At 42.1% G+C, this 72089-nt stretch overlaps 1 protein-coding gene across 1 annotated transcript; it reads left to right on the top strand.

Annotated features, from left to right (window-relative positions):
- The first annotated feature begins 28737 nt into the window (after positions 1–28737).
- On the top strand, positions 28738–56568 carry LOC115109347 (potassium voltage-gated channel subfamily G member 4-like). The gene is made up of 3 exons (XM_029634152.2): positions 28738–29225; positions 34978–35882; positions 55112–56568. The coding sequence occupies exons 2-3, from the start codon at positions 35133–35135 to the stop codon at positions 55979–55981; spliced, it is 1620 nt and encodes a 539-aa protein (XP_029490012.1). The 5' UTR covers positions 28738–29225; positions 34978–35132; the 3' UTR covers positions 55982–56568.
- The last annotated feature ends 15521 nt before the right edge of the window (positions 56569–72089 follow it).

The raw sequence follows: 72089 nt of genomic DNA, 5'->3' as shown, positions 1-72089 counted from the left end.
AAAATGCAGCGTGGTTAGTTCGATACATCTTTAATGAAGAAAAAACACGAACAATACAAAAACAACAAATGGAATGTGAAAACCTATACAGCCTATCTGGTGACAACTAACACAGAGACAGGAACAATCACCCACGAAATACTCAAAGAATATGGCAGCCTAAATATGGTTCCCAATCAGAGACATCGATAATCACCTGACTCTGATTGAGAACCGCCTCAGGCAGCCATAGACTATGCTAGACACCTCACAAAACACCAAGACAAAAACGCACCACAAAAACCCATGTCACACCCTGGCCAGACCAAATAAATGAAGACAAACATACTATACTTCGACCAGGGTGTGACAAGTTAGGAATGGAAATTTCAAGGTTTTTGGTTTCCTAAGCCAGGATTCAGACACAGTTAAGACATCTGGGTTGGCAGTGTGTGCTAAAGCAGTGAGTAAAACAAACTTAGGGAGTAGGCTTCTAATGTTAACATGCATGAAACCAAGGGTTTTACGTTTACAGAAGTCAACAAATGAGAGCACCTGTGGGGTGGGTGTGGAACTAGGCACTGCAGGACCTGGATTAACCTCCACATCACCAGAGGAACAGAGGAGAAGTAGGATAAGGGTACGGCTAAAGACTATACGAACTGGCCGTCTAGCACGTTCAGAACAGAGAGTTAAAGGAGCAGGTTTCTGGGCACGATAGCAAAGATTCAAGGCATAGTGTACAGACAAAGGTAAGGTAGGATGTGAGTACATTGGAGGTAAACCTAGGCATTGAGTAATGAAGAGAGAGATATAGTCTCTAGAGATGTTTAAACCAGGTGATGTCATTGCATATGTAGGAGGTGGAACAACATGGTTGGTTAAAGCACCAATTTGTAAGTCGCTCTGGATAAGAGCGTCTGCTAAATGACTTAAATGTAAATGTAAATGTTAAGGCATATTGAGCAGGGCTAGAGGCTCTACAGTGAAATAAGACATTAATCACTAACCATGACAGTAATGGACAAGGCACATTGATATTAGGGAGAGGCATGCGTAGCCAAGTGAACATATGGGTCCAGTGAGTGGTTGGGCTGGCTGGGGACACAGTGATTCAGACAGTTAGCAGGCCTATGCTAACAAGCTAACAATTAGTAGGCCGGGGCTAAGCAAGCTAGCAGCTAGTAGACCGGGGCAAGCTAGCAGTTAGCAGGCAGGGTTAGCAAGCAAGTAGTTAGCAAGGGCTAGCAGTCACGGCCGGGCAGGTAAGCTAGCAGTTAGCAGGCCGGGGCCGGCAGCTAGCAGTTAGTAGACCGGGGCAAGCTAGCAGTTAGCAGGCCGGGTTAGCAAGCAAGCAGTTAGCAAGGGCTAGCATTTAGCAGACCGGGTTAGCAAGCAAGCAGATAGCAGGGGCAAGAAAGTTAGCCTTTGGGGGAAGTCACTATGGGGATAAGTCTGTTTTTGCCTCTTCATGCGGTGACGTCGATAGACCAGTCGTGGAAATAGTAGGGTTCCAAGTAGATCTAGGTAGCTAGCAATCCTAGCTGGTTAGCATAATCGGCCTTCAGCGGGCATCGCGCCTGGGGGGGCTGTTGGGAGTCCTCAGGCAGATTATGTCTGTATTCCAGACGTAGGGGATCTGCGGGGTTCCATGCCCCGTACCGGCTGTAGAAGGGGTCCGGATATTGTAGCCCAGGAGTATACTTCGGTGGTAGCACAGGAGCCCTGGCCGGGCTAGCTTCAAGCTAATTGGTGCTTGCTCTGGGATGGAAACACTAGCCAGGAGTAGTCATCCGTGATTGCGGTTAGCTAGTTGTGAAGAACCAGATGAAAATGTTCAGTTTGCGGTAGGAATCTGGGGATAAAAATAACAGGTCCGTTATGCTCTGGTTAGAGTCACGTTGTTCGAATTTACGAGAGCTTTCCGAGCTGAAGGTTAGCTGATGACCGCTGGCAATGGTTTGCTGACTGATAGCTGGTAGTTAGCTGGCTGGCTTCAGTTGAGGGATTCCAGATCCGAAGTAAATATAAATACTTTAGGAAAAAAAAGCAGATCCACGCCACATTGAGTGAGGCAGGTTGCAAGAGAGTATTTAGATGTTGAGGTTTAGCAAAATACTTTAAAGGCTATGCGACGAAAAAGTAAAACGATATATACAAGGGGCACGACAGGACAGTTGTGCTTTTCTTTAAAAATAAAATACATTTCTAAGTGACTCCAAGTGCATCCTGTTCAAGATCAAGTGTTACCTATCTCTACTGTATATTTAGTTTAGTGTCTGCTTTATAAATATTTGTTTAAATACAAGTTTTAATTTGACCCATTGTTGATGATACGGATGTTTTTGGTGCTAATAGTTCTGTGTGTTGCTGTGGGTATGATAGGAGATCAGAGCTGCGCATGGTGACTCACTAGCTACAGTAGCATAGCGTACCAGACCCACTGTGGGGCCAGGGAAACATGGAAACCCGCTGTAAGGGGAGAGTCTGCTGTGTTTCATGTGTTCCTCCACTTTTCTTCTCTTTTCTTCTCCCCTTGACTCAGATCCCTTATTATTCCATGTGCAGCTCCCCGCTCATTATCCACTTATATCCATCATATTTTTGATCGAGTCTTCCTGAGTACTAAGTAAATACTAAAATGGTAAAATGCAGGGAGCTGGTTGCAATTCTGAGGTAATCCTAAAACTTGGATATAGTCCTAAAAAAGTAGGCTAAAACTCTACAGCACCAATGGCCTGTGGTGAGTTTTCATGAGCAGAAGCATTTTATATTCCGCTGGTCTATCGGAGCAAGGTGGAGATGGATAACTTATTTGATTCTCTGGGATCAGCTTAAGTCCTGGGCAAAGGACCAAGCAAAAGTATTGTACCCTGTGCGCCATCATCCCCTCTCTGAATAACCTCAGTTAAAAACCTGCACTCCTTCTACCCACAGGTATTCTATCAGAAATCTCAAGGCAAAGGAATTCTTGAACTTGGAGAATCTCAGGTAACAAAACCAGGGTCAGCACAGAAAGCAATTGTCAATTCTCAAGCAATTGTCAACTATTGTTTAGGCAGTTTACCTTCAGTAGTAAAAGCCTATGTTTAGTTTTGTCACTGTCTGAGGCTCATTCTGTAGCTCTTGAGGTCATGACTCTGCTGCAAGGCCCTGGCTCACTGACTGACTCCTTTCCCCAGGTAGCTCCAGTCAGGGGCCTAATGTCGCTATGTTTGTGTGGTCTTCTGTTGTGTGGTGGTCTACAGATGCCTATTGGTTTCCTCTCTCAGCTCCCTCATTGTGAACAGCAGTATGATGGTTGGGTAGAGAAAGAAATTAAACATGTTTCGATCAATTTAGCAGAGAGAAAATATATTCTGAATAGAATATTAGATTAGATTCCAATGTAATAATTATGGAACAAGCCAATCTAATTCCCTGCACATGTTCACCTGTCAAGAGGAATTTGTTGCACCCCAAATTAAAATCGATAATGGGGGTAGGAATTCAATTGGTGAGCAGTGTCTGATTTAATTTGGCCTCTGGCTAAGGAAAGGTAGCAATCATTATGGGTCCTAATAATCACCCCAAACAACACAAAAGTACACACAGTAAACAAAACAATCACAAACAGGTACCCAAAACAACAACAAAAACACCCAAATGATCAGTTCAAGTTCACGTTTTGGACATGTCAATAATAGCTTGGCAGACTGTGTATTTTGGTGAAGCTGATTAGTATTCATATGGTGTTGCCATGATACAGCCAGGCCAAGCAAAATGCTACTCATTCTCTGCTGCCCTTCCTCATTTAACACTCAATGCAGCACGAGACAAACTTGGTTCATGTTCAGGGCAGCTGTCTAGGCCCCTTACTTTTTTCAATCTTTACAAATGACAGGCCACTGGATTTGAGTAAATCCAGTCTGTCTATGTAAATTATTCATCATACCTTAAACCTAAACTAAATTTTGTAATAAATGATGTGTAAATTAAGCTAATTGAGGTGACTAAACTGCTTGGAGTAACCCTGGATTGTAAACAATCATAGTCAAAACTTATTGACACAACAGTAGCTAAGATGGGGAGAAGTCTGTCAATAATAAACCACTGCTCTGCCTTCTTAACAACACTATTACCAAGGTCGGTACTACAGGCCCTAAATCTGATCACGATTCCATTTTTCTCCTCCTGTCCTATAGGCAGAAACTCAAACAGGAAGTACCAGTGCTAAGGTCTATTCAACGCTGGTCTGACCAATTGGAATACATGCAACAAGATTGTTTTGATCACTCGGACTGGGATATGTTCCGGGTAGCTCTGAGAATAACATCCACGAATACACAGATATGGTGACAGAGTTCATCAGGAATTGTATAGGCAATGTTGTACCCAATGTGTCTATTAAAACCTACCCAAACCAGAAACCGTGAATAGATGACAGCATTCACACAGAACTGAAAGCGCGAACCACCGCATTTAACCATGGCAAGGTGACTGGGAATACGGCAGAATACAAACAGTGTAGTTATTCCATCCGTAAGGCAATCAAACAGGCAAAATGTCAGTACAGAGTCACAATTCAACGGATATGGCAGGGTCTACAGACAATCACAGACTTTCTGAGGCCCTGGGTCTGAACCCCGCCATGTGCAACTGGGTCCTGGACTTCCTGATGGGCCACCCCCAGGTGGTGGAAATAGGAAACAACACCCCCACTTCACTGATCCTCAACCCAGGGGCCCCACAAGGGTGCAAACTCATCCCCTCCTGTACTCCCTTTTCACCCATGACTGCGTGGCCATGCACGCCTCCAATTCAATCATCAAGTTGCAGATGACACAACAGTAGTAGGCCCGATTACCCAAGGTGAGGGCCTTGGGAGAGTGGTGCCAGGAAAATAACCTCAACAAAACAAATGAGCTGATCATGGACTTCAGGAAACAGCAAAGGGAGCATGCGCCTATCTACATCGACAGGACCGCAGTGGAGAAGGTCGAAAGCTTCAAACTCCTTGGCATACATATCACCGACGATCTGAAATGGTCCACCCACACAGATAGTGTGGTGAAGAAGGCGCAACAGTGCCTCTTCAACCTCAGTAGGCTGAATAAATTTGGCTTTGCCCCTAAAGCCCGCTCAAACTTTTACAATTGAGAGCATCCTGTCGGGCTATATCACCACCTGGTACGTCAACTGCACCGGCCGCAACCGCAGGAATCTCCAGAGGGCCCAACGCATCACTGGGGGCAAACTACCTGCCCTCCAGGACACATACAGTACCTGATGCCACAGGAAGGCCAAAAAGATCATCAAGGACATCAACCACCTGCGCCGCGGCCTGTTCTCCCCACTATCATTCAGAAGACGAGGTCAGTACAGATGCATCAAAGCTGGAACCGAGAGACTGAAAAACAGCTTTTATCTCAAGGCAATTAGACTGATAAATAGCCATCACTAGTCGACTTCCAGCCAGTTACGCAACCCTGCACCATAGAGGCTGCTGCCCTATATACATAGACTTGGAATCACTGGCCACTTTAATAATGGAACACTTGTCACTTTAACAGTGTTTACATACTGCTTTCCTCATCTCATGTTGTATGTTGTATTCTATTCTACTGTATTTTAGTCAATGCCACACCGACATTGCTCAGTCTAAAATATATATGTTTCTTAATTACATTATTTTACTTTTAGATGTGTGTGTATTGTTGTGAATTGTTAGATACTACTGCACTGTTGGAGCTAGGAAAACAAGCATTTTGCTACACCCACAATAATATCTGCTAAATAAACTCAGCAAAAAAAGAAACGTCCTCTCACTGTCAACTGCGTTTATTTTCAGCAAACTTAACATGTGTAAAGATTTGTATGAACATAAGATTCAACAACTGTGACATAAACTGAACAAGACATGTGACTAACAGAAATTGAATAATGTGTCCCTAAACAAAGGGGGGTCAAAATCAAAAGTTACAGTCAGTATCTGATGGGGCCACCAGCCTCAGCCTTAAGTACTACTCATGCCCGTTCTTGCTGTGAGAAGTTACCCCACTCTTCCACCAAGGCACCTGCAAGTTCCCGGACATTTCTGGGGGGAATGGCTCTAGCCCTCCGATCCCAAACGTGCTCAATGGGATTGAGATCCGGGTTCTTCACTGGCCATGGCACACAGATTGAGCAATATGGCTGGTGGCATTGTCATGCTGGAGGGTCATGTAAGGATGAGCCTGCAGGAAGGGTACCGCATGAGGGAGGAGGATGTCTTCCCTGTAATGCACAGCGTTGCCTGCAATGACAACAAGCTCAGTCCGATGATGCTGTGACACACCGCCCTAGACCATGACGGACACTCCACCTCCAAATCGATCCCGCTCCAGAGTACAGGGTATGGTGTAATGCTAATTAACTCGATGATAAACGTGTATCCGACATGAATGAAATAAAATGGTAATGATGAATGAATTATGCTAAATCATGCAAATACAACTTGTCTGTGTATAAGACAACTGCTGTGACTGCCCCAACAGAGCTTCTGACAGACGTTCACTATGGTGCATTAAAGTTGTTGGAACCTCTCCAGCGCGCTGACAATAAGCAATGATTCATATAAGATTGACTTTGAGTGTCCCTGCATAAGGGACAAGACACAAGACACACACAGATACAAACACAAGCATTCGCACACAAACGCTGGCATACACACACACACGTACATTGTAATTTTGTTGTAAGGTGTTATTATAGATTTTGTATTGTAGTTATGAAGTGGTGTAATAATGTTTTACGATGTACTGTTTTATGTGTAACGTAAGTGCCAAGGCAGCTGCTAATGGGGATCCCTAATAAATACAAGTGTACAATACACACCAAAACACTCAAGCATGTGAATACATACACACACACACACACACACACACACACACACACACACACAAGAGATGTTAAGCTACATGTCTTGGCAGAGCCACCTCTCAATTAGATTACCTGTGAACAGTCAACCAAATGTATTTATAGAGCTCTTCTTACATCAGCTGATGTCACAAAGTGCTGTACAGAAACGCAGCCTCAAACCCCAAACAGCTTTTTCAAGAGAGGCTTTATTACTGCCACATTTAGTGAGTTTGTTACACATCCCGTGGATAGAGAGACGTTTATTACAGTTGAAGTCGGAATTTTACCTACACCTTAGCCAAATGGTATTATGCCAGCTCATTGTTTAGCTAGCTAGCTACCTAGCTACATACATTCTTAAACAAAATACTCCACTTCGGACGGATAATTACATGACCCATCAAATTAGCCAGGTGTGTCTTGGGTGATTACGGCCATCTATTGTATTTCATAAACATGTGTACATGTCTTGACAATAGTGGCCCATCCACTGGTTATAGCATTTCCTTCACTTGACCCATCAATTTAGACAAGTGTGTGTCGAGTAAGCGTCAGCTAATAATGATAAAATATTTATAAAATATTTTTATCGGGACAGTGTTTTTGATATTGCTACTATGCAAGTTACCACTTCACTGTACCGTTTACACCTTCTGTATACTTTGCATGTGACAAATAAAAGTAGATTTTATTTGATATAGCGTGTGTTTACCACATGACCTCACATGTGAATCCTTAAAGAGATGGATGGGGCTAAGGCTTAAGAGGGTGTGAACGATGCTGAATGGGTGTAAACCAAGAAGAGCTGTCCAGTGTACCAAAACATTCAAGGGCCATTTTCTCAAAAGTGAGGTTACAAGTTTATCAGGCTATGCAGGCGGAAACAAGAAGTGACGGGAAGTTAGTGATGTCATTTTGATGAGTGCTGGTAGTTATGGTAATGCTGATCCAATGGGGAGTAATATAGTGTTACAGTTACAGTTTGAGTAAGGGATAATGAATGATGAACCATGCTGCTATATGGGAATATCTCCCTCTCTCTTTCTCTCTCTCAGAGTAGAGCTGAGGCCATGGTATGCTACTGTGGGGCTGATTGCCTCAGCTCCAGTCCTTTTCCTCAGGCTAGTGGGGGTAAGAAAACGATCACTCTGCTTGTGGTATAACATAGTAACATGATTGAAAGGGACGCTCTGATTAAAAACAGGTACACCTGGGCTGACTCAGAGTCTGAGCATACAGTAAAAACATGCAAAGATGTGAACATACACACACTCAAACACATAAGCATCCACACCCGCACACATTACACATACATGCAGATGGATACCCCGTGCCCTTGACTCCTATTTAGAGATGAATGATGTCTGCCACCACCTTAAAGTATTATACCATACGTTTTTTCCCCCCCAAGATGTCGTAGCAGTCTGTTTTGACTTGTCCAGTTCCGTCCCATGTATATATCGTTTTCTTCGTATATATTTTTTATCTCAATTTCCATCTACGGACTGAACATACTCTTCTGCAACCCGCCTCAACCAATGTGGTATGGATCTGCTATTTTTTATACTTTAGAACCGGAACCCCCATCAGCAGCTAGCCAGCTAACTAGCTACTAGCTAGTAGTAAGTTAGCCACTGCTTTTTCTCTACCACATCTCCGGATTCCGACCGCAAGCTCTGAACCTTTACACCGGATCATCACAGCTAGCTAGCTGCTATCTGAGTGGCTACTCCTGGCTAACGCCTCTGTCCCGAAGCAAGCACTAATTAGCCTGGTGCTAGCCTCAAGCTAGGCCCATCTCCCGGCTAGCCTCAAGCTAAATCCATCTCCTGGCTACAATACCTCTTTTGCCAATTTGCCTGGACCCTTTTACAGCTGACAAGCAGCCCCGCCAATCCATCACGACTGGTCTGCCAACGTAACCGTCCGAGGGGGTTTCAACAGGTTCTTGCGTTGCGACGTCCCCCAGAGGCCCATCTGCTAACCTGCTATCCCCTGCCCTCTAGCTTTCTGAATCACTGTATCTCCAACTCACCCAGCTACTCACTGGACCCTAAGATTACTCGGCTACACATGCCTCTCCCTAATGTCAGTATGCCTTGTCCATTGCTGTTTTGGTTAGTGATTAATGTCTTATTTCATTGTAGCCTCCAGCCCTGCTCACTATGCCTTAGCTAGCAGTTATGTTCCACCCCTCACATATGCGGTGACCTCACCTGGCCTAGCCTTTAGCCGTACTCTTATCCTACTCCTCCTCTGTTCCTCTGGTGATGTAGAGGTTAACCCAGGCCCAGTAGTCCCCAGCACCACTACCATTCCCCTGGCGCGCTCATTTGTTGACGTCTTTAACCGTGAAAGCCTTGGTTTCATTTATGTTAACATTAGAAGCCTCCTCCCTAAGTGTGTTTTATTCACTGCTTTAGCACACTTCGCCAAGCCGGAAGTCCTAGCCGTGTCTGAATCCTGGCTTAGGAAGGCCACCAAAAATCCTGAAATTTCCATCCCTAACTATAGCATTTTCCAACAAGATAGAAATGCCAATGGGGGCGGAGTTGCAATCTACTGCAGAGACAGCCTGCAGAGTTCTGTCATATTATCCAGGTCTGTGCCCAAACAATTCGAGCTTCTACTTTTAAATTCCGCCTTTCCAGAAACAAGTCTCTCACCATTGCCGCTTGTTATAGACCCCCTTCAGTCCACAGCTGTGCCCTGGACACCATATGTGAATTGATCTATCTTCAGAGTTCGTACTGGTAGGTGACCTTAGATATCATCCTGACCAACTTGCCCTCTAAATATACCTCTGCTGTCTTCAACCAGGATCTCAGTGATCACTGCCTCATTGCCTGCGCTCGTAATGGGTCCACGGTCAAACGACCACCCCTCATCACTGTCAAACGCTCCCTACAACACTTCAGCGAGCAGGCCTTTGTAATCGACCTAGCCCGGGAATCCTGGAAGGATACTGACCTCATTCCGTCAGTAGAGGATTCCTGGTTGCTCTTTAAAAGTGCGTTCCTCTCCATCTTAAATAAGCATGCCCATTCAGAAAATGTAGAACTAAGAACAGATATAGCCCTTGGTTAACCCCAGACTTCACTGCCCTTGACCAGCACAAAAACATCCGGTGGTGTACTGCATTGGCATTGAATAGCCCCCCTGCGATATGCAACTTTTCAGGGAAGTCAGGAACCAACATACACAGTCAGTTAGGAAAGCTAAGCCTAGCTTTTTCAAATAGAAATGTGAATCCTGTAGCACTAATTACAAAAAGTTTTGGGACACTGTATGTTCATGGAGAATAAGAGCTCCTCCTCCCAGCTGCCCACTGCACTGAGGCTAGGAAACACTGTCACCACTGATAAATATATGATATTCGATCATATCAATAAGCATTTCTCTACGGCTGGCCATGCTGTCCACCTGGCTACCCCTACCAACAGTTCTGCACCCCCCGCAAAAACTTCCTGAGAATCCTGGAAGCATATTGACCTCATCCCGTCAGTGCTTTCCTTGCCATCTTAAATAAGCATGCCCAATTCAAAAAATGTAGAACTAAGAACAGATATAGCCCCTGGTTCACCCCAGAATTGACTGCCCTTGACCAGCACAAAAACATACTGTGGCGTTCTGCATTAGCATCGAATAGCCCCCTGCGATATGCAACTTTTCAGGGAAGTCAGGAAACAAAATACTCGGTCAGTTAGGAAAGATAAGGCTAGCTTTTTCAAACAGAAATTTGCATCCTCTAGCATTAATTCCCCCCAAAATTGGGACACTGTAAAGTCCATGGAGAATAAGAGCACTTCCTCCCAGCTGCCCACTGCACTGAGGATAGGAAACAGTGTCACCACCGATAAATCTACGATAATCAATCATTTCAATAAGCATTTTTCTATGGCTGGCCATGCTTTCCTCCTGGCTACCTTTACCCCGGCCAACATCTCAGCAACCCCTGCAGCAACTTGCCCAAGCCCCCCGCGCTTCTCCTTCACCCAAATCCAGAAAGCTGATGTTCTGAAAGAGCTGCAAAATCTGGATCCCTACAAATCAGCTCGGCTAGACAATCTGGACCCTCTCTTTCCAAAATTATCCACCGAAATTGTTGCAACCCTTATTACTAGCCTATTCAACCTCTCTTTCGTATCGTCTGAGATCCCCAAAGATTGGAAAGCGGCTGTGGTCATCCCCCTCTTCAAAGGGGGAGACATTCTAGACCCAAACGGTTATAGACCTATATGCATCCTGCCCTGCCTTTCTAAAATCTTTGAAAGGCAAGTTAACAAACAGATCACTGACCATTTCGAATCCCACCGTACCTTCTCCGCTATGCAATCTGGTTTCCAAGCTGGTCATGGGTGCACCTCAGCCACGCTCAAGGTCCGAAACAATATCATAACCGCCATTGATAAAAGACAGCAATGTGCAGTCGTCTTCATCAACCTGGCGTAGGCTTTCAACTCGCATTCTTATCGACAGACTCAATAGCCTTGGCTTCTCAAATGACTTCCTTGCCTGGTTCACCAACTACTTCTCAGATAGAGTTCAGTGTGTCAAATTGGAGGGTCTGTTGTCCAGACCTCTGGCAGTCTCTATGGGGGTGTCACAGTGTTCAATTCTCGGGCCGACTCTTTTCTCTGTATCAGTGATGTCGCTCTTGCTGCTAGTGATTCTATGATCCACCTCTACGCAGACGACACCATTCTGTATACATATGGCCCTTCTTTGGACACTGTGCTAACAACCCTCCAAACAAGCTTCAATGCCATACAACACTCCTTCTGTGGCCTCCAACTGCTTTTAAATGCTAGTAAAACTTAAGTGCATGCTCTTCAACCGATTGTTGCCCACATCCTCCCATCCGACTAGCATCACTACTCTAGACAATTCTGACTTAGAATATGTGGACTACAACTACAACTACGTAGGTGTCTGGTTAGACTGTAAACTCTCCTTCTAGACTCACATTAAGCATCTCCAATCCAAAATTAAATCTAGAATCGGCTTCCTATTTCGCAACAAAGCCTCCTTCACTCATGCTGCCAAACATACCCTCGTAAAACCGACTATCCTACCGATCCTTGACACCGGCGATGTCATTTACAAAATAGCCTCCAACACTCTACTCAGCAAACTGGATGTAGTCTATCACAGTGCCATCCGTTTTGCTCTCGTTGGCTGGCCCTCACTACATATTTGTCGCCAAACCCACTGGCTCCAGGTCATCTATAAGTCTTTCCTAGGTAAAGCCCCGCCTTATCTCAGCTCACTGGTCACCATAGCAGCCCCCACTCGTAGCACGCGCTCCAGCAGGTATATTTCACTGGTCATCCTCAAAGCCAACACTTCCTTTGGGCACCTTTCCTTCCTGTTCTCTGCTGCCAATGACTGGAACGAATTGCAAAAATCACTGAAGCTGGAGTCTAAATTTAAGCATTAAAATGTCTAAATTTAAGCATGGGCTGTCAGAGCAGCTCACTGTACCTGTCCACAGCCAATCTTTAAATAGCACACCCAACTACCTCATCCCCATATTGTTACTTATCCTCTTGCACACCAATATCTCTACTTGCACATCATCATCTGCACATCTATCACTCCAGTGTTAATGCTAAATTGTAATTATTTCTCCTTTATGGCCTATTTATTACGTTACCTCCCTACTCTTCTAAATTTGCACACACTGTACATATATTTTTCTATTGTGTTATTGACTGTATGTTTGTTTATGTGTAACTCTGTGTTGTTGTTTTTGTCACACTGCTTGTTTTATCTTAGCCAGGTTGCAGTTGTAAATGAGAACTTGTTCTCAACTGGCCTACCTGGTTAAATAAAGGTGAAATATATATACAGTGGGGCAAAGAAGTATTTAATCAGCCACCATTTTTCCAAGTTCTTCCACTTAAAAAGATGAGAGAGGCCTGTCATTTTCATCATAGGTACACTTCAACTATGACAAACAAAATGAGATTTTTTCTCTCCAGAAAATCACATTGTAGGATTTTTTTATTTATTTATTTGCAAATTATGGTGGAAAATAAGTATTTGGTCACCTACAAACAAGCAAGATTTCTGGCTCTCACAGACCTGTAACTTCTTCTTTAAGAGACTCCTCTGTCCTCCACTCGTTACCTGTATTAATGGCACCTGTTTAAACTTGTATAAAAGACACCTGTCCACAACCTCAAACAGTCACACTCCAAACTCCACTATGGCCAAGACCAAAGAGCTGTCAAAGGACACCAGAAACAAAATTGTAGACCTGCTCCAGGCTGGGAAGACTGGATCTGCAATAGGTAAGCAGCTTGGTTTGAAGAAATCAACTGAATCAATTGTTTGTCATAGTTGAAGTGTACCTATGATGAAAATTACAGGCCTCTCTCATCTTTTTAAGTGGGAGAACTTGCACAATTGGTGGCTGACTAAATACTTTTTTGCCACACTGTATATTTTTTAATACATGTTATGACTTTCTGCAAGCAGATTGTGAAGTGGTGGAATCAAACTCAGTAACCCCTTTAGGTTGATTACAGCATCATTTCTAGCACTGTTTATATAATGCCCTGATTTGATCCTGAGGAGACGAGAGACAGGAAACACTAGCTGGCCGACTGGAAGATGAGCCATCAGCCACAGAGTTCATGTTTCGCTCTCAGGTTCTCACTCAGGCGTGTCTATCTCATTTCAGGCAACATTAGACACAGGGGTATGCTAGGGGATCAAAATAGAGCGTCTTGATACAGACAAAGCACTGAGTACATTAACCTTATACAGCGAGCACATGAGTATGTTCCTCATTAATTTAAGTTAATTGACTTGTATATCTAAACCTGTGGAGAGGATCCTTTATTGCCTTCTGATTCAAGCATATGATCATTATAATGATCAGTATAAATCCTATTTATATATACAGTGCCTTCAGAAAGTATTCACACACATCAACTTTTTTCAAATTGTGTTGTGTTACAGCCTGAATTTAAGCCAGGGAGGCCTGCCATAACAAAACAAAAAATCAGACCTTGAATATTGCTTTGAGCATAGTGAAGTTATGAATTACAATTTGATGATCTATCAAAACACCCAGTCACCACAAAGATACAGGCGTCCTTCCTAACTCAGTTGCCGGAAAGGAAGGAAACGGCTCTTTGATTTAACCATGAGGCCAATGGGGATTTTAAAACAGTTTAATGGCCGTGATAGGAGAAAACCGAGGATGGATCAGCAAAATTGTAGTTACTCCACAATACAAACCTAAATGGCAGAGTGAAAAGAATGAAGCCTGTACAGAATACAAATATTCCAAAATATGCATCCTGTTTGCAATATGGAACTAAAGTAAAAATGTGGGAAAGAAATTATCTTTATGTTTTGATTACAAAGCATTATGTTTGGGGCATTCCAACACAACACATCACTTAGTACCACTCTCCATATTTCCAAGCATGGTGGTGGCTGCATAATGTTATGGGTATGCTTGTCATTGACAAGGACTAGGGAGTTTTTTAGGATAAAAAGAAAAGGAATAGAGTTAAGCAAAGGCTAAATCCTTGAAGAAACCTTATTTCAGTCTGCTTTCCAACAGACACTGGGAGATAAATTCACCCTTCAGCAGAACAATAACCTTACAGTTTTGACTTAAGTCGGCCTGAAAATCTAAGGCAAGACTTGAAAATGGCTATCTAGCAATGATCAACAACCAAGTTGACAGAGGTTGAAGAATTAATTTTTATAAATTATATTTGATTTAACCTTTCATTATCTCGGCACGTCAGTATTTATGCTGCAGTAGTTTATGTGTCGGGGGGCTAGGGTCAGTTTGTTATATCTGGAGTACTTCTCCTGTCCTATTCGGTGTCCTGTGTGAATCTAAGTGTGCGTTCTCTAATTCTCTCCTTCTCTCTTTCTTTCTCTCTCTCAGAGGACCTGAGCCCTAGGACCATGCCCCAGGACTACCTGACATGATGACTCCTTGCTGTCCCCAGTCCACCTGGCCATGCTGCTGCTCCAGTTTCAACTGGCCTGGGCCCTAGGACCATGTCCCAGGACTACCTGACATGACTCCTTGCTGTCCCCAGTCCACCTGACTGTGCTGCTACTCCAGTTTCAACTGTTCTGCCTTATTATTATAATCTCCACCCGGCACAGCCAGAAGAGGACTGGCCACCCCACATATGCTCTCTCTAATTCTCTCTTTCTTTCTCTCTCTCGGAGGACCTGAGCCCTAGGACCGTGCCCCAGGACTACCTGACATGATGACTCCTTGCTGTCCCCAGTCCACCTGACTGTGCTGCTACTCCAGTTTCAACTGTTCTGCCTTATTATTATTCGACCATGCTGGTCATTTATGAACATTTGAACATCTTGGTCATGTTCTGTTATAATCTCTACCCGGCACAGCCAGAAGAGGACTGGCCACCCCACATAGCCTGGTTCCTCTCTAGGTTTCTTCCTAGGTTTTGGCCTTTCTAGGGAGTTTTTCCTAGCCACCGTGCTTTTACACCTGCATTGTTTGCTGTTTGGGGTTTTAGGCTGGGTTTCTGTACAGCACTTTGAGATATCAGCTGATGTACGAAGGGCTATATAAATACATTTGATTTGATTTGATTTGATTTTAAGGATCCGCACCTTTTTTTCAATTTTTGCCTAAAATGACATACCCAAATCTGACTGCCTGTAGCTCAGGACCTGAAGCAATGATATACATATTCTTGATACCATTTCAAAGGAAACACTTTGAAGTTTGTGGAAATGTGAAATTAATGTAGGAGAATATAACACATTAGATCTGGTAAAAGATAATACAAAGAAAAAACATGTGGTTTTTTTGTACCATCATTTTTTAAATGCAAGAGAAAGGCTATAATTAATTATTCTAGCCTAGGCGCAATTTATATTTTGTCCACTAGATGTCAGCAGTGTATATGCAAAGTTTTAGACTGATCCAATGAACTATTGCATGTCTATTCAAAATGTTGTATCAAGACTGCCCAAATGTGCCTAATTTGTTTATTCATACATTTTCAAGTTCATAATTGTGCACTCTCCTCAAACAATAGCATGGTACTATTTCACTGTAATAGCTACTGTAAATTGGACAGTACAGTTAGATTAACAGGAATTTAAGCTTTCTGCTCATATCAGATATGTCTATGCCCTGGGAATCTTTTTTGTTTCTTACAACCTCATGCTAATTGCATTAGCCTACGTTAGCTCAAACATCACTAGGACGGGACATAGATCATGTAGAGGTTTACGAACAAATTCTTATTTACAATGACAGCCTGCACAGGCCAAACCCTGACGACGCTGGGCCAATTGTGCACCGCCCTACGGGACTCCCAATTACGGCCAGTTGTGATACAGCCTGGATTCGAACCAGGTTGTCTGTAGTGACACCTCAAGCACTGAGATGCAGTGCCTTAGACAGCTGAGCCACTTAAAACATGATAACATGCAAATATTGTACAATCCAAGTGAGCATAGCTCTTAGAGACTTACCCATAAAGACTCATGAAGTTGATTCAAACTCAGGGCTGTGAAAAGTTATGTAAATGAGATATTTCTGTATTCCATTTTCAATACATTTGCAAAATTTCTGAAAACATGTTTTCACTTTGTTATTATGGAGTAGTGTCTGTAGATGGTGAGAAAAAAATATTTAATCCATTTTGAATTCAGGCTATAACATCAGGTGGAAAAAGTCAAGGTGTATGAATAATTTCTGTAGGCACTGTAATTGAAGGATTAGTGAGTATGATGAGGATGTGCTCCTTGAATATTATGTGATGAGTGTAAGAAAGTATATTTGTGAGGAGCTGACTCGGATGCCTGACTGTATATTTAGCATCAGAAACGGGTGGTATTTGTAGCAATCCTGTTGGAGGGCTTTCTGGTCCAGTCGCTTGAGAGGCACACAGGGAGAGGAAAGTGGGGAGACAGGAAGGACTGGTCTGGTCTGAGACTGAGGCTAAGGCTGCAGCGTAGCAAGCGAGGCCATGGCCCGTATTGTATTCCTTTTTACGCTCAAAGATATTTTGATGTCGGCAGGGAACCTTGTTGATAGCGCCTCTTCAGCCTCCAATATCAATATTTCACACTGAGCAGTGTCAGACTTTTTCTATTTGCATGTTTCACCCCAACAAAAAGCTTTTCTGATTTACGTTTTGATGACAGGTTTTGCCTACAGGTTCAGGTCTCAGGTGACTGGCAACTACAGTTGAAGTCGGAAGTTTACATACACTTAGGTTGGAGTCATTAAAACTTGTTTTCATCCACTCCACAAATTTCTTGTTAACAAACTATTGTTTTTGCAAGTCGGTTAGGACATCTACTTTGTGCATGACACAAGTCATTTTTCCAACAATTGTTTACAGACAGATTATAATTCACTGTATCACAATTCCAGTGGGTCAGAAGTTTACATACACTAAGTTGACTGTGCCTTTAAACAGCTTGGAAAATTCCAGAAAATGATGTCATGGCTTTAGAAGCTTCTGATTGACATCATTTGATTCAATTGGAGGTGTATCTGTGGATGTATTTCAAGACCTACCTTCAAACTCAGTGCCACTTAGCTTGACTGTCAAGCCCTGGCCATAGAGAGGCTTTTATTCTCTATTTTGGTTAGGCCAGGGTGTGACTAGGGTGGGCATTCTAGTTTCTTTATTTCTATGTTTCCTATTTATTTGTTTTTGGCCGAGTGTGGTTCCCAATCAGAGGCAGCTGTCTATCGTTGTCTCTGATTGGGAATCATACTTAGGCAGCCTTTTTCCCACCTGTGTTTTGTGGGTAGTTATTTTCTGTATAGTTTATTTGCCTTACAGAACTGTTAAGTTTTCACTTTGTTGTCTTGTTTGAGTGTTTTTGAGTAATAAAGAATCATGAACACTTACCATGCTGCGTTTTGGTCCAAGCCGTCTGATGAGAGCCGTAACATTGACATCATGGGAAAATCAAAAGAAATAAGCCAATTTTTTTTGTAGACCTCCACAAGTCTGGTCCATCCTTGGGAGAAATGTCCAAATGACTGAAGGTACCACGTTCATCTGTACAAACAATAGTACGCAAGTTTAAACACCATGGAACCACGCGGGCCGTCATACCGCTCAGGAAGGAGACGCGTTCTGTCTCCTAGAGATGAACATACTTTGGTGCGATAAGTGAAAATCAATCACAGAACAACAGCAAAGGACCTTGTGAATATGCTGGAGGAAACAGGTCCAAAAGTATCTATATCCACAGTAAAACGAGTCCTATATCAACATAACCTGAAAGGCTGCTCAGCAAGGAAGAAGCCACTGCTCCAAAACCAGCATAGAAAAACCAGACTACGGTTTGCAACTGCACATGGGGACAAAGATTGTACTTTTTGGAGAAATGTCCTCTGGTCTGATGAAAGAAAAATAGAACTGTTTGGCCATAATGACCATCAGTATGTTTGGAGAGAAAAGGGGGAGGCTTGCAAGCCGAAGAACACCATCCCAACCGTGAAGCACGGTGGTGGCAGCATCATGTTGTGGGGGTGCTTTGTTGCAGGAGGGACTGGTGCACTTCACAAAATAGATGGATAGAAAAGCTTGATCGCAAATGGGTCTTCCAAATAGACAATGACCCCAAGAATACTTCCGAAGTTGTGGCAAAATGGCTTAAGGACAACAAAGGCACGGTATTGGAGTGGCCATCACAAAGCCCTGACCTCAATCCTATAGAAAATTTGAGGGCAGAACTGAAAAAGCGTGTGCACGCAAGGAGGCCTACTAACCTGACTCAGTTACACCTCCTCTGTCAGGAGGAATGGGCCAAAATTCACCCAACTTATTGTGAGAAGCTTGTGGAAGGCTACCTGAAACGTTTGACCCAAGTTAAACCATTTAAACGCAATGCTACCAAATACGAATTGAGTGTATGTAAACTTCTGACCCACTGGGAATGTGATGAAAGAAATAAAAGCTGAAATATATCATTCTCTCTATTATTATTCTGACACTTTACATTCTTAAAATAAAGTGGTGATCCTAACTGACCTAAAACATGGTATTTTTTACTAGCATTAAATGTCAGGAATTGTGAAAAACTCAGTTTAAATGTACTTGGCTAAGGTGTATGTAAACTTCCGACTTCAACTGTATGTCCCCTGGGAGCACTGAGTCTTTAGGAATAATATATGTGATTATCAAATAATGGGTGGCGTGGTCTGCTATTTATCTGGGAGCTAATTAAATGTCCGGATGGTAATAACATAATACTGTAGTTAACTCATAATTACCCTTTCTTAAGTAGCATTATTTCTATAGCATTAGTTAGATCAAGTGCCATGTCCCATTTGTCAGATTATCACGCAATGTTGTGTAACATTTGTCTGAGACCCTTTGAACTGTATCATCTGTTATCTGAGTCAGGCTGAGCTAATAGAAGAAGGCAATTACAGGGCCTCCAGCTAGCAGGGCTCCTGCAGTAGCCCGCCTGACTCCATCCTCTTAATCTGTCTATTCACACATCTGCTTTGAGGACAATTAGCCTGATATAACCTGGAGATGGATCAAACGTATGTCAGTCAGAGTGTGGGTCTTTGGGCTGCCAAGGGCTTTTCAGAGTTGACTGCACTCGTACACCGCGCCTCATGGCTCATCAGACCCCTGCTGTCCCAGCATGCTCGCTGTTCCGATCTCATCTCCCCGATGCTGGGGATTAGTGCCTAATCCCTGGGCTGATTATTTTTTTTTTATATCAAAACTAGGATCGCTGTTCTGCCAGCGTCACCGGCTACAGTCCCTCTAATGAGGACACCCACAGTGCATGGCTGAGAGAGCATGGGGCCACAGTGGAACATAATCATTTAGGTGTGTGTGTGCTTGGTTTTACTATCCTTGTTGGGACCAGAAGTCCTCATTAGGATAGTAAATCAAGGAAAATTCGGACAAGTAGGGACATTTCTCTAGTCCTCACAAGGAAAAAGGCATTTTTAAGGCTTAGGGGTTAGGTTTATGGTAAGGGTTACAATTAGGGTTAGGGTTAGAATTAGGTTTGGGGTTAGAATTAGGGGTTTAGGTTAAAGATAAGGTTATGTTTAGGGTTAGGGGTTTAGGTTAGAGTTCAGGTTAGGTTTGGGGGTTATGGAAAATAGGATTTTGAATGGGAATCAATGTGTGTGTGTGTGTGTGTGTTTGCCCATATCTCTTTCTCTGCAGGTGTATGGAGCTACCATCCAGTTCTATAAGCCATACCCAGAGGAGTGGCTGAGCACGTATGAGTCTGTTTGTTTGTGTTTGGTGGATGGGCAGAGTGGTGGAGATGGCATAATGGTCAAACAGAATGAAAATGAGAGGTATTGTGATGCATATAATCTATTCAATTGTGTTGTTTGCGTCGCTCTTTCCCTTTGTCACAAAATGCTGACATGAAATGTACAGTGTATGCATGATTAATATCATGTTTCCTATACAAACAATCCTAGGTAAACAGTGACAATAAGCTGTGCCTGGGTCACTGTCTGTCTTGCCCACTCTTACTTCTCATCTCTCCCACTAATACATTCCCTCCTCAACTCAGCCTGTCAACCATAAGGATTGATACATAAGTGCGTTGTTGTTTTAGAATGATGATAATGGTGGGTGTGGGTATAATTTGTGCCACACTTTGTTTGTAAAAGTGCACTTAGTGCATACATAGAATATTACATGAGTCTGGTGATTGAGGATAATGTGAGTGTTTGCATGATGCCGATGTACTGTTGATTAGGTGATCTGATCTGAAGATGTGTACTGTACATCACAATGAATGTCTGGATGTTATTACTCTGAGGTGTATGATAGCAACATGATGAGGTGTGTTTGGTTGGCGAGATCACTGTATTAGATGTAAGTAGGCTAAGCAATCCATAATATACACTGAGTGTACAAGACCTTTCTAATATTGAGTTTCACCCCCCCCCCCCTCAGAACAGCATTTACATTACATTTAAGTCATTTAGCAGACGCTCTTATCCAGAGCGACTTACAAATTGGTGCATTCACCTTATGACATCCAGTGGAACAGTAGTGCATCTAAATCTTTTAAGGGGGGGGGGGGGGTGAGAGGGATTACTTTATCCTATAAACAGCCTCAGTTGGGGCATGGACTACAAGGTGTTGAAGGTGTTCCACAAGGATGCTGTCCCATGTTGACTCCAATACTTCTCACTATGTCAAGTTGGCTGGATGTCCTTTGGTTGGTGGACCATTCAGGAAACCCAGCAGCGTTGCAGTTCTTGAAACACTCAAACCAGTGTGGCTGGCACCTACTACCATACCACTTTCAAAGTCCCTTAAATATTTAGTCTTGACCATTCACTCTCTGAATGCCACACATACACAATCAATGTCTTAAATGTTTCAAGGCTTAAATATAATTATTTAGCTAAGCTGCTAACGTTAGCCATCAAGCTAACGGAGTTAGTCCCAGATGAGATTTCCAATGGAGCCCTCTTTGTCTGTAGACATAAATGAACGGTTCCAGCAGTGTAAAAAGCAGAGTGGAATGTTTACCTTTTCTACGCCAGAGGCTGGACGGCGTTCGCACATGTATGATGCTTCTCTGTCTTGTCATTTGTCGTTATTCGACTGGCCGTTGTTGCGTTATTTGACTGGTCGACTGGCTGAGTTCATTCGCCAGGGGAGCTATCTCTTGCCTCTCCTCCCCCATCTGATAGCGGAGTCAAAGGAGCACAGCAAGAGGATCATAGCAATCAACGATGGTCGCATGTCACGAGCCGTGGAAGCCGAAAGACAGCGGCCTGCAGCAAAGCAGCCTACCCCCAAACGAGAGGCATGGAGCAGATCCAAACAATGAATAGTTTTGCTGCCCTGGAGCCTGAACTTCCTGCACCTTCGTCGCTCCTACTCCTTCCCCTACGATTTCAAAGTCGAAATCGTCATCCATCCGTCCCTGCTCTGGATCGAGCGGGGCTTCTTCATCAGTCGGAGGCCTGCACCATCCTGGGAAGCGTGGGAGTGGGCAGATTTCCTCGTCCTTTTTGGGGGGGGGGGGGGGAATATGACTCCATGGTAAGAAATGTGACTGTTCCTGGTGCAAAAACAGTGTCCTATCCCAGAGCTTGAGTAAATTACATTACTAAGCTGCTCCCGAATGTACTACGCCAGGACATGGACATTGAATCTATCGTAGTCCACGTGGGTTTTAATGACATTATGAAGGGCAGCTCTAATCAGTTGAAACTGGATTTCAAAGAGCTGATTGACTCTCTGCTAGACACTAATAAAAGACCCATCATATCTGTGTAACGGTTTTCTTGTGTCGAAGGAGAGGCGGACCAAAACGCAGCGTCGTTATTATTCATGGTTCTTTAATAAAGAAACTATACATGAATAGACTAACAAAACCAAGAAATGTGAAAAACCAAAACAGCCCTATCTGGTGCAAACACAGAGACAGGAACAATCACCCACAAACCCCAACACCAAACAGGCTACCTAATATGGTTCCCAATCAGAGACAATGACTAACACCTGCCTCTGATTGAGAACCATATCAGGCCAAACACAGAAACAGACAAACTAGACACACAACATAGAATGCCCACTCAGATCACACCCTGACCAAACAAAACATAGAAACATACAAAGCAAACTATGGTCAGGGTGTGACAATCTGGCATTGTGTCCTCTCTGAATCATGGCATTGAACTCTTTAGCAGGATTCTTTATCTTCACAACTGGCTATGTGATTATTGCACCTCAATGGGTGTAACTTTTGTTGACAATTTCCATACCTTTTGGAAACAAAACACTTTTCACAAGGAGGATGGGGTCCAACCAAATAATTTGGGTTCCTGGATCCTTTCACAGCATTATACAGCTCTGTTGCGAAAATTACTTATCAATGACCCAAGCCCAGCTCAGTTAATCCCTACCATTGTGTTGCTGAGTCATAATGCTTTAGCAAATGTACATTGTACCAGGGGCATTGGTAGACACAATGTATGTAACCTAATGTATGTCCCTCAAACTGCCCTGAATACCTCTGCTGATCCTACAGCTTTTGTATGCAGCAATCATGTGTCTATGAACCAAATTTATGCTGTTAGCACTGAGGCGGTGTGCCCTAGTAGGAAGTCCACTGTGTGCAGCTCACTCTGCACTAACATAAATAACATGATAATATCTACTTCTGCTAACCTTCCCAGTAAAGCAATGAAAACAAGAAAGCATCCCAGAAAGGTGCTCAAAATAGCTCACGTTAACATGTGTAGTTTAAGAAACAAGGTTCATAAAATTAATAAACTGCTAATAACAGATGACATTCATATTCTGACTCTGAAACGTATTAAGACAATACCTGATGATACGATGGTAGCAATACAAGGTTATAACAGAAACGACAGAAATGCCAGTGGTGGAGGTGTTGCTGTTTAGATTCAGAACCACATTCCTGTAAAGATTAGAGAGGATCTCATATTAAATAGTGTTGAAGTAATATGGCTACAGGTTCATCTGCTTCACCTAAAACCCAATCGTGTGGGAAGCTGCTATAGACCACCAAGTGCTAAAAGTCAGTATCTGGATAATGTGTTAAATGCTTGATAATGTATGAGAACAGAGAGGTATATTTTCTGGGTGATTTAAATATTGACTGGCTTTCATCAAGCTGCCCACTCAAGAAAAATCTTCAAACTGTAACCAGTGCCTGCAAACTGGTTCAAGTTATCAGTCAATCTTGTCACGCCTTGGTCATAGTGTTTTGTGTTTTCGTTTATTATTTGGTCAGGCCAGGGTGTGACATGGGTTTATGTGTTGTGTTTCGTATTGGGGTTTTATAGGATTTGGTGATTGCGAATGATTAGGGGTGTGTCTAGTTAGGCTTGGCTGCCTGAGGCGGTTCTCAATCAGAGTCAGGTGATTTTCGTTGTCTCGGATTGGGAACCGTATTTAGGTAGCCTGGGTTTCACTTTGTATTTCGTGGGTGATTGTTCCTGTCTTTGTGTAGTGTTCACCAGATAGGCTGTATTAGGTTTCACGTTCTGTTTGTTGTTTTCGTATTTAATAGTTATTTCATGTATCGTCATTTTCTTCATTAAAGACATGAGTAACCACCACGCTGCATTTCGGTCCTCTCTTTCAACAAACGAAGAACGCCGTTACAAATCTACCAGGGTAGTTACAAACAGGACAGGAATGAAATCATCAACATGTATTGATCACATCTTTACTAATGCTGCAGAAATGTGCTTGAAAGCAGTATCCAGATCCTTCGGTTGTAGTGATCAGAATATAGTAGCCATATCTAGGAAAACCAAGGTTCCAAAGTCTGGGCCTAATATAGTATATAAGAGATCACACAAAAAGTTTCATAGTGATTCCTATGTTGTTGATGTAAATAATATTTGTTGGTCCATGGTGTGTAATAGGGAGTAAACTGACACATTTATGAAATTGCTTATCCTAGTTACTAATAAGCATGCACCCATTAAGAAAATGACTGTAAAAGAAATTCAAAACTCATGGATTGATGTGAAATTTAAAAATTGCATGGTTGAGAAGGATGAGGCAAAAGGAATGGCAAATAAGTCTAGCTACTGCAAATTGAAAAATCATGTGACTAAACTGAATAAAAAGAAGAAGAAACTACACTATGAAACAAAGATAAATGACATAAAGAATGATAGTAAAAAGCTTTGGAACACCTTAAATGAAATTTTGGGAAAAAAGGCAAACTCAGCTACATCATTCATTGAATCAGATGGCTCATTCATTACAAAACCGACTGATATTGCCAAATACTTAAAAAATTAAAAAATTAGCAAACTCAGGCATGACATGCCAGCAACAAATGCTGACATTACACATCCAAGTACATCTGACCAAATTTTGAAAGACAAGAATTGTAATTTTGAATTCCATAAATCAACAATGACAAGCCACCGGGGTCTGAAAACTTGGATGGAAAATTACTGAGAATAATAGCTGGCGATATTGCCACTCCTATTTGCCATATCTTCAATTTAATCCTACTAGAAAGTGTGTGCCCTCACGCCTGGAGGGAAGCAAAAGATATTACGGTACCTAAAAATAGTAAAGCCCCCTTAACTGGCTCAAATAGCCGACAAAGCGGCCTGTAATCAACCCTTAGTAAAGTTTTGGAAAAGAATGTGTTTGGCCAGATACAATGCTATTTTCCTGTAAACAAATTGAAAACAGACTTTCAAATCGAATCAAATTTTATTAGTCACATACACATGGTTAGCAGATATTATTGCGAGTGTAGCAAAACGCTTGTGCTTCTAGTTCTGACAGTGCCGCAATATCTAACAAGAAATCTAGCAAATCCACAACAACTACCAAATACAAACAAATCTAAGTAAAGGAATGGAATAAAAATATATATACATAAATATATAGATGAGCAATGACCGAGCGGCATAGGCAAGTTGCAATAAATGGTATATACAGTATATACAGTGGGGAGAACAAGTATTTAATACACTGCCGATTTTGCAGGTTTTCCTACTTACAAAGCATGTAGAGGTCTGTAATTTTTATCATAGGTACACTTCAACTGTGAGGGACGGAGTCTGCAACAAAAATCCAGAAAATCACAGCCACCTGGGGGGCGCCCCATCAGGAAGTCCAGGACTTAATTGCACAGGGCGGAGTTGAGACCCATGGCCTCAAGCTTAATGAGGAACTTGGAATGTACTATGGTGGAAAATGCTGAGCTGTAGTCAATGAACAACATTCTTACATAGGTATTCCTCTTGTCCAGGTGGGATAGGGCATTGTGCAGTGTGATGGCGATTGCGTCGTCTGTGGACCTATTGGGGCAGTACGCAAATTGAAGTGGATCTAGAGTGGAAGTGATATGATCCTTGACTAGTCTCTCAAAGCACTTCATGATGACAGAAGTGAGTGCAACGGGGCGATAGTCATTTAGTTCAATTACCTTTGCCTTCTTGGAAACAGGTATAATGGTGGCCATCTTGAAGCATGTGGGGACAGCAGACTGGGATAGGGAGAGATTGAATATGTCTGTAAACACACCAGCCAGCTGGTCTGCTTGCTCTGAGGACGCGGCTAGGAATGGCGTCTGGGCCGGCAGCCTTGCTGGGTTAACACGTTTAATTGTCTTACTCACGTCGGCCACGGAGAAGGAGAGCCCACTATCCTTGCTAGTGGGCCGCGTCGGTGGCACTGCATTATTCTCAAAGCTGGCAAAGAAGGTGTTTAGTTTGTCTGGAAGCAAGACGTCGGTGTCCGTGACGTGGCTGGTTTTCTTTTTGTAGTCCGTGATTGTCTGACCCTGCCATATACGTCTCGTGTCTGAGCCGCTGAATTACGACTCTACTTTGTCTCTATACTGTCATTTTGCTTGTTTGATTGCCTTGCGGAGGGAAAAACTACACTGTTTGTATTTGGCCATATTCCCAGTCAAATGCGGTGGTTCGCGCTTTCAGTTTTGAGCGAATGCCGCCATCTATCGACGGTTTCTCGTTCAGGTAGGTTTTAACAGTCACAGTGGGTACAACATCTCCTATGCACTTCCTTATAAACTCACTCACCGAATAAGTGTATAAATCAAAACTATTCTCTGAGGCTACCCGGAATATGTCCTTGTCCGCGTAATCAAAACAATCTTTTAGGGCAGATTCCGATTGGTCAGACCAGCTTGGAGTAACCCTGGATTGTAACCTGTCATGGTCAAACATATTAATACAACAGTAGCTAAGATGGGGAGAAGTCTGTGCATATTAAAGCTTTGCTCTACCTTCTTAGCAACACTATCAACAAAGCAGGTCCAACAGGCTCTAGTTTTGTCGCACCTGGACTTCTGTTTAGTCGTGGATAGAGGATAGATTGACTTCATCACTAGGTAGCCTAGTGGTTAGAGCATTGGGCCAGTAACCGAAAGGTTGCTGGAACGAATCCCAGAGCTGACAAGGTAAAAATCTGTCGCTCTGCCCCTGAGCAAGGCAGTTAACCCACCTTCCCTGGGTGAAGAAGACGTGGATGTTGATTATGGCAGTCCCCCGCACCTCTCTGATTCGGAAGGGTTGGATTAAATGCAGAAGACACATTTCAGTTGAATGCATCCAGTTGTACAACTGACTAGGTATCCCCCTTTCTCGACTTATTGACATGTTGGTATTGACATGTTGAAAGCACCAAGCTGTCTGTTTAAATGACTAGCACACAGCTCAGACATTCATGCATACCTCACAAGACATGCCACCAGAAGTCTCTTTACAGTCACCAAGTTCAGAACAGACTATGGGAGGCGAACAGTACTACATAGAGCCATGACTACATGGAACTCTATTCCACATCAGGTAACTGATTCAAGCAGTAGAATCCGATTTAAAAAAACAAATAAAAATACACCTTATTGAACAGCAGGGACTGTGAAGCAACACAAACATAGGCACAAACACATGCACACATACGCACACACGTACACATGGATTTTGTGTTGTAGATATGTGGTAGTGGAGTAGGGGCCTGAGGCACTTAGTGTGTTGTGAATTCTTTAATGAATGTATTGTAATGTTTTAAAATTGTATAGCTGCCTTAATTTTGCCGGACCCCAGGAAAAGCAGGTGTAGCAGTGTGATGTTGTTCCCCTAGATTATGCGCCAAGTTGCACACAAGGACCAATTCAAATAGGCCAGGTCAAGAGGGGATGTTAATAATTACTGTATTTTCCATACCCCCTTATTGTTCTCTTTTGCCTGACCTTCGGCATGTTGTCCTTGGCTCCGAAATTGTTCAATATAAAACCGTGGTAATGTTACACAATTTGCTGTTATGCAACCATAAGTTTGTTACAATGTGGACAATATAAAGATTTATGTTAACAAGTTTCACTGAGCATGCTAACTTGGGTATCTATTGTAACTTGTGAGTACTTGGGACAGTGTTTGAGTGAGTGTCCATGTGCTTGCGCAGGTGCCTGAGAGCTATGACTGCGCCAAGGGCTTAAATATTGTGTGTTGTCTCTTCATGTGCAGGACAAATAAAAATAATTCAACCAGCAGACCTCCAGTTGTGGCAGTGTCCTAATTAAAAGTACACAACGCAGAATGAACCATGCTACACAGGCAACAGCTAATGGGGATCCATAATAAATACAAATACAACAATACAAATACCTACCCTTCATCTACACTGATTGAAGTGGATTTAACAGGTGACATTAATAAGGGATTTCGCTTTCACCTGGATTCATCTGGTAAGTCTATATCATGAAAGAGCAGGTGTTCCTAATGTTTTGTGCACTCAGTGTATGTTTCTGGAATAAATCTTTGGTAGACTATTGACTTCTTGTTATTTGGTGATGATCATGCAGTTTTTCCTGTACAATAGGTAATAGTTTTCAGGTTGGCTCTGTAAGGGAGCAGTACTGATACACTGACTAGTGACTACACCAACTGTACTAGTCATGATGTTTGTAATAAAGACATGTCTTAAAACATCAGTGGTCAGACATGATCAAATCCTTTACCAAATTCACAACATTGACCATGTTCAGTACCACCAATGTTTCAGGAAGCCTTAATAACACATTGGCGATAAGACATGATGAAACCCTTTAGCAGAATTCATCACATTGACCTTAGCCATTAGAATGGTTTAAAAATATCATAACACTTCTCTTATATTTTACAAGAGCATACCTATAGGTGTATATTAGACTCATGCCTAGTAGTATCAGACTGTGCAGTTGATTCCCCACTGCGACCGTAATCCACCGCTGCATAAAAACATAATTGGGATCGAAATGATCCGCGCTCCCCGCTGGGAGGTTTGAAAAGCATAAAAGCAGAGCAGCTTGCTGGTTACGGGATGTTAAAGGTTAACTCGGCTCCATAGTTTGTTAGTCGAACAAAACTACTGTATCTGATAACGCAACAATACGTTGGGATAGATTACATACTTTCTTTTTTTGCTGGGGCTGTGTGGCACAACAGGGCATCGAACATTTCCCGTGGTATTACCGTAGCAATTCGTCGAAAAGGGAAAGGCAATATTTGTTAGTCATATTTAGGCTTTGTTTAGGTGACTTGGTAAGGGAAAGTCACTTACGTTACTCACGATGCTCACCTAGCCTACTCTTCACAAACTTGAGGTACCCTACCCGTAACACAGCTGTGCATTGCGCGCGCACTCCACAGCCTCTGCAGTACGGATCTGTAACGGGACACTCAGCTCGAATCATTTTCTCTCTTCGTATTTTGAAGAGTTTTTAATCGAGTTTATAGGTTGTGACACTGTACAACATGTGGCAGCTGATATATTTCGGTGAGACTTGTGTGACTGATATTGAATGATCAGACGGACTGACAACTAGAGAGGTGATCAGCTGCTCTCTTCACTAATATGGTACGTGACAAGTTTCTGTAGTCTTCATTCTTATTATTCAACGTTCGCTATCGAATAATGTAGGCCTATATTCGTCATGATCATTGCGCTTATATTGAAGTTTAATGTCAACTAACAATCTGATCATAATATTTAGAAAATATTGATATTATTGTGATAGAATAGCAAGTAGCCTAGATTTGATATAAAGCCTAGATTTGATCAATTGGAATAACCAAAACAGCTATTAGAGCTGTTCCTAGCAGCAACTATATATCTGAATGAATAGTTAAAGCAGTCTCCACTGTTTATAATTGAGTGCCATATTGTACAGTGATGGTCAATGCTTTAGTGGGACGTTGAAGACAACTAGACAAGGAATGATTAAGCACATAGCCTACCGGTATGCTTTATAATAAAACATTAAAGGTTATTATGTGTTCCATAAAATACTCATAAAGGTAGTCTATAATAGCCTAGTATTGCCTACCTGTGATTAGTTTTGACATAAACTCCTTTCCTTTTTAAAGAAGACTTTTATACAAAATGACCAATTGTGTGTTCGTGTGTGTGTGTGTGAGTGAATGAGTGTCACGAAGACTACATGATTCTTCTACACGAAGCTGTTTCATTAAATGCCAGGCAAAGGGTTTGTAGTGGACCAACAGCAGATGGCAACTTCATTGCGTTTACAGATGTAGGATCCTAATCTGGTCACCCTGCTGCAGGATTATTTTCCTGCTGTAGTAAACAAGCTCAAATTAAGATCCTATATCTGTATCTCCTGTCTGTCACTAGTGAGAGCAGTGGGGGGAATGTTCCTGCTGATGCCACTGCGCCGCTAAAACACTTCCTTCAATTAACTTTCCACTAGGCAAAGCAACCAACACTCTGACAGGGATACTGTATTACCAGTGATTCTATTAATAAACGGTTTATAATTCTTTCTTCCCCCACCATGATCTAAGTGAAACACATTGACAGCAGTGATTTATTAAGGGCTCGATTCAATCCGTAACGCAGAAGTTCAGCGCTATAGCACGATTCATATTTGTTCTAGCGTTAGTGGAGACTGCATTCATGGTAAACGCTGCATATATCAGCTCAAACAGAATTTACCTTTTTGCGATGTGGATGAATCGAGCACTGAATCCCCTATGTAAAACTAGAGGATGTACATTAAGTAGCCCACCCCTGATTTGGACTATTATCCACAGACTATTATTCACGTCCCTAACGTTCTCTAAGGAATTGGCTAATAGCCTTACCCCCACATGGTAAGGATTGGACCCTTTTTTTCAATTTTTGCCTAAAATGACATACCCAAATCCAATTGCCTGTAGCTCAGGACCTGAAGCAAGGAAATTCAGATTATTGATACCATTTGAAAGGAAACACTTTGAAGTTGTGAAATGTAGAAATGAATGTAGGAGAATATAACACATTAGATCTGGTGAAAGAAAATACAAAGGGAAAAAAATTATCTTTGAAATGCAAGAGAAAAGCCATAATGTATTATTCCAGCACAGCCACATTTTATATTTTGGTCACGAGATGGCAGCAGTGTATGTGCAAAGTTTTAGACTGATCCAACAATCACGTTTCTGTTCAAAATGTTGTATCAAGACTGCCCAAATGTACCTACTTGGTTTATTAATACATTTTCAAGTTCATAACTGTGCACTCTCCTCAAGCAATAGCATGATATTATTTCACTGTAATAGCTACTGTAAATTGGACAGTACAGTTAGAGTAACAAGAATTTAAGCGTTATGCCAATATCAGATATGTCTATGTCCTGGGAAATGTTCTTGTTAATTACAACCTCATGCTAATCACATTAGCCTACGTAAGCTAAACTGTCCCATGGGGGACCCACTGATCCTGTTTTAAATTGATTGTGTAATTTTATACCCCAATTAATATTTGCAGTGGTTGCGGCGTGAAAAGCACACCACTGTGCAGAAAATATAAAAAGTAGTCAGATCAGTGTCTTGAGAAAAGAGAATCCCTGTCCAGGGTTGGAACTGGTTCAGAGAACAGAACCTAAAACCAGAAAGTAAATAAATTATTTGAAGAACAGAACCCAAACCGAAAATTAAAGTGATCTATACTGTTCCTGTCACGTCGGTATAAAGGAATCGGGAGACAGGAGCATGAATGCGTAATAGGGTTTTTTATTTCCCAAATTACAGCGTGCCGTGTAAAGGCACGGGGATGAAGACCAAACAAATACTTATACCAAACACAGAGTTGAGACCCAAACAAAAAAGCGAGGAGTACCTCAAAATAAATACACAATCGCACAATGATTATCACACAGGATGAGACCCGTAATCATCTGCACAATACACGTGGCACAAAAGCCAAAACAACACAGGACAGGTACTCGCACGACCAACGACCATTGGAACAGTAATCGACGGGACAATGGTAACAAAAGACACGCTTATACAATTACTAATCAAATGGGAATAGGGACCAGGTGTGCGTAATGACAGTTCCAGAGGGATCCGTGACAGTTCCGGAACAGAACCGTTATTTTAAAGCATGAGAACCTATAAATAACTTTATTTTACATTCCAGGCATTTTTTTCCAGTCCCTCAAAAATCTCAACAAAGTGCCTATGCAAAGCCCTCACTCTGTCACTAATAAACTTATTCCAGCATTTACCTGCCAGCTGGAAATATTGCCAGTGGGTGTGGCTGTGTGTGTAGGATACTTGCCCCTCCCCTCCGAAGCATAGGTTACTGTAGCCTACTGACAACGTTACAAGCGTAATTCAGAAATTATGGAGATATGTTTAATTAGAGAAGAATGGATTGTCTTTTTCAATGCTAAATAAGGATACTATGGTTATCACGTTTCACATTGGATTTATTAACTACAAAATGGTAAGACGTGTTTTTAATTCTAGTGCTGCTGTACAAGCTTGTTAGTTAGCCTTTCTAGGGCAGTCGACAACATTCCGCTGAAAAGGCAGTGCGCCAAATTCAAAATATTTTTTTTCAAATATGTAACTTTCACACATTAACCTCTTCAGTCGACCCTCTACTTTTTTGAACATTTTGTTAAAAATCGCGCAACATTTCAGCGCCCTGCTACTCATGCCAGGAATATAGTACGTTCATATGGTTAGAATGTGTGGATAGGAAACCCTCGGACGTTTTTAAAACTGGTTAAATCACAACTGTGGCTATTACATAACGTGCGTTACATCGGAAAGCGCAGGAAAACCTGATCACAGAAAATGGAAATAAATATCCTTGCGCCACTTCCAGCAATTGTTAACAGTGAGCCGAATTAGATAAGACCGAGCATTCAACTCCCACAGCATCCCCATGTTGTCTAGAGTCTTGTGAATTGAATCCTCTTTGATTCTTGGTTGAACCGAAAGAGGGGCACGACTTACCTCCGGTCTCCGCCCAAATCATTCCGGAAGAGCTCTCTCCTGAAATTTTTTCCAAGACGAGAGCTAATGATTTCTACATCGCCTATGGATGATTTTTATCGCTTATTAATGTTTACTAATACCTAAAGTAGCATTACAAACGTATTTCAAGTGTTTTGTGAAAGTTTATCGTCTACTTTTTGAATTTTAAAAATGACGTTACGTTGTGAAATCGCTGTTTTTTTCGCTTTATCACACAGTCTACATATAACGATATCTTGGCTTTATATGGCCCGATTTAATCGAAATAAAGACCCAATAGTGTTTATGGGACATCTAGGAGTGCCAACAAAGAAGATGGTGAAAGGTAATGACTGTTTTCTATTTTATTGTGCGGTTTGTGTAACGCCGAAATGCTAATTATTTTGTTTACGTCCCCTGCTGTGCTTTTCTGTTGTAGTGTATTGGTGCATGCTATCAGATAATAGCTTCTCATGCTGTCGCCGAAAAGCATTTTAAAAATCTGACTTGTTGCCTGGATTCACAACGAGTGTAGCTTTAATTTGATACCCTGCATGTGTATTTTAATGAACTTTTGAGTTTTAACTAATACTATTAGCATTTAGCGTAGCGCATTTGCATTTCCAGAGCTCTAGTTGGGACGCAAGCGTCCCAAGTAGAGGCAAGAGGTTAACAAGTCCAATACAGCAAATGAAAGATAAACATCTTGTTAATCTACCCATCGTGTCCGATTTAAAAAATGCTTTACAGCGGAAGCACAACATATGATTATGTTAGGTCATAGCCAAGTCCAGAAAACACACAGCCATTTTTCCAGCCAAAGATAGGAGTCACAAAAAGCAGAAATATAGATAAAATTAATCACTATCCTTTGATGATCTTCATCAGATGACACTCATAGGACATCATGTTACACAATACATATATGTTTTGTTCGATAATGTGCATATTTATATGCAAAAATCTCAGTTTACATTGGCGCGTTACGTGCAGTAATGTTTTGATTCCAAAACATCCGGTGATTTTGCAGAAATACTCAAACATTGATAAAAGATACAGAATTAAAGATATACTTCTCCTTAATGTAACCGCTGTGTCAGATTTTTTTTTTACTTTACGGAAAAAGCATAATCTGAGAACGGCGCTCAGAACCCAAAACAGCCAGAGGAATATCCGCCATTTTGGAGTCAACCAAGTTAGAAATATTCACTTACCTTTGATGATCTTCATCAGAAGGCACTCCCAGGAATCCCAGTTTCGGCAATAAATGACTGATTTGTTCCATAAAGTCCATCAGTTATGTCCTAATAGCCACTTGTTGTTAGCGTGTTCAGCACAGTAATCCATATTCATGAGGCACAGGCACTTCTTCCAGACAAAAACTCAAAAAGTTCAGTTACAAGCCTTTAGAAACATGTCAAACGATGTATGGAATCAATCTTTAGGATGTTTTTAACATAAAACATCAATAATGTTCCAACCAGAGAATTCCTTTGTCTGAAGAAAAGCACTGGAACGAGAGGTAACTCTGTCGGGAGTGCGCGTCATGAGACCAAGGCACTCTGCTAGACCACTGACTCAAAGAGGTCTCATGAGCCGCTCCTTTATAGTAGAATCCTCATTCAAGTTTTTAAAGACGTTTGACATCTAGTGGAAGCCGTAGGAAGTGCAACTTCATCCATATCTCAATGTGTATTGAGTAGGCCAAGCTTTGAAAAATGACAAACCTCAGATGTCCCACTTCCTGGTTGGATTTTTCTCAGGTTTTCGCCTGCCATATGAGTTCTGTTATACTCACAGACATCATTCAAACAGTTGTTTTCTATCCAATACTAAAACTAATATGCATATATTAGCATCTGGGACAGAGTAAGAGGCAGTTCACTCTGGGCACGCTATTCATCCAAAAGTGAAAATGCTGCCCCCTATCCCAAAAAGGCTAGCTAACTGGTGAAGTAATTTAATGTTGAGCTAAATGTAAAATGTATACATATATATTTCAGAGGTTTAGAAAGGAACAGAAAGGAACAATATAAACCAGTACTTTGTTTTGGTTCGAACCGGTTCAGAACTTTATTTTGCTGGTCGGAACAGTGGGATGGAATGAAAAAAATAATTGGAAAAAACGATTGGAAAATTATTTTTGTTCCAGCCCCTCTTTGAAACAGACATGACCAGAGAGCGCCGCAAATATCTCAAGCTTAATCCTCAACTTCACTGATCCTCACATCTGCCTTGCAGAGTCTGTTGTCTGATGTGTCTGTCAGTCTCTGGACTAGAAATGTATGGCAGAGAAGGAGAAGGCTATACCACTATACCACAAACTGAGGTTTGATGTTCTTCTTCCCCTCTCCTATCAGTGTCTGCATGACGCCACCTGCCTGGGACCCCCTTGATCCTGCTGCAGAGCCTGAAGGGACACACCTGTCCCCCAGCCCCCCGATGCCCAACTCCCAGAGCAGCCACTGAGCTCCCAATGTGACCAGCCCAGCCGGCCACCTACCCGGATGCCGCCATGCCCATCATCAGCAACGCAAACCACGACTTCAGCAACCTCTCGGCCAGTGATGACAGCAGCCTCGACGCCATCTTCACCCAGATCCCAGAGACGGAGTCGGTCAAGGGGGTCTATTATCAGAGGGCCCAGTTCATTAGACGACCAGAGGACCTGCTGTCAGTTGACCACGGCCTGCTAGCGGTCATCAACGTGGGGGGCAACCAATACACCTTCCCCTGGAGCACACTGGAGCAGTTCCCCCTTACCCGGCTGGGACGGCTCTGTGGTCTCAGCAGCCCAGAGGAGATTGCCGGCGTGTGTGACGACTATGATGAGACGCGGCGGGAGTTCTTCTTTGACCGCAGCCCCTCGGCCTTCCGCGTCATCCTCAACTTCCTGGCGGCAGGGAAGCTGCGCATGCTGAGGGAGATGTGCGTGCTGTCGCTCCACGACGAGCTGCTCTACTGGGGCGTGGAGATGACCTACATGGAGCGCTGCTGTAAGAGGAAGATGTACACGCGCATCGAGGAAATGAATGAGCACGAGAGGCAGGAGGAGGAGCAGAGGCAGAGGCACGCCCTGCTGCGCCCCCCAGTTGAGGAGACTCGCTATCGCAAATTCATGAACCAGCTGAGGGATATGGTGGAGAACCCCCAGTCTGGATTGCCAGGGAAGATCTTTGCCTGCCTGTCGGTGGTGATGGTGGCTGTGACCGTAATAAGCCTGTGCATCAGCACCATGCCGGACCTCAGGGAGGAGGAAGACAGAGTGAGTGAGGCCAACCCCTGCTACCCCCAGCCAATGATATATATATATGCACTAGATTTTTGACAGGAAGCACTGATTTGAAGCCACCGCACCTGCATCTTGGCAGTCCCCCACCATTGTAAAAAAAATGCATACTTGAAAAAATATAAATGTTACGGTCCCCACTACAAAAACAAAAATACTTATATACATTTAATTTTGGCCTTGAAACATTTCATTGAAATACTGTAGAATTACATGAATTCCTGTGGAGGAATGCTTCTCCTGGGGAGTGCCAATATGGCCAACCGGTGGCTTCAAAGCCTCTCATTGGCCAATACATAGCATCAGCAATGGGTACATAGCATCAGGGTTTATATACTGTATATAACTTCCCCCAACACATAAACGACCACTGCAGTGCCATCGGGCTGTAGCTTTATAAATATCCACCAAGATAACTCACATTTGTCACCCTTCCTGGATTTTCCTAATGTTTGGTGATTTAGGAAACTTAAAGCTACAGTGATTTATCCTCACAGCAGATATATTCTTAGCGACTGAGTGAGTGATCATGAACCACGATGATCAATATGCTGGCCACAGCACAAACAGGGCATAAACAAGCTCAGAAATTACTTCTCACTTTATTATCCTGCTCCCAATGTCAGCGTGCATGCACGTGTGCGTGTGCGTGTATGTGTAGTTGTACTTGTGTGCATGCGTGTGTGCAGTATTTGTATACTTGTTGTTATGTTTGTGTGTGTTCTAACTGATTAACTTTCTGCACTTCTCAGTTGGGTGCATACAGTATAATACAGCTAAATTGGTCTTTCAGACACTGACCACCAAAAGTTGAATGCATGACACGCTCTCTTTCACACACACACACATTAACATACGCTCTGTTGCCTCAGGTACATTGTCTGTGCCTGTGGAGGTGTTCCCTAACTTAGTGTGCTCTCCCATCTGTGTCTGCTCATAGCAGACCTCCCCGATGTCAGTAAACACTAGGGAAGAGAGGGAGAGTGCGCCAACTTTGTGTGTGTTTGTGTGCGTGTGTTTGCTCTCCCATCTGTGTCTGCTCATAGCAGCAGGGAATATATACAACCAGACCTTTCCAATGTCAGTAAACACTAGGGGATAATGAACAGGGCCCAACCAGACCTTTCCAATGTCAGTAAACACTAGGGGATAATGAACAGGGCCCAACCAGACCTTTCCAATGTCAGTAAACACTGGGGGATAATGAACAGGGCCCAACCAGACCTTTCCAATGTCAGTAAACACTAGGGGATAATGAACAGGGCCCAACCAGACCTTTCCAATGTCAGTAAACACTGGGGGATAATGAACAGGGCCCAACCAGACCTTTCCAATGTCAGTAAACACTGGGGGATAATGAACTGGGCCCAACCAGACCTTTCCAATGTCAGTAAACACTGGGGGATAATGAACAGGGCCCAACCAGACCTTTCCAATGTCAGTAAACACTGGGGGATAATGAACTGGGCCCAACCAGACCTTTCCAATGTCAGTAAACACTGGGGGATAATGAACAGGGCCCAACCAGACCTTTCCAATGTCAGTAAACACTGGGGGATAATGAACAGGGCCCAACCAGACCTTTCCAATGTCAGTAAACACTGGGGGATAATGAACTGGGCCCAGCCAGTCCTCTCCAATGTCAGTTAACACTGGGGGATAATGAACAGAGCCCAGCCAGACATCCCTAATGTCAGTACACATTGGGGGATAATGAACTGGGCACAGCCAGACCTCCCTAATGTCAGTTAACACTGGGAGATAATGAACTGGGCCCAGCCAGACTTCCACAATGTCAGAGAACACACACAGCTAACAGCACAGCGTTGCAGTGGGTGCACAGGGGCCCATTTCCATAGACACTGGAGCTCTATGGGAAAAACAATCACATTCTCACGGCAGGAATCACGCTCACAATCATATCATAGCAGGGGCCCCGGTATTGGAAAGAGAGAGGGAGAGTGTGTTAACTTTGTGTGTGTTTTTTTTTTGCCTGTGTGTGCTAACTTGTGTGCGTGCGTGTGTGGTGTGTGTGTCCGTTCATGCCTGACGTACCTTATGTGTGAATGTGGTTGTTTTTTTTGTTTGTCTATCTGGTAAAAGATCCACAGTCTCAGTTATATTTAAAATGGAGAGAAGGTACAGCAAGTTGGGTCTTGGAGGAGCTGCAGGCCTGTCATATTTCATTCACACAGTAAGGCTGTTAGTCACTGTTTCTAGCTGGCATGGTGGCATGGGTCACACTCCCCTATCTGCTCATTCTTCTCTGTGTGTATATGAGCATGCTAGTGAGAGTAGTGTGTTAATCAGAGAGCGAGAGAGAGGTAGATTAAAGGAGAAAGGGAGAGAGATTCACCTTTCAGCAGGACAATAACCTTAAACACAAGGCCAAATATACACTGGAGTTGCTTACCAAGACGACACTGAATGTTTTTGAGTGGCCTGTGGTACTACCAGTTTAGAATTAGATTGGCTTGAAAATCTATGGTCTTGAAAATGACTATCTAGCAATGATCAACAACCAACTTGATGGAGCTTGAAGACTTTAAAGAAATACTTGAAGCTTGAAGACATATTGTACAGTCCAGGTGTACACAGCTCTTAGAGACATAAAGATAAAGACACAGAATGGATTAAATATTTTTTCCCCCACCCATCTACATACAACACCCCATAATGACACCTCTGAGTCAACACTTTGTAGAAGCACCTTTGGCGGTGAGTCTTTTTGGGTAAGTCTCTAAGAACTTTGCACAACTGGATTGTATTAAAAAATATATATAATCTTCACCTTTATTTAACCAGGTAGGCCAGTTGAGAACAAGGTCTCATTTACAACTGCGACCTGGCCAAGATAAAGCAAAGCAGTGCGACAAAAACAACAACACTGAGTTACACATAGACAACTGTACAGTCAATAACACAATACAAAAGAAAAATAGAAAAATCTATGTACAGTGTGTGCAAATGTAGAAGAGTAGGGAGGTAGGCAATACATAGGCCATAGAGGAGAAATAATTACAATTTAGCATTAATAATGGAGTGATACATGTGCAGATGATGATGTGCAAGTAGAGAGACGGGTGCAAAAGAGCAAGAGGGTAGGTAATAGTATGGGGATGAGGTAGTTGGGTGTGCTATTTACAGATTGGCTGTGGACAGGGTCAGTGATCGGTAAGCTGCTCTGACAGCTGATGCTTAAAGTTAGAGAGGGAGATATGAGACTCCAGCTTCAGAGATTTTTGCAATTCGTTCCAGTCATTGGCAGCAGAGAACTGGAAGGAAAGGTGGCCAAAGAAAGTGTTGGCTTTGGGGATGACCAGTGCAATATACCTGCTAGAGGGCATGCTATGGGTGGGTGTTGCTATGGTGACCAGTGAGCTGGTGAAAAGGCGGGGCTTTACCTAGCAAAGACTTATAGATGACCTGGAGCCAGTGGGTTTGGCGACGGATATGTAGTGAGGGCCAGCCAACGAGAGCATACAGGTCGCAGTGGTGGGTAGTATATGGAGCTTTGGTGACAAACGGATGGCACTGTGATGGACTGCATCCAGTTTGCTGAGTAGAGTGTTGGAGGCTATTTTTTAAATGACATCGCCAAAGTCAAGGATCGGTAGGATAGTCAGTTTTACAAGATTATGTTTAGCAGCATGAGTGAAGGAGGCTTTGTTGCGAAATAGGAAGCCTATTCTAGATGTAATTTTGAATTGGAGATGCTTAATGTGAGTCTGGAAGGAGAGTTTACAGCCTAACCAGACACCTAGGTATTTGTAGTTGTCCACATATTCTAGGTAAGAGCTGTCTAGAGTAGTGATGCTAGTCTGGCGGGAGGGTGCGGACAGCAATCAGTTGAAGAGCATGCACTTAGTTTTACTAGCATTTAAAAGCAGTTGGCCATGGTAGGAGTGTTGTATGGCGTTGAAGCTCGTTTGGAGGTTTGTTAGCACAGTGTCCAAAGAAGGGACAGATGTTTACAGAATGGTGTCATCTGCGTAGAGGTGGATCATAGAATCACTAGCAGCAAAAGCGACATCACTGATACAGAGAAAAGTGTCGGCCCGATAATTTAACCCTGTAGCACCCCCATAGAGACTGCCAGAGGTCCGGGCAACAGGCCCTCCGATTTGACACACTGAACTCTGTCTGAGAAGTAGTTGGTGAACCAGGCGAGGCAGTCATTTGCGAAGCCAGTGCTATTGAGTCTGACGATAAGTCTGCCGATGAGTCTGCCGGTGATTGACAGAGTCGAAAGCCTTGGCAAGGTCGATGAAGACAGCTGCACAGTACTGTCTTTTATCAATGCCAGTTATGATATCGTTTAGGACCTTGAGCGTCGCTTAGGTGCACCCATGACCAGCTCGGTCGGAAACCAGATTGCATAGTGGAGAAGGTACGGTGGGATTCGAAATGGTTGGTAATCTGTTTATTAACTTGGCTTTCAAAGATTTTAGAAAGACAGGGCAGGATGAATATAGGTCTATAACCGTTTGGGGCTAGAATGTCTCCCCCTTTGAAGAGGACGATGACCACAGCCGCTTTCCAATCTTTGGGGATCTCAGACGATGCGAAAGAGAGGTTGACAAACAATTTCGGCAGATCATTTTAGAAAGAGAGAAGGTCCAGTCGTTATGCATCAGCAGGGGATCCGTGTCGGCAGCAAAGGGTCCAGGCCAATTGGCAAAAGAGGTAATTGAAGCCCAGGAATTGTCTGATGGATTTCTTCAGCTAGCAGGAAAATGGGCCTAGCTTGAGGCTAGCTCCAGGCTAACTGGTTCTTACTTTGGGACAGAGACGTTAGCCAGTAGTAGCCACTTGGATAGCAGCTAGCTAGCTGCGATGATCCGGAGTAAATGTTCAGAGCTTGCGGTAGGAATCCTGAGCTGTGATAGAGAAAAGCAGTCCGATATGCTCTGGGTTGATATCGCGCTGTGCAGACTGGTAGGAATTGACCGGGCTGAGCCTGTCAGATGTCCGAGTTAACGATGATGACCGCTAGCAGTGGCTAACTGACTACTAGCTAGTAGCTAGTTAACTGGCTAGCTTCTGAAGGGGGTTCCGGTTCTAACGTATAAAAAATAGCAGATCCGTACCACAATGGGTGATGCGGGTTGCAGAAGAGTATGTTCAATCCGTAGATGGAAATTGAGATTAAAAATATTTTAAAAATATACTAAATATATACGAAGAAAAAGCGATATATACACGGGACGGGAGAAGACAATCAAAACAGACATCCTGCTACGCCGTCTTAGATTTTTTTCAGTATAGTAGTTGCCCCTTATTCTTTAAAAAAATCCTTTAAGCTCTGTCAAGTTGATTTTCGATCATTGCTAAACAGCTATTTTAAAGACTCGCCATAGATTTTCAAGCAGATTTAAGTCAAAACTGTAACTAAGCCACTCAAGAGCATTCAATGTCACCTTGGTAAGCAACTCCAGTGTATATTTGGCCTTGTGTTTTAGGTTATTGTCTGTTGGAAAGCAGGCTGAACCAGATTTTCCTCTAGGTTTTTTCCTGTGCTTATAGCTGTATTCCATTTATTTTTATCCTAAAACACTCCCAGTGTCTGCCGATGGCAAGCATACCCATAACATGATGCAGCCACCACCATGCTTGAAAATATGAAGACTGGTACTAAGTGATGTGTTGTGTTTGCCCCAAACATAAAGCTTTCTATTCAGTTGTAAATGAGAACTTGTTCTCAACTAGCCTACCTGGTTAAATAAAGGTGAAATAAAAAATAAAAAGGACCAAGTTAATTTCTTTGACACATTTTTACAGTTTTACTTTACTGACTTATTGAAAACAGGATATGTGTAAATAAACATTTTTATTCTGTACAAGCTTCCTTCTTTTCACTCTGTCATTTAGGTTAATATTGTGGAGTAACAACAATGTTGTTGATCCATCCTCAGTTTTCTCTTATCACAGCCATTATTCTCTGTCACTGTTTTAAAGTCACCATTTGCAGTATTGCTTAAGGCCCTGATTCCATTTTTATACACCTTTCTCTTTTCTCTCTATGCATATTCTGACCTTGAACTTAAGCTTGAGAATAGCATGCTATTCACTCGCTATTCGTTCGAGGTGGAGATCTAAGAGTTGAAGGTGTGGCGGAGGTGTGTCTACAGATAAGCTCTATTCTGACCTAGCGTCCCACCTGGCCAACATCCAGTGAAATTGCAGAGCGCCAATTAAAAAACAGAAATACTCATTATAAAAATTCAGAAAACATACAAGTTTTATTAATCGGTTTAAAGATTAACTTCTTGTTAATCCAACAGCTATGTCATACACATAGCAATTGTTTTAGATTTTCTTTTCCTTATGATCTCTGGAGAAGAATGCGTAACGAGCCAAACTGAAAATATCATATCAACATGACATGTATTGCTCGCCTTTTCCATAGGGAAATAGGATACATATAGCTGTGCCATTATTCCGGATTTGAATTGTGTGCCCTCATCATTTGCGTGGGTGAAATTTGGACACCGTAGCTATAGGCTTCTATAGGACTGAACCTGCCGAGAACTGAACCTGCCGAGGACAGAACCTGCCGAGGACAGAACCTGCCGAGTTGATGTATGCGCTTTAGAATGTTTTAATTATAGCCAATGCCCAGGCTTTTCTCTGTTTTGTTTTACAATTTGTATCATGTTAAATATTAGCCACTATCGGGAGCCTTCGTGAGTAATACCCACATACATTTAGAACTGTCACTTTAGTGTTGTGTTCTTAAATTTGTAGCTTAAATTTTGCATCTTTCCATTCCATTCCGTTTACCTTTCTTTCCTCTGTCACGCCATGTAAGTTGTTCCTGAGGGTCGTTAGCATTAGTGGATCTTATTAGGCTAACATTGTGAAATAATTAGGGACACGTACCCTATTTGAATCGTTATAGAACTCAGACCACACTTAACAGGTTAAATAATCCTGGAGCCTGGCGTGTGGTTCATGACAACTGGACTGTTGTTGTCATACAGTTCAAGGGTTAGTGAGAATTAGGGTAGATTTACAGGAATATTGAACACTTTTTTTCCACCTTCCAATATTGAATTAATCGAACTTGAAGATGACAACTTTCAGGATGAATCAAAAACCACTGTCAGTTTATATACACCACTGTCAAAAGTTTGGGGTCACTTAGAAATGTTTTTTGTTCGTTAAAATAACATCAAATTGATCAGAAATACAGTGTAGACATGGTTAATGTTGCAAATTACTATTGTAGCTGTAAATGGAAGATTTTTTAATGGAATATCTACATAGACGTACAGAGGCCCATTATCAGCAACCATCACTCCTGTGTTCCAATGGCACGTTGTGTTATCTAATGAGTTTCAGTCATTGTGCTATCGCAATTTATCATTGCCGCTCAAAACGACCTCTAACTGCACATTTTTACTCCTGAACTTGTTTAGGCTTGCCATGTCAGAGGGGTTGAATACATATTGACTCAAGACAGCTTTTACAATTCTAAAAACAAAATTCCACTTTGACATTATGGGGTATTGTGTGTAGATCAGTGACACACAATCTCAATTTAATAAATGTTTAATTCAGACTGTAACACAACAAAATGTGAAAAAAGTAAAAGGGTCTGAATACTTTCTGAAGGTGATGTGAAATGGCTAGCTAGTTAGCGGTGGGGCGCGCTAATAGTGTTTCAGTCTGTGACTTCACTCGCTCTGAGACCTAGAAGTAGTTGTTCCCCTTGCTCTGCGAGGGCAGTGGCTTTTGTGGAGCGATGGGTAACAATGCTTCGAGGGTGGCTGTTGTCTGTGTGCAGGAGAGGGATGGAAGCTATACTGTTACATATGTACAGGAACTATATGTACATTAACTATATGTTCAGGAACTATATGTACAGTAACTACATGTACATGAAGTATTTGCACAGTAACTATATGCGCAGTAACTACATGTACAGTAACTATATGTACATTAACTATATGTACAGTAAATGGTTTGGAGGCATACAATTATGAATAGCTTTTTGCTGTTAGTAAATCACTACAGTTTCTCTTAGAGAGTATGTTCCAACATATCATTTCATTTTGCTCTGTTGGCACCTCAGGCAATATAGTAAGACTAAGGAAAAGGCGAGCAATCCCTGATGTAGTTATGAAATACAAATGTGTAGTGTATAAACATAGCGAGAGTAAAGAGAGTAAGAGTGTGGCTGTGTAAACCCTGAGCTAGGCCACAGCAGATAAATAAAAAAGCTCAACCCTAACAACACCCACAGGGCAAGAATTATTTACCATACACTGACCTCCACAACATAAATGTTGATTCACTCCCACACTGTCAGATTATGTTGGATTTGTTTTGAATGATCATAACAAGCTATTTACATCTTCTTTCCTATGTCAGACAGCTATTGGCCTTTTCTCAAACACGTTGTTTATTCTGTCAGAAGATGGTGTTTTCAGACATTGCAGAGGAAAACATTTATTTTTGCAACACAGCGTGTGTACAGTACAATATTTCTCTCTGATTCATGTCTTCTAACTGTGCTGCCCTGCGGCGCCAAGAAAAGTTTTTCAAATATGCTCCTCGTTAAATTCAGAGACTCAGACTGGGGGAGTAATTGAATGGTGGTTTTATGTTCTTATTAGATTTTTTTGCAGTATATTTGAGTGGATTCTATGTGCTGTTTAATAGCCTCCCTCTCAGGGCAGCATTGCTCCCAGAGCATTAATCAGGAGGCCAGTGTAAACCAGCCCTGCAGAGCTGATGTTAAAGACACTCTCTACTCAGAAACAGCCTACTATCACCTGCATTAGAGCACTCTCACAGTCACCATCTGATTAAGTTATAGACTTGAGTGTGAGAGACAGGGATGGTGTTATAACCAATTTATTAAGTGTTAGGAGCTATTCTCATGATCAGACAGGGTGGTGTTATTACCCATTTATTAAGTGTTAGAAGCTATTTTCATGATCAGATAGGGTGGGGTTATAACCCATTTATTAAGTGTTAGAAGCTATTTTCATGATCAGACAGGGTGGGGTTATAACCCATTTATTAAGTGTTTGGAGCTATATTCATGATCAGACAGGGTGATAACATTTATTAAGTGTTTGGAGCTATTTTCATGGACAGTGGTGTTATTACCCATTTATTAAGTGTTTGGAGCTATTTTCATGATCAGACAGGGTGGTGTTATAACCCATTTATTAAGTGTTTGGAGCTATTTTCATGATCAGACAGGGTGGTGTTATTACCCATTTATTAAGTGTTTGGAGCTATATTCATGATCAGACAGGGTGGTGTTATAACCCATTTATTAAGTGTTTGGAGCTATATTCATGATCAGACAGGGTGGTGTTATAACCCATTTATTAAGTGTTTGGAGCTATATTCATGATCAGACAGGGTGGGGTTATAACCCATTTATTAAGTGTTTGGAGCTATTTTCATGATCGGACAGTGTGTGTGTGCGCATGTGTGTGTCCTATATATTTACTTGAGTTTGCTGTGGTTTTTCAGGACAGTCAGCAAACTTTGAACGGCAGTCCCTATGCATTATTTGTGTCCGGTTTCGACCTGTGCTTTTGAAGCGCTTATGCTCGTTTCTTTGTCCACATCCCATTCTCTCATTTTTCATTCTCCGAACGTAGACATACTCACTGAAACAAACAGTATCATTAATCAACAGCCTCATTTCACATGTAACAACATCAGTGAATTAAAGATTTTTTATGTTTTCTAAATTTGTATCGCTCTTTGTGCTTTCCTCTATATCAAATGGGGTATAAACAAGTCTCCATCTTAACTTTCTGTGCCGGGCTGGGATGTGGAAGTCAAGCAGACTAGACTGGTGGATGGGGCTGCTGAGACAGGATAAAGTAAACATATCTGTGGCTGACCCAATATACCTCGCTTCTACAGAGGTGTTTATGAGTCTCTCTTATGAGTCACACGCACGCACGCACGCACGCACTCACACACACACACACACACCACACCACACCACACCACACCACACCACACCACACATACATACACACCGAGGCACTCAGGCCTGCTCAGTGTCTGCATGTCTGGGCTTAAGAGCTGAGATGGAGATGGAACAGGGGATTTAGCTCTCTATAGAGCTGTGAAGTTTCATAGAGGCGTGGAGGAATGAGGTACTGTGGAGAGAGACAGAGCTGAAGTTGTGGGATGACTTATTTCTATAAGGAAGGACTATTATGGATATTACTGCCTCTGGTCATACACTCAGTGTGTTAATGTGCTGTATGGTTGTCAAGTTGCGTTTAGATAACGCATAAAAGCAGTATGAGTTTACTTTAATCTGTTAATATACAGCACATCACATATTTCTGCAGACAAGCTGTCATACACAGATGGACACTACAGTATAATTAATAGTGGATGTACTGTGGTTTGAAGGCTTCCCTGGTCATGTGGACGCCCAAGCCCGGCCCAGCCAGGTGTTGTTCCTCTGTGCTCAGTGAGACCTGTAGGGGAGACTGTGAGAGAGTTGTTCCCCATGTGTCTCCATTTCTCCCCCGGACCATAGTCAACAGCATTCAGGAAGCCCACTGCAATGCTGCTGTCCCCAGCTAACCAGAGCAGCACATCAGAATCCCATTCTGCCGGGAGCTAGACCGCAACCAAGTGCCTCATCTCTCTGCGATCAGGGCGCCCCAATGCCCCAGTGGGGACAGAGAGTATGCATGAGTATGTGTAAGTGTGTGTCTGTGTGCGTGTGTTGAAGAAGAAAATCTATGTGCCTGTTGAACCTATGAGTGTTTGTTTTTTGTGTTAAAAGACATAACTCCCTTCTAGAAATGTGTTTCTATTTAAGGTACATAAAAAAAGAGAACAGATGGTTCAGTCAGATAAGGCGCCTGCTACTGCTGTTGCTACTGCTGTTGCTACTGCTGTTGCTACTGCTGCATGCCATGGCATTAATAGAGAGTTATGATGTGTGACGGGACCACATGCTTTCCATGTCACCTCATCTTTATCCATCCACTCATCCCACTTCTCACCCAGAGCGCACCATTTTTCTCCTCCATTAAGACACAAAGGGCTGTTAGTGGGAAAGCTGTTCTCTCCTGTGGGAGCCAGCCTGCCCAACCAGAGATATTGAGATAAATGCCTGTTAGGCTGGGTTACTATAAGCTCCGCTCCAGGTTAACACCACCCATATGTAGCTGGCACCTCAAAGTCTATACTACAGTGTCAGGAAAGTAGAGGCATTAGTGTGTTTGTCTGCCTCATCTAGTGTACCCTGCGTCAAGACTGGATTATAAAGATTAAAGATTTGGGACTGTTTGTGTATGCGTGTGTGTGTGTGTGTGTGTGTGTGTGTGTGTGTGTGTGTGTGTGTGTGTGTGTGTGTGCCTATCTCTCAGTGTGTGAGTTATGTTTGAATCTGAGTCTAAGCACAAGTGAGTTAGTGGTCATGTAACAGTTTGGCGTCTGGCTGTAGTTTTCCCTGGGTGTTACGCTACCCCAGGAAGTGAGCAGACGAGTGGGGACATGATGAGACATTTGGGCATCCAAACCTCCGCTCCCCTTTGTGCTTCAGAGCTTGAAAAGTGAGCACAAGGTCACAGTGAAATATGTGTCCATTGGTGCACAGTATGATGAAGGTCCTGTTGCAGGTAAACATGATGGATGAACTGAATATAGTTTTGAGCTGAATCTTTCTGGTTTTCTCCCTCTCCTCTCAAAAATGTGTCCTTTGCTGTGCCGGAGGCCCAGAGGCAGCTGGAGAGTGGGGTTTTTATATAGATGATCCAGCATGATGATGAGCCTGGCAGCTCACTGCTGATATGAGAAGGAATGTAAAGAGAGACAAGGAGAAAGAATGAGAGAGAGATCTAGTTAGGCGGGAAAGGAAGAGGTAAAGTTGCAGGGGCAGGAAGATGGAGGCTAGTGAAAGACAGTAGAGGCAGAAGCCAAGTTTATAGACCTTCTTCTAAGACAGAGCAGCAGCCCCTGGTTTGTGATCTATCCTCTGTGCTGCCGGCCCTTTTTACTGGCTTCACTTATTTATATTGCAGTCTAACTTCAATAAGAGGAGCTTCCTCTTGTTCCTCAGTGTCTCTCTGCATAGAAACGCACACAGAAATAAATGCACGAACGCACCCGCACACACACTCGCCCAAACACACACAGCTCCTTGACAATCTATCTACATAATGAACTCACATTCACATACTGTAGGTGCAACAGTATTGCTTCTGTCCCTCTCCTCGCCCTTACCTGGGCTCGAACCAGGGAACCACTGCACACATCAACAACTGATACCCACGAAGCATCGTTACCCATCGCTCCACAAAAGCCACGGCCCTTGCAGGGCAAGGGGAACAACTACTTCAAGGTCTCAGAGCGTGTGACGTCACCGATTGAAACGCTATTAGCGCGCACCCCGTAAACTAGCTAGCCCTTTTACATCGGTTACATATGTACGCAGCCATAGATACATACAGTTATAACAGCAAACTAAACAACATTTTGCTCCTGCCCTATATACTGTACATAAACTTGGAATCACTGGTCACTTTAATAATGGAACAATAGCCACTTGAATAATGTTTATATAATGTGTACATACTGGTTTACTCATCTAATATGTATATACTGTATTCTATTCTACTGTATTTTAGTCAATGCCACTCCGACATTACTCAATCTAATATTTATATATTTCTTAGTTCCATTATTTTACTTTTAGATTAGTGGGTATTGTTGTGAACTGCTAGATACTACTGCACTATTTGAGCTAGGAACACAAGCATTTCGCTACACCCGGAATAACATCTGCTAAATATGTGTGTGACCAATTCAATTTCATTTGATTTGATGGTAAGGGAGTTCATTCGGATCCATGTCCTTGTTAGAGCTGCAGCACGTCTGAAGTACCTGAAGACAAGTGACGGTGCGAGAGGGACAAAATCACACAGTAAATCTGCTACATGGGCACAAGATCAATACCGCAAAAGGACTTTTCACTCTTACAGTCGTACTTAAGCTTCTCTTTTCCAGGGTAATGAGTCTGTGGGAGTCTTGACTGTGAAAAGAACACTTGACTGTTTTTAGAGCTCTATTGTTATTGCCTCTTATGTGAAGAGTTGGTCCTTCACAGGGAAATGTGCATAGTTTCACACTGCTATACACTCTAATCTCAGCACCTAGAACTGAATCAGCTAAGGCATGTACAAGAGACTATAAACACTAGGGGTTTTATTCAATCTGAACTTCAGCGATACAGATTGAATAGAGCCCTAAAGCAGTGCCTTCAGAAAGTATTCTCACCCCTTGACTTTTTCAACATTGTTGAAAAAAAGTCAATTCAAATGTATTTGATTTTAAAAAATTGTCTACGATCTACACAAAATGTCAAAGTGGAAGATCAATTCTACAATTAAATGAAAAACTAATGGAAAGTAAAACACTAATATATCTTAATAAGATAAGTATTGAACCCCCTGAGTCAATACTGTACATTTTAGAATCACCTTTGGCAGTGATTACAGCTGTGAGTCTTTCTGAGTAAGTCTCTAAAAGCTGTGCACACCTAGATTGTACGATATTTGCACATTATTCTTTAAAACATTATTCCATCTCTGTCAAGTTAGTTGATTGATCATTGCTAGACAGCCATTTTCAAGTCTTGCCATAGATGTTCAAGCTGTAACTAGGCCACCCAGGAACAATCAATGTCATCTTAGTAAGCAACTCCAGTGTATATTTGTCCTTGTGTTTTAGGTTATTTTTCTGCTGAAAGGTGAATTTGTCTTCCATTATGTCACACCCTGGCCTTAGTTATTTTTGTTTTCTTTATTATTTTGGTTAGGCCAGGGTGTGACATGGGTGATTGATGTGTTTTGCCTTGTCTAGGGTTTTTTGTAGATTTATGGGGTTGTGTTCAGTTTTAGTTGTCTAGGTAAGTCTATGGTTGCCTGGATTGGTTCTCAATCAGAGGCAGGTGTTTATTGTTGTCTCTGATTGGGAACCATATTTAGGCAGCCATATTCTTTGGGTATTTTGTGGGTGATTGTTTCCTGTCTTTGTGTTTACTGCACCAGATAGGGCTGTTTTGGTTTTCTTGTTTTGTATTTGTGGTCATGTTTGAGTTTTCCTATTAAAACCATGGACGCTTACCACGCCACATATTGGTCCTCCGATCCTTCTCGCCTCTCTTCTTCAGACGAAGAGGAGGAAAACCGTGACAGTGTCTGGAAGTCTTCCTCTAGGATTTTGCCTATGCTTGGCTATTCTGTTTATTTTTATCCTGACTAGGGCAAGGACCATGCTTGAAAATGTGTGGTACTCAGTGATGTGTACTCAGTGATGCCCCAAACATAACGCTTTGTATTCAGAACAAAAAGTTATTTTTTTGCATTTTATTTTTGCAGTATTACTTTAGTGCCTTTTTGCAAGCAGGATGCATATTTTGGAATATTTTGTTAGTATTGTGGAGTAACTACAATGTTGATCCATCGTCAGTTATCTCCTATCACAGACATGAAACTCTGTAACTGTTTTAAAATCACCATTGGGTTCATGGTGAAATCCCTGAGGGGTTTCCTTTCTCTCCAGCAACTGAGTTAGAAAGGGTGCCTGTATCTTTAGTGACTGGGTGTATTGATACATTTAAAAACAAAATTGATTTAACTTTTATTTAGGTCAGTTGAAAACATAATTATTTACAATGACAGCCTACATGATCCAAAGTGTAATAACACTAATAACTGCGACATGCTCAAAGGGATATTCAATGTCTGCTTTTGCGAACCATTTGCCTACTTTGTAAACCATTCTTTGCAAACCACACAGTCCATGTAACTTATTTTCTGACTGGTTAAGCACATTTTTACTCCTGAACTCATTTAGGCTTGCCATAACAAATGGGTTGAATACTTATTCACCCAAGACATTTCATCTTGTAATTATTTATTAATTTGTAAACATTTCAAAAAAATATAATTCCACTTTTACATTATTGGGTATTGTGTGTAAATCAGTGATACAATCTCAATTTAATCCATTTAAAATAAATTCTGTAATACAACAACATTTTGGAAAAGGTCAAGCCGTAGACTCTATAGCCATGTAAACAAAGGATTTAATTCAGCTTTCTTTTGCTTAACGGGATACCTCAGGATTTGGCAATGAAGACCTGTATCCACTTCCTCAGAGTTAACTCGTGGATACCATTTTAATATCTCTGCGTGCAGTTTGAAGCTAACTGGCTTTAGTGCAATTGCTAGCTAGCTTTAGCGCAATGACTGGATGTCTATGGTAACTGCTAGCATGCTAGTTGATTCCATAGACTTCTAGTCATTGCGCTAATGCAATTTATCATTGGCACTCAAAACGACCTCTAACTTCCTTCATACTTGATGCAGAGACATACAAATTGTATCCATGAGTTCATCTGACTTTGGGGAAGTAGATAAAGGGCTTCATGACCAATATCCCAAAGTATCCCTTCATTAATGGCTTAAAAACATGCATTGTACATGGTCAGAATTCTCTCCTTCTCTCTTACCGTCAGATGTTTCAAAAGTGGTTTTCCTGAATGGCAGCTGATTTGAATTATTCAGCTTAATAATTGTTTAGGTTTTGAACCAAAGCCTTGCAAATGAGTAGACAAATTTCACTCTAGTAATTGGGGTGCCATTGAATGATAACTCCACTGCTATTCTGTTAGAAGCATCTCTGAGAATGTTGCTAACCCTTTCTGAGGGTAGGTACCTGTTGTACATGGCAGGCATATTATTCAGTTGCAGCTGTTGGTTGTAAAGTATGTTACTCTCATTTACTATTTTCAATCTATTCCGTTACTATACCTGTCACATTCCGACTTTGGAATTTTTCAATACTGACCATGATGATGTGTTTTCCAGTCAGAGGCACTTTGGCAACCGGGTTGAATTGACTGCTGCTGTTGAAATGAAACGTCATTGACATTTGGTACAGAACAAGTCAGTAAGATAAGGTCAGAGGGAGTGCATTAGCTGTGAGAAATGAACCATTATGCAGATGAGTGGGAGAGTGGCACTCTGCCTTAATGTGCTCAATGTCCCAGAGTGTAAGGCAGATTTACCTCTCAGCTCAGGTCAGCGCTCTATATGGATAGAGGTAGAGGTCATCAGATCCTCAAAAAGTTCTACAGCTGCACCATTGAGAGCATCTTGACTGGCTGCATCACTGCTTGGTATGGCAACTGCTTAGCATCCAACCGCAAGGTGCTACAGAGGGTAATGTATACGGCCCGGTACATCACTGGGGCCGAGCTACTGTACCTGCCACCCAGGACTTCTATACCAGTGGGTCAGAGGAAGGCCCTAGAAATTGTCAAAGACTCCAGCCACCCAGATCATGGACTGTTCTCTTTTCTACCGCATGGCAAGTGGTACCGATGCACCATGTCTGGTACAAAAAGTACCCCCCTCCAAGCCATAAGACTGCTAAATAGTTTATCAAATAGCTACAGAGACTATCTGCATTGACCCCCCTTTGCACTAACTCTTTTGACTCATCACAAATGCTGTTGCCTCACTTTACCCCTACCTATACCTTATCATTTTACCCCTACCTATACCAACATATCTACCTTAATTACCTCATACCCCTGCAAATCGACTTGGTACTGGTACCCTGTGTACTGTATATAGCCAAGTTATCATTACTCATTGTGTATTTATTCTTACTTATGCTTACTTATGGAAGAGACCATAAGTAAGCATTTCACTGTTAGTCTTCACCTGTTGTTAGCTAAACGTGACAAATAAAATGTGATTTGATTTGAAATTATAAGGTAGACAAGTCCCAGAAGGTTAAGAAATGAGCAATATATGGACTGAATAATGGAAAGGAAGAGTAAAGATTAAAGTTCCATTAGTGAAGAAATATTCCCAGATCCCTGTACTAGAGGAAATATTCCCAGATCGCTGTACTGAAGGAACGATTCCCAGATCTCTGTAGTGTAGAAAATATTCCAGATCGCTGTACTAGAGGAAATATTCCCAGATCTCTGTAGTGTAGAAAATATTCCCAGATCGCTGTACTAGAGGAAATATTCCCAGATCGCTGTAGTGTAGGAAATATTCCCAGATCCCTGTAGTGCAGAAAATATTCCCAGATCCCTGTAGTGTAGAAAATATTCCCAGATCCCTGTAGTGTAGAAAATATTCCCAGATCCCTGTAGTGCAGAAAATATTCCCAGATCCCTGTAGTGTAGGAAATATTCCCAGATCCCTGTAGTGTAGAAAATATTCCCAGATCCCTGTAGTGGAGGAAATATTTGCCAGATCTCTGTAGTGGAGGAAAGGTAAAGTCCTACAGAGAGAAGGAAAAATCTTCCCTCCAGTGGCCAGATGCATGATAGCCTGTGAGAGCTGGAGGGACAGTGACTAACCTCTCAACACAGAGGCCAATAACCCTACAGCAGGCCATAGGTTAGACCACCCCTGACTCTACCACCACTGCCCTGAAAAGGAAGGCAGGAGACACACACAGGAAGATAACATTGACTTTACACTTGACTTTACACCATTCCAGTCCCTCCTAGTAGGCTTTGGAGCATGCATGCCTTTTAATTGTATTCTCCATTTGCCCGTAGAAGGGGTACACACACTTGACAGGGGATTAATGGCAAACACACATACAACAGAAACGCATCATGAATTGAAAACATGCAAATATACAATATGACCTATTTAGCTCCGTATCACAACGTGATTGAAATTTAAAGGCAATGTTCCAATGTGTTAGCGGAGGCTGCAATTACTGCAAAGCTGCATATGTCAGCTCAATCGGGAATTACCTTTACATTTATATTGCACAATCTGTAACGCTTCAGCATGGGCGGCAGGTAGCTTAGTGGTTCGAGAGTTGGGCCAGTAACCGAAAGGTTGAATCCCCGAGCTGACAAGGTCAAAATCTGTCATTCTGCCCCTGAACAAGGCAGTTAACCCACTGTTCCTAGGCCGTCACTTATCTGACTTGCCTAGTTAAATAAAGGTTACATGAAAAAGGACAGAAACACAATTAGACCCAACCAAATCATGAGAAAACAAAAGGATAATTACTTGACACATTGTAAACAATTTACAAAACAACAGAGCAAACTAGAATACTATATGACCCTAAACAGAGAGTACACATAGGCAGAATACTTCATTTGATACACATATTTCCCTCAGATTACACAGACCCACAAAGAATTCGAAAACAAACCCAATTTTGATTAACTCCCATATATATTGGGTGAAATACCATAGTGTGCCATCACAGCATCAAGATTTGTGACCTGTTGCCACAAGAAAATCGCAACCAGTGAAGAACAAACACCGTTGTAAATACAACCCATATTTATGTTTATTTATTTTCCCTAATGTACTTTAAATATTTGCACATAATATGAAATGTCTTTTGGAACTTTTGTGAGTGTAATGTTTACTGTAATTTTTGGGGTTTATTTCACTTTTGTTTATTATCTATTAAACTTGCTTTGGCAATGTAAACATATGTTTCCCACTCCAATAAAGCCCCCTTGAATTGAAATTGATTTGAGAGAGAGAAATTAGGGCGAGAGATGTGTGAGAAGAAGAGAAAGTGGGGGAGGGAGGTGATAAATGAGAGGGTGTTTGTGTGAGGGATGAGACAGGGAAAGTGTGTGTGTGTGCGTGCGTGCGTGCGTGTGCCTGTGTCTGTGATCTGCGTAGCTGGCTGGGAATAGTATTTTTACTGGCCTATGAGTGTTTAATTACCTCCCTCTCAAGGCAGTTAAAGGGAATTCTGGCCTGTTTGTCTTTTGTGTTCGTGTTCAGAGTGTGTCGAATTAATCTTTGATCCTGCCTAATGAATTGATTGCTTCCCACTTATCTATCAGTGTAGCATGTAGAGTAGGTGTAAGCTGATATATTAATTACTAGATGGTTATCTAACCCACTGATATATGTCCCTCCCCTTGTGTGTCCTTCTCTCTTTCTTCCACTTGACCACTGTCTACCTACTCCTCTCTGTTTTTCCGATTCTCCCTCTCTCATCCCCCCAAATTCTCTCTCTCTCTCTCTCTCTCTCTCTCTCTCTCTCTCTCTCTCTCTCTCTCTCTCTCTCTCTCTCTCTCTCTCTCTCTCTCTCTCTCTCTCTCTCTCTCTCTCTCTCTCTCTCTCTCTCTCTCTCTCTCTCTCTCTCTCTCTCTCTCCCTCTCTCTCTCTCTCTCTCAGGGTGAGTGTTCTCAGAAGTGTCGCAATATGTTCATTGTGGAGACAGTGTGTGTGGCCTGGTTCTCCCTGGAGTGGATCCTGCGCTTCATCCAGGCTCGCAGCAAGCTGGAATTCATCCGTGGGCCCCTCAACGTCATTGACGCCATGGCCATCTTGCCCTACTACGTGTCCCTGGTGGTGGATGAAGATGACCCGGCCATGGACCATGAGAAGGCCGGAGGGACCAGCTACCTGGACAAGCTAGGCCTGGTGCTGAGGATCCTGAGGGCCCTCAGGATCCTGTATGTGATGAGGCTGGCCCGTCACTCTCTGGGCCTGCAGACCCTGGGCCTGACGGTGAGGAGGAGCACCAGAGAGTTTGGCCTGCTGCTGCTCTTCCTGTGTGTGGCCGTCACCCTCTTCTCCCCGCTGGTCCACCTGGCTGAGAGTGAGCTGACCGGAGTCGAGGACTTCAGCAGTATCCCTGCCTCCTATTGGTGGGCCATCATCTCCATGACGACGGTGGGCTACGGAGACATGGTGCCACGTAGCATCCCGGGCCAGGTGGTGGCGCTGAGCAGCATTCTGAGTGGCATCCTCATCATGGCCTTCCCTGCCACCTCCATCTTCCACATGTTCTCTAAGAGCTACCAGGATCTCAAGCGGGAGCATGACCGCCTGTTTAAGGAGGAGTGTGCGGCGGCAGCGGCCTTAGCAGCAGCCAGCGGGGAGGGCCAGGAGGGGAGCGAGGACTTCCCGCCCCCAGGGCTGCGCCACATTTGTCCAGACACGGAAAGCACTCGCTCTCTGGAGTCCCTGTCCTTGCTGGAGAATGGTGTTGAGGCTAACCAGCGTAGCCACAGCCTCAGGCTGCCAGCAGGAGCCTTTTAGACAGTCAAACAGACCCCACCTGTCCCGGCCCACATACTGGGGACAGGGAGGCCTCAGCAGGCTCACTCATCATAGACTTAATAGATGATGCAGTAAAATATCCAATCCAAATTCTTTTTTTTTCTCCATTGCTTTCTTCTCTCTTCGAAAATATTGCGTAGTTCACTCACCACATACTTGTTTTCCTTTTAGTTTCAATCTCTGTCTGAGATCAGAAGGTCCAGAAGTACAAATGGAAGCCGTAGCCACCTGTCTACCCTAGACATCTGTACTGAGCTCAAGTGATTTTATTTTTGAGAGGCTTTAAAAGCTGTACTTAAAAGACCTCAGATATCATACTGGATGGTTCTGACTCTCCTGTGCTGGATAAGTCCTCTCTCTTTAGCTGCAACAAATGCAAAGATACACACAGACTACCCTGGATTTGGCTGCTTGAGTGTTTGGAGTCACGGAGATGGAGTTATTTGCTACCGCACGCTTCGACAAGCAGTGATCATAGAGCTTTTATAATCTGCTTGAGAAAGAGAGCCATGTGTGTAGAATTAACTTTGTAAGGCTCTAAATAAAAACACAAGTGATCTCAACTACGCAGTTGTCGTTGTTTTTTTGTCTTTCTGGGAAGATATATGGGTGATTCTACAGAAGTGGTACAAATTGCAGTTCCACCCCCAAAAAACGATAAAACATAATAATTAAGTATCCAAACATACATTCTAATTAAATCCATATGTTCTACAGTAATTAAATCCAAGGCAATAATAAACATATTGTTAAATTATACATCTATTTGTTGAAGCATGCAGCGTCTGAGCAGGGAACGTGGTCGCGTTCCACTGCTTAGAAGTTGCATGCATCAACCAATGGTTGTGTGCCACGTCATCAATTGTGTCATCAACTGACAGATTGCTACAACATATGGCATTGTAAGGGATTGTAAGATCTGTCAACGTCTAAGAAGTGGAACACGACCAATATCTGTTGTGCTTCTCATGGCAACGTCATGAAAACCCTCTAATATTGCTTTGAATTTGCTTTATGATCCAATCTTCTCCAATCACACGAGACTCTTGTAAACTTATAATTATCTGAATATGGCCAGCCTATTTTATACAATGATGTAAGACGTTATAGAATGTAACATACTTGAACAGTTGGCATGTTACCCTTACACTGTAAATCCATCTTCATAGCTGGGCATTGAGATTGTAATTTGAGTAGTGAGTCATTGTAATCATAATGGTTAATTTGGACATATTAGCTGTGTAAAAAAAACATTTTACCCCCTTTTTCTCTCCATTTTCTTGATTACAATCTTGTCTCATCGTTGCAACTCCTCAATGGGCTTGGGAGAGGTGAAGGTCGAGTCATGCGTCCTCCGAAACATGACCTGCCATGCCACGCTTCTTATCACCCGCCCGCTTAACCCGGAAGTCAGCTGAACCAATGTGTCAGAGGAAACTGACGAGCGAGGTTAGCCTGCAGGCGCCCGGCCCACCACAAGGAGTCGCTAGAGCACGATGAGCCAAGTATAGCCCCCCCCCCCGGCCAAACCCTCCCCTAACCCAGACGACGCTGGGCCAATTGCATCCTATGGGACTCCCGGTCACGGCAGGTTGTGACACAGCATGGGTTCAATCCCAGGCTGTAGTGACACCTCAACACTGCAATGCAGTGCCTTAGAACGCTGCGCCACTCAGGAGGCACTAGCTGTGTCTTTAACTGCACTGGTGGATGGATGCCTCTTCGCATGCACAAAACCTAGCTATAAAGATGCTTTTAGCAATACAGCTCATTAATTATTGCTCTATAAGGCTATTGACATATCACTTCTTCAGATCAATTGGTCTATAAAAAGTCATCATTCATGTCTAAAGCCACAGTCATTGATACTATTGTTCCTCTCTCTCTGGACTCTTGGAACAATTTGGATATGTCAGCAGCCACTCAACCAGATCTCTTGGTAGGTTATTTTAATTTATCACTTCTAACCATTTTATTTTGACTTATTTCATTCATGCTCACAGTCGACGAAACTTAATTATGCAGAATGCAGTTACATTTAGATAAATGCTTAAAAAAACACAGGATACTACGTTCAATTAAAAAGGTCCTAACCAATTACAGTTTAAAAGTCTATTTGGTTATTAAAAAGTCTGATGGCAGTGGCTATGGTCAAATTTTTCAGTCTATTCTTGCATTGATGCTGGACAGTTGACTCTGGTTGCGGAGGACTCTGCCAGTGCTGTATCCCCTTCTCTGTGGTAGGATCATGTAGCGGGTAGTCAGGTTGGTGCATGTCAGTGAACAATCTTTAACTCGATGTATAAAGACCGATTGAAAAGTTGGAAAGTACTTCTATAGCAACTTAAAGTTTTGTGGTGGGAGAACCCACTAAAAGAAATATGATGTTGGATTGTAAATGCAACAAAATCTCATGATTTGACCAATTTGACTTCAGATTCTGATGTTTGTCCAAGTTAAGGGTTAAGGTTTGCGATATGGTAAAACATTTAATGAGTGCCTATCACACGACCAAGAGTTCGGAATTTGGAGTTCGCGGCTTACAGCCATCGCGATCCCTGTCCACAATGCCCTAGCAAAACCCAAGCCTACTTAATGGTAATAGCGCTCACTGTTGTCCCTAGTGGCTGGTTTGGAAATCATCTCCCGACGTCCTGGGTACCTGGACATACGTCCAATTTCAACGTGGATCTTCAGCGACCTGTCTGTGTAAATGTTAAGTGAAAAGTCAAGCTACTTGGGTATTAATCGATGGGAGTTCTGCTTCTTTCAATGACTGCATTAACTGTCAAGTTGTGCCGTCTCATTTGGTGTCTGGCATTGATCCAAACCATAAAGTATATAACACCAGATGTATATGAAAAAATCATAGGAATTGTCTCACCCATGTGCACACAAAAGCCCATTATGACAAAGTGAAAACATGTTTTGAAGCATTTTTGCACATTTATTTAAAATGAAATACAGAAATATCGAATCTACGTAAGTATTCACACCCCTGAGTTAATACATGTTAAAATCACCTTTTTGCAGCAATTACCGCTGTGAGTCTTTCTGGGTAAGTCTCTAACAGCTTTGCACACAGTACAATATTTGCTAACTATTCTTTAAAAAATTCTTCAAGCTCTGTAGTGCCGTTGGTTATTCATCATTGCTAGACAGCCATTTTCAAGTCCTGCCATAGCTTTTCAAGACGATTTAAGTCAAAACTGTAACTAGGCCACTCAGAAACATTTAATGTTGTCTTGGTAAGCAATTGCAGCATATATTTGGCTTGTTACAGGTTATTGTAATGTTGAAGGGTGAATTGGGAAGATGATTGACCCAGGTTTTCCTCTAGGATTTTGCCTGTGTTTAGCTGTATTCCATTTATTTTTATCCCAAAAAACTCCCTAGTCCTCCTTGCCGATGAAAAGCATACCCATAACATGATGCAGCCACCACCATGCTTCAAAATATGGAGAGTGGTACTCAGTGATGTGTTGTGCTGGATTTGACGAAAATATAAGGCTTTGTATTCAGGACATAAAATAAATGTATTTGCCACATTATTTTGCTGTTTTACTTTAATGCCTTTTTGAAAACAGGATGCATGTCTTGGAATATTTGTATTATGTACAGGTGTCCTTCTTTCCACTCTGTCATTTAGGTTAGTATTGTGAAATAACTACAATATTGTATATCCATCTTCAGTTTTCTCTAATCACAGCCATTAAACTCTAATTGTTTTAAAGTCACCATTGGCCTCATGGTGAAATCCCTGAATGGTTTCCTTCCTCTCCGGCAAATGAGTTAGGAAGGACACCTGTATCTGTGCAGTGCCTGGGTGTTTTGATTGACCATCCAAACTGTAATTAATAACTTCAGCATGCTCAAAGGAAAATTCAATGTCTGCTTTTTTTTACCCATCTACCAATACCAATATACCAGCACCCTTCGTTGCGAGGCATTGGTTAAATCTGTCTTTGAAATTCACTGCTCGACTGAGGGATCTTACAGACATTTGTATGTGTGGGGTACAGAGATCAGGTAGTCATTGAAAAACCATGAGAAACACTATTATTGCACTCAAATTGAGTCCACACAACTTATTTTGTGACTTGATAAGCACATTTTTCTTTCTGAACTTATTTAGGCTTGCCTTGACTCAAGCCATTTCAGCTTTTCATTTTTTATTAATTTGTACAAAATTCTAAAAACATTATTCCACTTTGACATAATGGGGTATTGTATGTAAGCCAGTGAGACAAAATCTAAATTTAACACATTTTAAATTCAGGCAGTAACGCTAAAAAATGTGGAAAAGGTCAAGGAGTGTGAATACTTTCTGAAGGCACTCTACAGTCTGACGACGCAATAGGATCGAATCAAATCAAACTTTGTTGCCACATGAGCCGAATACAACAGGTACAACCTTACCATGAAATGCTTACTTACGAGCCCTTAACCAACAATGTAGTTCAAGAAAGAGTTAATAAAATATTTAAGTAAAAAATAATAAAAAGTAACACAATAACGAGGCTATATACAAGGGGTACCGGTACTAGGTCAATGTGCAGGGGGTACAGGTTATTCAAGGTCAATTGTACATGAAGGTAGGGGTAAAGTGACTATGAATAGATAATAAACAGTGACTAGCAGCAGTGTAAATGTAAATAGTGCTGGTGGCCATTTGATGAATTGTTCAGCAGTCGTATGGCTTGGGGTAGAATCTGTTAAGGAGTCTTTTGATTCTAGACTTGGCCCTCCGGTACCGCTTGCCGTGCAGTAGCTGAAAGAACAGTCTATGACTTGGGTGACTAGAGTCTTTGACATTTTTTGGGGCTTTCCTCTGACACCACCTAGTATATAGGTCCTGGATGGCAGGAAGCTTGGCCCCAGTGATGTACTGGGCCATACACAATACCCTCCGTAGTGCCCGAGAAGTTGCCGCACCAGGCGGTGATGCAACTGGTCAGGATGCTCTCGATGGTGCAGCTGTAGAACTTTTTGAGGATCTGGGGACCCATGCCAAATCTTTTCAGTCTCCTGAGGGGGGAAAGGTGTTGCCCTCAACAGTTCGTTGGTGATGTGGACACCAAGGACATTGAAACTCTCAACCCGCTCCACTACAGCCCCGTCAATGTTAATGGGGGCTTGTTTGGCCCTCCTTTTCCTGTAGTCTACAATCAGCTCCTTTGTCTTGCTCACGTTGAGGGAGAGGTTATTGTCCTGGCACCACACTGCCAAGTCTCTGACCTATTCCTTATATGCTTTTTCATAAATGTTGGTGATCAGGCCTACCACTGTTGTGTCATCAACAAACTTAATGATGGTGTTGGAGTCGTGTTTGGCCATGGAGTTGTGGATGAACCGAGAGTACAGGGGGGGACTAAGCATGCACCCATGAAAGGCCCCAGTGTTGAGGAACAGCATGGCAGACGTGTTGTTGCCTACCCTTACCACCTGCGAGCAGCATGTGAGGAAGTTAGGATCCAGTTGCAGAGGGAAGTGTTTAGTCCCAGGGTCCTTCGCTTGGTGATGAGCTTTGTGGGCACTATCGTGTTGAACACTGAGCTGTAGTCAATGAACAGCATTCTCATATAGGTGTTCCTTTTGTCCAGGTGGGAAATGGCAGTGTGGAGTGAGATTGAGATTGCGTCATTTGTGGATCTGTTGGGGCGGTATGTAAATTGGAGTGAGTCTAGTGCATCTGGGATGATGCTGTTGATGTGAGCCATTATCAGGCTTTCAAAGCACTTCATGGCTACTAACGTGAGTTAATAACTTAGGCAGGTTACCTTCTTTTCCTTGGGCACAGGGACTATGGTGCTCTAATTGAAACATGTAGGTATTACAGACTCGGTCAAGGAGAGGTTGAAAATGTTAATGAGGACATTTGCCAGTTGGTAAGCTCATGCTTTAAGTACACGTCCTGGTAATCCGTCTGGCCCAGTGGCTTTGTGAATGTTGACCTGTTTAAAGGTCTTGCTCACATCAATTACCGAGAGCGTTATCACACAGTGGTCTGGAACAGCTGGGGCTCTCATGCATGCTTCAGTGTTGCTTGCCTTGTTAGCAAGCATAAAAAGCAATTAGCTTGTCTGGTAGGCTCTCGTCACTCGGCAGCTCATGGCTAGGTTTCCCTTTGTAGTCTGTAAAGGTTTTAAAGCCCTTACACATCCGACGAGCGCCAGAGCCGGTGTAGTAAGATTCAATCTAAATCCTATATTGTCTGTTTGATGGTTCCTCTGAGGGCGTACAAGGATATCTTATAAGCATCCTGATTAGTGTCCCGTTCCTTGAAAACGGCAGCTCTAGCCTTTAGCTTGATGCGGATGTTCCATGTAATCCATGGCTTCTGGTTCGGATATGTACGTACGGTCACTGAAGGAATGACGTCGTCGATGCACTTATTGATGAAGCCAATGACTGAGGTGGTATACTCCTCATCTTTTTGTTCAGATGACGCAGATGCTACGCTACATTGGATGAATCCCGGGAAAATATTCCAGTCTGTGCTAGTAAAACAATCCGTAGCGTAGCATCTGCATCATCTGACCAAAAAGCCTTGTGTGCATGGTTAACTGACAAATCAATGTGTATGTTTTATACCGAACATAAATAATGTTACTGTAGAGAAGGCTAGACTGAGTGCTATATAAAAGCCAAGTAACTTGTCCACATACCATATCACGTTTAGACCAGCTTGGGTTGTTATTATGAGGAGAAGTTGACAATAGACTGCTGATATCTGACAAGGTAAGTAAAGTTAAAAGGTTTGTCTGATCTTCTTGGGTAAATGCATCATATGCATCAAAGTCAACCATTAAAAAGCTATTTGAGATTGCAATTAAAAAGAACGGTCATAACCATGTCATAATATTTTCATAACACTGTCATATATTTACACCTGTTGTTACATGCAGTATTGCGTTATTTTATGGCTGGTTATGACACCTACATAAGAGTGTCTGTCACGCCCTGACCTGAGAATTCTTTGTTTTATTTATATTTTTGGTTAGGTCAGGGTGTGACATGGGTGATTATATGTTTCCCCTGTCTAGGGGTTTTGTATGTTTATGGGGTTTGGGACCAGTCTAGGGGTTTTTGTATATCTATGGTTGCCTAGATTGGTTCTCAATTAGAGGCAGCTGTTTATCGTTGTCTCTGATTGGGAACCATATTTGGGCAGCCATATGCTTTGAGTATTTTGTGGGTGATTGTTTCCTGTGTCAGTGTTTATGCCACATGGGACTGTTTAGTTTCCATTCACTTTGTTATTTTGTATTTCTGTTGTGTTCAGTTTTGTGCTATTAAAACATGGACACTTACCACGCTGCGTATTGGTCTGATCCTTGCTACTCCTCTTCAGACGAAGAGGACAATATCCGTTACAGAGTCAAAACCCACATTTATTAAAATTTCCTTTTCATTTGAAAGTTTGTCTCTTAAATCCTTCAGTTCTTTTGTAATTAATTATTTACAGTCATGTTTTTTTCATCATATTTTAAATTACTTTTATAAAATACACTTTATGGCACTGTCATGATGCTTCATGACCATCCTGTGTCACTTTACTTAGACTAAGAAAATGCACTTTATGACGGTCAAGAAGAATTATGACCATCATAATCATATTAGCCAGATATGCCTATCACGTACATGCACAGTAATTGGAGTAATCATAACTTGTTTTTTCACCAATCCACAAATATCTTGTTACTATAGGACATCTACTTTGTGCATGACACAAGTCATTTTTCCAACAATTGTTTACAGACAGATTATTTCACTTGTAATTCATGGTATCACAATTCCAGTGGGTCAGAAGTTTACATACACTAAGTTGACTGTGCTTTAAACAGCTAGGAAAATTACATAAAAGGATGTCATGGCTTTAGAAGCTTCTGATGGGCTAATTGACATCTTTCGAGTCAATTGGAGGTGTACTTGTGGATGTATTTCAAGGCCTACCTTCAAACTCAGTGCCTCTTTGCTTGACATCATGGGAAAATCAAAAGAAATCAACCAAGACCTCAGAAAAAAATTGTAGACCTCCACAAGTCTGGTTCATCCTTGGGAGCAATTTCCAAACGCCTGAAGGTACCACGTTCATATGTACAACTAATAGTACGCAAGTATAAACACCATGAGACCACGCAGCGGTCATACCGCTCATGAAGGAGACGAGTTCTGTCTCCTAGAGATGAACATACTTTGGTGTGAAAAGTGCAAATCAATCACAGAGGAACAGCAAAGGACCTTGTGAAGATGCTGGAGGAAGCAGGTACAATTATCCATATCCACAGTAAAACGAGTCCTATATTGACATAAACTGAAAGGCCGCTCAGCAAGGAAGAAGCCACTGCTCCAAAACTACCATAAAAAAGCCAGAATATGGTTTGCAACTGCACATGGGGACAAAGATCATACTTTTTGGAGAAATGTCCTCTGGTCTGATGAAACAAAAATATAACTGTTTGGCCATAATCACCATCGTTATGTTCGGAGGAGAAAGAGGGAGGCTTGCAAGCCGAAGAACACCATCCTAACCGTGAAGTACGGGGGTTGTGGGGTGCTTTGCTGCAGGAGGGACTGGGGCACTTCACAAAATATATGGCATCATGAGAAGGGAAAATTATGGGGATATGTTGAAGCAACATCTCAAGACATCAGTCAGGAAGTTAAAGCTCGGTCACAAATGGGTCTTCCAAATGGACAATGACCCGAAGCATACTTCCAAAGTTGTGGCAAAATGGCTTAAGGACAACAAAGTCAAGGTATTGGAGTGGCCATCACAAAGCCCTGACCTCAGTCCTATAGAACATTTGTGGGCAGAACTGAAAAGGCATGTGCGAGCAAGAAGGCCTACTAACCTGACTCAGTTACACCAGCTCTGTCAGGAGGAAAGGGCCAAAATGCACCCAACTTATTGTGGGAAGCTTGTCGAAGGCTACCAGAAATGTTTGACCCAAGTTAAACAATTTAAAGGCAATGCTACCAAATACTAATTGAGTGTATGTAAACTTCTGACCCACTGGGAATGTGATGAAAGAAATAAAAGCTGAAATAAATCATTCTCTCTACTACTATTCTGACATTTCACATTCTTAAAATAAAGTGCTGATCCTAACTGACCTAAGACAGGGACGTTTTACTAGGATTAAATGTCAGGAATTGTGAAAAACTGAGTTTAAATGTATTTGGCTGCCTCTGACTTCTGCCGAAGTCGATGCCTCTCCTTGTTCTGGCGGTGCTCGGCGGTCGACGTCACCGGTCTTCTAGCCATCATTGATCTATGTTTAATTTTCCATTGGTTTTGTCTGGTCTTCTTACACACATGGTTCCAAACCCATTCATTATATGTTGTGTATTTAACCCTCTGTTTCCCCTCATGTCCTTGACAGAGATTGTTTATTGTTATGTTCATGTTTTATGGATTGGTGTGCGACGGGTTCTTGTTCCCACATTTATTTTATTATGGACTTTGGTTTTGGAGTTTGTGTTTTAAGTTATTAAAATATTCAATTTATACCAAGTTTGATTCTCCTGCACTTGACTTCACTGCCACCTACATACATGACGTGACACTGATCCTGCATTTATTCTAGTCATCAGCAACATTGTGATAGGTGCACGTCTGACATCAATGTGTGCACAATTACAATGATAATTTAAAGATTATATAACATAAACATACTGTTGACTCGTAGGTTATGGTGTAATGAAATCTTTTTCCTTGTGTAGTAGGTTTTGAGGATTTTGGCACTCTTATGTAGGTGTCATAACCAGCCATAAAATAACACATTATATGTCACAACAGGTCTAAATACAGTACCAGTCAAAAGTTTGGACACACCTACTCATTCAAGGGTTTTTCTTTATTTGTACAATTTTCTACATTGTAGAGTAATAGTGAAGACATCAAAACTATGAAATAACATCATGTAGTAACCAAAAAAGTGTTAAACAAATACAATTATGTTTTAGATTCTTTAAAGCAGCCACCCTTTGCCAAGATGACAGCTTTGCACACTCTTGGCATTCTCTCAACCAGCTTCATGAGGTAGTCACCTGGAATGCATTTAAATTAACAGGTGTGCCTTGTTAATTTGTTGAATTTCTTTCATTCTTAATGTGTTTGAGCCAATCAGTTGTGCTGTGAATGAGTAGCTGTGTCCAAATTTTTGACTGGTACTGTATATGTGTCATTACAGTGTTATGACCATATTATAACAGGTTGTGACACGTTATGCTAGCTGTTATGACACATTATGACATGGTTATGACCGTATCATAATGTGTTATGACGCTGGGTGTGTCCAAAAAAACAGTGCTTAGCCTATAGTATATACTTAGTTAAACAAAGGTTGACAAGTTTGGTCAAGATCTGAGGTACAGACACTTGAAGACACACATACAGGAGCAGGTACATTAGCTGACTACTTCATGATTATCCCATTGGGATGGATCTCCTGATCAACCCTCTCATTCACTCTGCACTCACTTAGGATTTTGGACGAGGTCTGAGCAGGTCACAGCTGCCAAGTGGCGCTACCGGCTCATTAAAAATGTATGTAAAGTTTTTTCTTTTTTCTTTCCCCTAACAGATCGTGACTCTTCATGTTCATTTTGTGTGTGTGTGTGTGTGTGTGTGTGTGTGTGTGTGTGTCAGTGGAGGAAGATCCTCCTCAGTGAATCTCAGAAAAAGAAAAATAGTTAAACATTTAAAAAATTACATTTTTTAGATAAAACTATACTAAACATATTCACGTCACCAAAATAATTAATTAAAAAACACTGTTTTGCAATGAAGGTCTACAGTAGCCTCAACAACAATCTCTGGGGTAGCACTATGGTGTAGCTGGACAGCTAACTTCCATCCTCCTCTGGGTACAATGACTTCAATACAAAACCTAGGAGGCTCATGGTTCTCACCCACTTCCATAGACTTACACAGTAATTATGACAACTTCCGGAGGACGTCCTCCAACCTATCAGAGCTCTTGCAGCATGAACTGACATGTTGTCCACCCAAACAAAGAATCAGATAATGAATCTTGTACTGACAGCATACGCTACAGCTAGCTAGCACTGCAGTGCACAAAAAGTGGTAAGTAGTTGACTCGAAGAGAGAGAAAGCCAACAGTTGAACAGTTTTGAACAAGAGAGAGGGAGAGAGAGAGTGTATCTGTTAAACTGCTTGCATTTACTTTCATTTGTACGCTAGGTTGTATCAACCTCATAATGGGTATAGGGAACATTTGGGAATCATGCAGTAGCCTAAACATATCGATGTTACATTGAACTGGGTGAATGGAATATGAATGACAGTCATTCAGTATGCTGTAATAGAAATAAGGCCATGCTCGTAAAAAAAAGTGTCCTCCCTCACCTTAACTGGCACCGACCACCACTGGTGTGTGTTCGTGGGTCTGTCTGTCTGTGTCTATTTCCTACAGGAGCCTACCTGTCCATTGACAGTAGTAGATGGTTGTTGAGTGAACATGTAGTGTGGTGTGATATCAGTCAGACAGGCCTTTGAATGGAGACTCAGCAGGAGGCAAAGCAGACAGAACCTCCAGCTTCCACACACCAGACAGGAAGCTCATATCTGAAAACTCCGACTGTGATCAAATGAGTGCTGTGTTGTAAAAGCAACAACACACACACACACGTCTGCCGGACGTGCAGATAAACATCTTTCCCTGTTTCTTCTTGCTCTGTCATGGTGGTAGCACAGTCAGTGTAGCAGTTTGCCTGTCATCCATCACAATGACAGGAACAACATAGTGTAGTGTGGTGTGGAGCAAGGTGTTGAACTTTTAAACAGAACCAAGACAGCTGCCTACTGGGCACACACTGGTTGAATCAACATTGTTTCCACATCATTTCAATGAAATTACATTGAACCAACATGGAATAGACTTTTAATTGACGTTTGTGCCCAGTGGGTATTTGCTTTCTGCGTCCTCTTCCCTCCAGCAAGAGACACTCTGGTAACACCGTGACATTAAAAACTCTGACGAAGACAAAAAACCTGAAAGCTAAAAGAAGAACGCTTTCACCAGCGTCATGACTCCGATCAAACCTTTTCTCTACGATTCAGCACTCTAACTTAGACCAACGTTTTTTTTAAATAAATCAACAGGACTTTTCAAACAGCAGTGGAGGTTTAATGGTTTTGCAGACTCACTTTTTCAATGAGTACCTATGAATTATTGACAATAGCCTAAACTTGTTACCATGGCTGTGGCCATGTGGGGGAAGAACAGCTCCATAACGTGTAAATGGATAGGGAGTGGAGATCTGTAACAGTATATGATACAAACAATGTGAAATCAATGGTCTTAGTTTTCATATCCTGCCTACCTTTTAACAACACCAATGAAATGAGGGAAGAAGTGATAGGAGAGGTTGCTGTTAGAAATTTGAAAAGGCTTTTGCATCTATACAGAACTAAAATCTAAACGTAACATGTAAAGTTTTGGTCCCATGTTTCATGAGCTGAAATAAAAGATTCCAGAAATGTTCCGTGTGCACAAATTTGTTTACATCACTGTTATTGAGCATTTCTCATTTGCCAAGATAATCCATCAAACTGACAGGTGTGGCATATCAAAAATCTGATTAAACAGCATTAAACAGCATCATTACACAGATGCACCTTGTGCTGGGGGCAAAAAAAAATGTCACTCTAAAATGTAGGGCTGACCCCATTTAGTCGACCGGTTGATTGTTTGGTCAATAGGCTGTTGGTCGACTGAGATACAAAAAATAAATGGTTATGGCACATCTTGATTGACGCCTGTCTCAGTGGACTAATCCATTGCGGAAGCCCCAGGGATGGCACACCAGTATCACCAGTAGTACCTTTACCGTTAATTCCCATTATTTCTAATCTAATGTTTGTTTTGTTGTGTGACAAAACTGCACATTTTAGTAGGGCTGTCCCCGATTAAAAAACATCTTCTTTGTTATTTCGACCAATCAACTGGTTGAAATGTTCAAATGTGTATTTTCCATATACAGTGCATTCGGAAAGTATTCAGACCCCTTTCATTTTTCCACATTTCCCCACATTTTGTTACAGCCTTATTCTAAAATGGATTCTCATTACCCCCATATCGCAAAGCGAAAACAGTTTATTTTGTGCAAATGTATAAAAAATGATATACAGAAATACCTTATTTACATAAGTATTCAGACCCTTGCTATGAGACTCAAAATTGAGCTCAGGTGCATCCTATTTCCATTGATCATCATTGAGATGTTTATACAACTTGATTGGAGTCCACCTGTGGTAAATTAAATCAATTGGACATGAGATGGAAAGGCACACACCTGTTTAAAAAAGATCCCACAGTTAATAGTGCAAGACAGAGAAAAAAACAAGCTCCAAGATAGGATTGTGTCGATGCACAGATCTGGGGAAGGGTACCAAAAAATGATTGCAGCATTGAAGTTCCCCAAGAACACAGTGGCCTCCATCATTCTTAAATGGAAGAAGTTTGCAACCACGAAGACTCTTCCATTAGCTGGCCGCCCGGCCTTACTGAGCAATCGGGGGAGAAGGACCTGGGTCAGGTAGGTGACCGGGAACCCAATGGTTACTCTGCCAGAGTTCCAGAGTTCCTCTGTGGAGATGGGAGAACCTTCTAGAAGGACAACCATCTCTGCAGCACTCCAGCACCCACCCATCAGGCCTTTACGGTAGAGTGGAGGACAGAAACCACTCCTCAGTAAAAGCCACATGATAGCCCGCTTGGAGGTTGCCAAAAGGCACCTAAAGGACTCTCAGACCATGAGAAACAAGATTCTCTGGTCTGATGAAACCAATATTGAACTCTTTAGCCTGAATGCCAAGCATCAAGTCTGGAGGAAATGTTACCATCCCTACGGTGAAGCATGGTGGTGGCAGCATCATGCTGTGGGATGTTTTTCAGTGGCAGGGACAGAGAGACTAGTCAGGATTGAAGAAAATATTAATGGAGCAAAGTACAGAGATATCCTTGATGACAATCTGCTCCAGAGCAGGACCTCGGACTGGGGCAAAGGTTCACCTTCCAACAGGACAACGACTCACACAGCCAAGACAACACATGTCCTTGAGTGGCACAGCCAGAGCCCGGACTTGAACCCTATCGAACATCTCTGGAGAGACCTGAAAATAGCTGTGCAGCGACACTTCCCATCCAACCTGACAGAGCTTTTTTTTTTAAATGTTTGTTATTTCACCTTTATTTAACCAGGTAGGCCAGTTGAGAACAAGTTCTCATTTACAACAGCTTGAGTGGATCTGCAGAGAAGAATGGGAGAAACTCTCAAATAGAGTTGAACCAAGCTTGCAGCATCAGACAGTGCCTTGCAAAAGTATTCACCCCCCTTGGTGTTTTTCCTATTTTGTTGCATTATAACCTGTAATTTAAATAGATTTTTATTTGGATTTCATGTAATGGATATACACAATATAGTCCAATTTTTGAAGTGAAATGAAAAAAAATATTTTTAAAACAAAATGGAAAAGTGGTGCGTGCGTATGTATTCACCCCCTTTGCTATGAAGCCCTTCAACAAAATACAGAGTAAAGAGTCTGAATACCTATGTAAATATTTCAGTTTTTAATTTTGTATACATTTTTTAACATTTAAGTTTTGCTTTGTCATTATGAGGTATTGTGTGTGTAGATTGAAAAGGGGGGGAATGAATTTATCAATTTTAGAATGTTTAAATTGTATTTTTATTTTTATTTAACCTTTATTTAAAGTAATGAGGGACTGTCGTTTCTCTTCGCTTATTTGAGCTGTTTTGCCATAATATGGACTTGGTCTTTTACCAAATAGGGCTATCTTCTTTATACCACCCCTACCTTGTCACAACGCAACTGATTGGCTAAAACACATTAATTAAGAAGGAAAGAAATTCCACAAATTAGCTTTTAAGAAAGCACACCTGTTAATTTAAATGCATTTCAGGTGACTACCTCATTAATGCTGGTTGAGAGAATACCAAGAGTGTGCAAAGCTGTCATCAAGGCAAAGGGTGGGGCTGTTTGAAGAATCTCCAATATAAAATATATTTTGATTTGTTAAACAATTTTTTAGTTACTACATGATTCCATATGTGTTATTTCATAGTTTTGATGTCTTCACTATTATTCTACAATGTAGGAAATAGTCCAAATAAAGAAAAACCCTTGAATGACTGACTAGGTGTTATAAGACTTTTGACCGGTAGTGTACATCCTCACATACTTTGTGCCTCCTCTAAAGTAATGGATGCATGATGCCCGTGTCACGCCCTGACCTTAGTTATCTTTGTTTTCTTTATTATTTTGGTTGGGTCAGGGTATGACGAGGGTGGTTTGTTAGTTTTTGTATTGTCTAGGGGTTTTTGTATGTCATGGGGTTTTTGGTAAGTCTAGGTGTTTATATGGCTATGGTTGCCTGAATTGGTTCTCAATCAGTGGCAGCTGTTTATCGTTGTCTCTGATTGGGGACCATACTTAGGTAGCCATATTCCTTGGGTAGTTTGTGGGTTCTTGGTCTATGTTTCGTTGTCTGGCTGCACGACGCATATTAGCGTCACGGTTCGTTTTGATAGTTTGTTCAGTGTTCTTTAATTAAAGAAGTATGTACACTTACCACGCTGCGCCTTGGTCTCCTCCATATGACGGCCGTGACAGCCCCTGAGTATATGGACCACATGCATGTTTTATGAATACTAATGTGGAATTTTAAAAAAATAAAAAAATGTATGAACGTAATTCATCAAATGTTTTAATGAATATGCAGCCTGAATTCAAAATGGATTTGCTAAACTGAAAATTAAATACAGAAATATCTCATTTACATAACTATTCAATACCCGTGAATCAATACATTGTTAAAATTCCCTTTGGCATCAGTAACAGGGTGAGTCTTTCTGGGTAAGTCTCTAAAGCTATGCACACCTGGATTGTACAATGTTTGCACATTTCACATACAGGCTTCCATCTTTTCACTCTGTCAATTATATTAGTATTGTGGAGTAACTACAACAGCCATTAAACTCTAACTGTTTAAAAGTCACCATTGGCCTCATGGTGAAATCCCTATGTGGTTTT

Source organism: Oncorhynchus nerka, linkage group LG25, assembly GCF_034236695.1.
Source record: "Oncorhynchus nerka isolate Pitt River linkage group LG25, Oner_Uvic_2.0, whole genome shotgun sequence".
NCBI classification, from domain to species: domain Eukaryota; kingdom Metazoa; phylum Chordata; class Actinopteri; order Salmoniformes; family Salmonidae; genus Oncorhynchus; species Oncorhynchus nerka.
This window is presented reverse-complemented; position numbering and strand designations above follow the sequence as displayed.

What these genes read in the sequence shown, in the direction of transcription:
- LOC115109347 (XM_029634152.2), top strand. Translation starts at nt 35,133, where the DNA reads ATGCCCATCATCAGCAACGCAAACCACGACTTCAGCAACCTCTCGGCC. An exon ending in TCAGGGAGGAGGAAGACAGA is followed by an intron (nt 35,883 to 55,111) that starts GTGAGTGAGGCC and finishes TCTCTCTCTCAG; the next exon opens with GGTGAGTGTTCTCAGAAGTG.